The 72089-nt window shown below is 33.6% G+C and overlaps 4 protein-coding genes and 1 long non-coding RNA gene across 11 annotated transcripts; 1 reads left to right on the top strand and 4 right to left on the bottom strand.

Moving 5' to 3' along the window:
* Positions 1-14082: 14082 nt before the first annotated feature.
* Positions 14083-14947, top strand: LOC122008979 (probable calcium-binding protein CML18). The gene has a single exon (XM_042564924.1). It carries the CDS (start codon positions 14188-14190, stop codon positions 14737-14739), a length of 552 nt encoding a protein of 183 aa, XP_042420858.1. The 5' UTR covers positions 14083-14187; the 3' UTR covers positions 14740-14947.
* Positions 14948-15079: 132 nt separating this feature from the next.
* LOC122008978 lies at positions 15080-24099 on the bottom strand. Of its 3 annotated transcripts, none has more exons than XR_006119436.1 (3): positions 23099-24099; positions 22835-23010; positions 15080-15838 (listed from the first exon to the last, which is right to left on the bottom strand). XR_006119436.1 is itself a non-coding variant. In XM_042564923.1 (2 exons), exons 1-2 carry the CDS (start codon positions 23777-23779, stop codon positions 22948-22950), a joined length of 744 nt encoding a protein of 247 aa, XP_042420857.1. In that variant the 5' UTR covers positions 23780-24099; the 3' UTR covers positions 22566-22947. The 3 variants fall into 3 exon arrangements, 1 of the variants encoding a protein (XP_042420857.1); XR_006119435.1 differs by having other exon boundaries at positions 15080-15841; XM_042564923.1 differs by lacking the exon at positions 15080-15838 and having other exon boundaries at positions 22566-23010.
* Positions 24100-24375: 276 nt separating this feature from the next.
* Positions 24376-31216, bottom strand: LOC122008976 (monoacylglycerol lipase-like). The gene is made up of 7 exons (XM_042564922.1): positions 30368-31216; positions 29202-29240; positions 29011-29081; positions 25686-25750; positions 25509-25598; positions 25315-25407; positions 24376-25062 (listed from the first exon to the last, which is right to left on the bottom strand). The coding sequence occupies exons 1-7, from the start codon at positions 31165-31167 to the stop codon at positions 24649-24651; spliced, it is 1572 nt and encodes a 523-aa protein (XP_042420856.1). The 5' UTR covers positions 31168-31216; the 3' UTR covers positions 24376-24648.
* A 20724-nt stretch (positions 31217-51940) lies between these two features.
* LOC122008982 lies at positions 51941-53640 on the bottom strand. Its single transcript, XR_006119440.1, has 5 exons — positions 53494-53640; positions 52661-52731; positions 52450-52578; positions 52088-52381; positions 51941-52001 (listed from the first exon to the last, which is right to left on the bottom strand). It is a non-coding gene; the product is annotated as an uncharacterized LOC122008982 (long non-coding RNA).
* Positions 53641-55013: 1373 nt separating this feature from the next.
* Positions 55014-58927, bottom strand: LOC122008981. 5 transcript variants are annotated; one of them, XR_006119439.1, is made up of 5 exons: positions 58644-58927; positions 58327-58453; positions 55953-56007; positions 55590-55697; positions 55014-55480 (listed from the first exon to the last, which is right to left on the bottom strand). XR_006119439.1 is itself a non-coding variant. In XM_042564931.1 (4 exons), the coding sequence occupies exons 1-4, from the start codon at positions 58349-58351 to the stop codon at positions 55381-55383; spliced, it is 288 nt and encodes a 95-aa protein (XP_042420865.1). In that variant the 5' UTR covers positions 58352-58925; the 3' UTR covers positions 55014-55380. The 5 variants fall into 5 exon arrangements, 2 of the variants coding, with proteins under 2 accessions (XP_042420865.1, XP_042420864.1); XR_006119438.1 differs by having other exon boundaries at positions 55953-56011; XR_006119437.1 differs by having other exon boundaries at positions 55953-56011; positions 58327-58925.
* Positions 58928-72089: the final 13162 nt, after the last annotated feature.

Below are 72089 nucleotides of genomic sequence, written 5' to 3' on the forward strand. Positions count from 1 at the left end.
GGTGCCTTGTCCATGAGAGGTGAGAAACTGAGCTCTGGGAATCTGATTAGCATTGGAGCCGGCGGGGAATACACTAGGGGTCACATCCATGAGAAGTGAGGAGTTGCATCCTGGAGATTCGACCGGTGTTGGGGCCAACTGAGAATAGATTGGGAGCCTTACGCATGAGAAGTGAAACTAAGCTTTCGGAGTCTAACTGATATTAGAGCCGATTAGGAATAGACTGGGGGTTGTGCCCATAAGAAGTGAGGAGCTGCATCCTAGAGATTTGACCGACACTTGGACTGACCCGGAGTAGATTAAGAGTTGTGCCCATGAGAAGTGAGGGACTGAACCTTGAGGGTTCGACTAGCGCTCGGGTAGGCTGAGAGTAGACTAGGAGTCATGTCCATCAGAAGTGAGAAACTGAGACTTGAGGGTTTGACAAAAATATTAATAGAGATTAATATATCATTAATCAAATGGAAGATCAAGAGACAAAAATATTTTTGTATTCATTGGATGAATACAAAAGTCATTTGTAAAACTAACCTTTAGGTGAAGTAAACATTTTGGTAAAGTAACCCTTTTGTGAAGTCACCTTATATAGATGAAGTGACCTTTTGGGTGGTGTGTTATTCTTGGTTTTTGCTCTTCTTCCTTCTTCCACTTTTGGACGAAACTTCCACAAGAGGTTGCTAGCACAACTTTTGGTTGTTTCTTTCTCCATTTCGTGAGTTCGTGAGACGAACGGAGAACGTGTTCATATGGATACCGTAGGCCAACGGTCTCGGCTAAAGTTTTGTGGATAGCAGGGTCTCGGGCATGACAGCAACTCATACAATGAGTATGCAACTTCGGGGGCGCTACCTCCTTGACCCCGCCCGCTATTCGGCTAACGAGACCGCCGTAGCGTTGCGACTCATAAGTCTTTGTTTAAATCACAGTAGATTTTATGTCATAAAATATTATGAATGTTATGTGACATGGTGCATGGTTATGTCCTTAACCCCGATGTGATTGGACGTGTGTTGTAATTCATAATATGGTACACGTGTCGTGCCTCTCCCTTTTCTTTCTTGTTGTAAATTTAAACTACCCTTGAATGTAACTCGAAGTTTCTTTAGGTTTTGTAATGTACAAATTAGAGAAGAACAAGTCTACTGGACGACGATGAAAAGGGAGAAGGACAACAACACACGACGACCGAGGAAACACTTGGAGAAGATGCTCTGACCTAGGTTGACCTTATGATCTTCTCATTGGCTTGAGAGGATCATAGAAAATGGGGACATAACCATGCCACGTTTTATTTGATGTATATATGTGATGTATGCCATGATATGCTATGTGATTCTTGTGTAGTTTAATCATGATTAGGTCTCTTTTATATATGCCTACCAAAGTTTGGTATTCACTTCTAGGTCGATCAATTATAGTCAGGTTTTGCCAAAGCAAATTGACTCGATTTATCTTGTTAGAGTGCGACAAGATAATTGTGATATCCGACTATTAAACTTTGGATGTGACTTAACTAAGTTAAAAACTTTGGGTCAGTCGGGAGTAGACTGGGAGCCGTGTCTATGAGAAGTGAGGGACTATACCATGGGGGCCCAACCGGCGCTTGGTCCAGTCGGGAATACACTGAGAGTCGTACCAATGAGAAGTGAGGGACTGAGCCCTGTTCAGGGGACAGCGGCCCATTAGGACACATACTCTCCGATCTTAACGACCACCTCCTTTTAACTCTATGGCTTGAGCTCTTTTCTCTTCAAGGATTAGTTTCATATCATACAGATTGTCAGACCTAGCACTGATCGAACCTATGAGATTTAACTCCTCATTGCTTATCGGATCTTCAGCACCAGGGTCTACGGAATATAGCCGACCGCCCCTATGGTCGGTCGAATTTATGGGATTCATTTCCCCGTTCAAAGGTACATAGCACTTATTACACAAGGTCGATTGGATTTATATAGCCCAGTGCTATCATCTTATGTATGTATACTCAAGGTAAAAACAAAGCAATTCTCATTACAAACCTGATTGGTCATAGATCCAGTCAAACCTCTAGATCTCATCATTTCAGGGGCAAATCCCATAACATGGGGCTTATCGGCCCAAGGACCGATTGGATATCCCAGGACTTGGATCAACGCTCTTCAAAGACATGCTTCCTATTATACAGTTAGTCGACTAAAGTTCATCTAGGTTACCTCGGTTGCCTAAAGATCCGTCCAGGCTATATTCAGGGGATAATTTTATCAAAGAATCACAACTACCTGTCAGAGAATAACAGTTATTCATTAAAAAATATTTTGATACCTAATATATACATGCAATTAAACCTTCTTATGAGAGTAGTGGTATAACTTCTATCATTATTATGATGGTTTCACGAGATTGTTCATATATATGTAATAGAAAATTCCTTGGAGGGTGATTATACATATTTCAGATTGTACAACTTCTATTGCCTGACATCTTTTGACACTAAATATTTCATGTCACCTCATTATTGCAAAGGTTATAAGAGGTGATATAAAAGAGGGAGGTTCTTTCCGTTGTCGAGGTACATGCACACTCATATTTGGGACGCACACTAATATTCTTGGCCTCAGGTGAACTCAATTCCGGTTGGCTGAGATCGCCCAAGTGACAGAAGAAGGCGCCAGACCAATCAGCCAAAGCTGACTATTCCAGACACCCCAGATCACCAGGGTGCTCGAATGGGCGCCTCGACGCTACAGATTAACTTCTGGGTTCACATTAGTAATGGTCTGGGCGCTCGAAGCAGTCCAAGTGCCTGGAAATGGATAAAACTTTATCACTTGGTCGTTGCATATCTGTCGCATGGAGATATAGTTTTGCCATGCGAGGGGCGCTTGGAGAGGATCCGGGTGCTTGGATCGTGCCACATCAGCAAAGAGTCAGTTTTAACCAGTGGGTTATAAATAGAGCTCTGGTCTCCTCCATTTCGGACAACACACTCTGTATTCATTCTTATTTCAAATTTCTGTACTCTCAATGTTGTAAGAGGCTTCCCAGCCTTCATAAAAGAACTTTCTACTGAAGCTTTAACTGTCTTGGATTAGCAACCTTCCTGGTTACAAACTAAGTAAAACTCGGAGTTTTCTCTTACTTTTTATGTTATTATTGTTTATTAACTAATGTATGTTTATCTTTGCTAAACGAAAAATAAAAGAAAGTATAAATTCCATTGTAGGGTTATTACCCCCCCTCTAGCCGACCTCAAGGGAGCTACAGAAATAAGTCTTTTTTACTTGGTTCGAGCCTGTGACGACTCTTACTACAAGACCTGCGATCGTTGATCGCTTTCATGGGAAACTCCACTAACTGTTCAAATGATATTACAAATGAGTATACAAATTGTAAGTAATAAAATGTACTGACAATGAAAGAGTATAAGTGTAGGTTGCCAATGGCTTCAACAACATCGTAGAGTTGCAGCTTGCACTAGTATAGCAAAATAGTAGTAGAATTTCAGAAGGCAGTAATTGTTCTTGGTTCAGAGCTTGAGGGCTTCTTTTATAGTTTTTGTTTTGTCGACTGAAAAATTGTTTCGTTGATTGAACTATCAGTCGATTGAACCTTCTATCCATCGACGGTACCACAACTCCTTCCTTATTTGCTGAGATCTGATTCGTTCGATCCCGGAAATCTCATTGTTTCATCAATTGATCAACTTTGTTTTGTGAATTAAACAACTTTTTACTTTCTCTACTTTGATTCGAATCTCCATTAAATCTGAAAATAAATTGATCCGTCGACTGATCCCTTTAATCTATCGACGAAACTAAATATTTCCTTTTTCCTTCTGATCGAATCTCACTGTTCTGATCTTTCTTCGATCCGTCGACGAAATAACAAATTTTGCAAAGCAGTGTTAGACAATAGCACAATATTTTTTCTACGAAATAGAGTTATTAGAACAAATATTGTATGTAATATGAAGACAATAAGGATCGTCTTAATTTCAACTTAGAAACCTTCATTGGGTTCTTCAGTTTGATCAGTACTTAAGGTTTGTCTCAAATGGGACACGATCTCGCTTCACTACCTTCGTAGCTTACCTTAATTTACCTGCCAAATATCTGGTCCTGCTGATCTGTTTAGACTTTCTCTGCTTAGTGTCTGATTAGTTGATCTATTAAGACTTTTCCTGCAATACTAAATTAGCACAACAACAATAGTAGTAATGCAAAATAATGTTGTTAAAACTATACTTAGGTTTACCAAAATCTACTGGTCCGGTCGACGACACACATGCTTGGAGTTCACTTCTCCAAGGCTTCTTATTACCTAGGGTTATCTCCCCCTAGGATTTTCAATTGTTTGGCTTCACTCACCAAGACTTTCACCATCTAGCTTCACTTACTAGGGTCTAGTTTCACTCATTAGGACTTTTACCACTAGCTTCACTCAGCAAGGTCTACTTTCACTCACTAAGGCTTTTACTTGGAGTTCATGTTGGAAATGGGGATAGTGGGGAACGTGGCCCATGTTCCCCACTACACATAATGGAAAAGTCCATTATGCCCCTAGTTTATTTCCCTATATAAAGGGGGTCCGTCCAAGGCTCAGGGTGCGTGAAATTGGGCGTTGGAGACGAGAGTAAGAGGAGAACATTCAAGGCGGCGGGATTTGGTTTGTGGAATTGCGGAGGGCTTTCCGATCTTGTGATCGCTCTTCCGACAGTGAGTTTTCGCCACTGCCGACTGCGGATCTGCGGGAGATCGCTGTAAGTTTTTATCGCATTTAATTAATTCGTCTATCATGCATTTAGAACATATAATCTACATTGGTATCAGAGCGCGTAGTTATTTCTAAATGTTTAGAGACGAATTATAAAATCGTTGTTCGGATGTTTTCTCAATTTGTCATTTCCCGTCGCTGTTTTGCACGACTAATGTGTCGTAGCATACACGTTGTGCCAAATTTATAAAATCGAGACCGCTGGATTTGTCGGCGATGGCAGTCCATGGCCGTGGTTGGCGTCCTGGCTGGCCGGCTATGTGTTGGTGGCTAGGACAGGCAGAACCACTGTCGGCGATCTCGTCAAGTCTAAAGATGACTGATTTATGGTACCGGAAAGGACCGGCTGCCACCGGCAGAAGGCTGGCATGGCCGGCAACTGTGTTTGTCGCAGTTGCGGAGTGGGCAGCGTGATTGGAGAAGGCAGCGTGTGCGGCGTGCACAAGGTGCATGGCGTGAGGACGAGGGCAGTGGCGGAGAAATAGGCAGAAGAAGCGTTCGTGTGAGGAAATATTTTTTTTCAAAAATCAAATAAATAAAAAAAATACGGTTGCTGCATGTTTTTAAAGCTTCTGTGTAAAATAAAAAAAAATGTGTGCATCGTCGAAATAGGCTAATGCATGCCTACATGTCTACTGTAGCATTAAGTTAAATTTGATGCATGCATTTAATTTCGTACTGTTCAAGTTGAATGCAATGATTTTTAATTCACTTGAAAGCAATGAATTTTATTCATTTGAACTGGTTCAACTTTAAATGGGCTTGGTTGAAAGATAATTAGAATCAGACCCGAGGCAATTAGTTAGTTTAGTTGAATCAGTTTGGTCCATTTAGATCTGGTTCAGATTTAAATCATTAGTTGGTTTAATTGAACCAATTTGATCTAAATCCGAAATTAATTTGGGTTAATTAATTAGACTTGGACCAAATATGATCAAATGACCAGATTTGTTCTAATGGGTCAGATTTGATCAAAATAATTAGATTTGTTCTAATTGGTCGGACTTAAACCAATGGACATTGGTTTGATCAAGCGGATCTGAGTTTGATCAATAAGTCTGAAATTGGGAGAAATAGACTTAGAGAGAAAGTAACAGAACATAGGTACAAAAATCCCTGTCCAATTAGATTAGTTCTAATTAAGGACAATGGACTGAGCTTAGGATCTGGATCCCTAATCAACTGATCCAATGGGTTTGACCAATTAGATTAGTTCTAATTGTCGACTTGAACTCCTGAAAATCGAGAAGATTTGTTTTTCTTGATTTATTATGTTGGTACTATGCCTGTATAAATTGAAATAAGCCGGTTTTGTACTGGTTAGTCGGTTTTGTACTGACTTATTTATTTTCAATTTTTCAGATGGCACGATTTACGACAATATGAGCTTCGGGAGGAGAAATCAACTCAGGGAGGAGATTCAGGAGATAGAGTATAACTCTGCTTATGGAGTCGATGGACACATTGGACGGCTTGATGATCTGTTTTGGAAACTTGAGCGAGAAGAGTTTCCAGTCCTGGACAGTTATAGGATTTGGGCTTTGATGCAATCATTGCCAGAAAGTCCTAGGATGATAGCAGACTATATTTGGGGGCGTCATCAAGGACGCGTCACATATTCTGTATTATGTGAGGAGCTGCTTCATTATATGACTGAAGAGGATCCGGAAGAGTTCGAAGAGGACCCGGAAATGATCGAGGAGGAACCAGAAGAGGATCCAATAGTGGATCCAATAGAGAACCTTGAAGCTGTCTTGCCTGGGATTACCCCAAATGAGTCCAGGCTGAGAGGGATTATTTTGGCCACTGCACTAGTGTCTGTCCTAGTGGGAGTGGTAGTTGCCTATCTAGTTTATTAGAGTTCTGTTATTTTTATTGTCATTTTGTATGAACAATAGTTAGTCCATTTCATTCATGTCAGTTGGTTATATGTTAACAATTTGCAGCATAATTTTATATTAATGATATGTTCATTTATTTATGTTGTTTGCTTGACATGATGCATGATTAGTTCATGATGTATTAAATGATTAGTTCATTTAATTAAAAAAAACATGATATATTAAATGATTAGTTCATTTAATTAATGAATTCATGATATTATAAATGATTAGTTCATTTGTTGGGATGTATGTAATAGAATTGATTAATATTAATTTGATTGGTCATACGGATGATGAGTGAAAACATAGTTGTCACTTGATTTTGTAAACCAACTCAAAGTAATATTAAGTCAATCATAAATTGCATACATATGATATACACTGAATACTAAATAATGTGTTTATTTATGATAAATTATGGCAACCAAAAACATAATAGCTGAACTTAACAAAGGTGAAAAACTTAATGGGGATAACTATAAGATCTGACACCTCAGGATACAATATGTACTTGAGGAACAAGAAGTTCTAGAGGCTGTAAATCAGGTAATGGAAGAACTTGTAGATGGTCCCACTGCACAACACAGACGAGATCTTGATGCCTATAAAGCATGGAAGAAAAAGGACTCCACTACAAAGGCCATATTGATTAGTTCAATGGTAGACGACCTAGCTTTTGAGTATGAGTCATATCTTACGGCTCATGTAGTCTGGGTAGCCCTTAAAGAAAACTACAGTGGAGTAAGTCTAAGCAAGTTTTGACAGGTGACAATTAAATTTGACAGCTATAAAAAGCGTCCGAATATGCCAATGGTTCAACACCTAAGGGAGATGTCGAACATGATTCGGGAGCTTAAAAATGCTGGTCATGAGTTGACTGATGAACAACAAGTTCAAGCAGTTATTCGTTCACTTCCAGATTCTTGGGAGACCATGAAGCAGACCCTAACTCACAGTGAGAGTATCAAAACTTTCATTGACGTCTCACGCCATGTAGAATTTGAGGCGGAGTGAGTTGAAGCCGCAAGGATTTCTAGACAAGCCTTTATGCCTATAGGTTCTGCTGGATCATCTGGATCCAAGAAAAAGAAATGGTTCAAGAAAGGGAAGGGAAAGAAGCGGGAAGTTGCTGCTGTGGGACAGGGCCCAATCAAGAAGATAGTAAAGAAGACTAGAAAGAAACTTAAAAACAAGTTGACTTGTTTTAACTGTGGCAAGAAGGGTCACTTCGCTCGGGAGTGCACTGAGCCAAAAAAGGTAAATCCAAGTGTGTCTTCTTTTCAAGAGCATTTTGTTGCTAGTTCAGTGTTGTTAGCTGATTTTTATCCTTTGTGGATTATAGATTCAGGAGCAACCAACCATGTAGCTCGGGAACGAGTTACATTTGTTGAGTACCGTCGGGTACCAGCTGGCAACAAGTGGATCTATGTGGGAAATAATGCAAGAGTTGAAGTCAAAGGAGTCGGCACTTGCAAACTCAACCTACGTGGTGGTAGAGTTTTATTTCTACATGATGTCCTGTATGCTCCTGAAATTCGACGGAATCTTGTTTCCGTTACGTGTCTTCTTGATTTAGGGTATTGTATTAATTTTTACAGTCGGTCTGTTGAACTTAAGATTGACTCAGTGTCAATCGGATATGGTTTTTTAACAAATGGTTTTATGGTTCTTGATGTAGAACCAGATGTCAATTATGCTATTGATGGTTGTTTTTTCAAACATTGCTTTAACTAGTGATGCAGATATAACTGATGAAGTATGGCATGCTAGATTAGGACACATAGGACAAGAACGTATGAATCGATTAGCTAGAGAGGGTCTATTGGGCACTCGAGCTAAGATTCAATTGTCTATATGTGAGCATTGTCTTGCTAGAAAAGTAACTAGGAAACCATTTGGTAAGGCTATTAGATCTGAATCGACATTGCAGTTAATTCATTCGGACATTTGTGGTCCAATGAATGTGAAGGCTAGACATGGAGCTTCCTATTTCATTACATTTATTGATGATTTCTCTAGGTTCGGTCATGTGTATTTGATTTCTCACAAATCTGAAGCATTAGATTGCTTCATTCGTTATATGAACGAAGTTGAGAATCAAACAGAACGTAAAGTTAAGACTTTACGCACTGACCGTGGTGGGGAGTATTTGTCTGATATGTTCAAGACAATATGTAATGATAGAGGGATTATTAGACAGTTAACAATCCCTGAAACTCCACAGCAAAATGAGGTAGCTGAAAGAAGAAATAGGACTCTTCTTGAAATGGTTAGGTCTATGATGGCGCAAGCTAATTTGCCAATCTCCTATTGGGGAGATGCACTATTAACTGCAGCCTATATACTTAACAAAGTGCCTTCAAAGTCAGTTCCATCTACCCTATATGAACGTTGGACAGGCAGAAAACCAGATTTGAGTAATCTGAGACCTTGGGGGTCAACTGCTTATGTTCATGATAGTTCTCACAAGTATGGAAAACTAGGGCCTAGAGGTAAGAAATGTATCTTTATAAGATATCATGAGACCTCCAAAGGTTATGTTTTCATAGGTGAGCAACTAGATGGAACCATCTCCGAAATAGACTCGAGAGATGCGACTTTTCTCGAAACAGAGTTCCCAATCAGAGGTGATGTTGATAAAAATGTTCCTCTATTTGAGGAGGATGAGATATTATCAACAAGAGAGGTGTCAAAAGGGATACCTGAGTCTAGTCAACCGAGTGGGAGTGATATGCCGAGTCATGAGTTGACTTCTCAACAGCCCAACTTACGGAGAAGTGTTCGTAAGATCAAACCTAAGAAGAGGTTTGATATTGAGAATGAGGCATTGGTTACACTTCCAATTGACGACGACGAGCCTCAATCCATTGAGGAAGCATTGGGATGTAGAGTTAGAGAAAAATGGAAAGCTGCAATGGTTGAAGAGATGGAGTCCATGATTCAAAATCATGTTTGGGACTTAGTCGATCTTCCTCCGGGCCGAAGTGCTATTGGGAATAAATGGATTCTCAAAATAAAGAGGAAAGCAGATGGATCGATTAACAGATACAAAGCTCGTTTAGTTGCAAAAGGATATACCCAAATGGAGGGTATTGACTTTGAAGAGACATTTTCTCCCGTAGTGAAATTTGTATCAATAAGAGTTATTTTGGCCTTTGTGGCACATTATGACTTAGAATTACATCAAATGGATGTAAAAACCGCTTTCCTTAACGGTGATCTTGACGAAGAAATCTATATGGTTCAACCAGAAGGTTTCATTGCTGAAGGCCAAGAGCAAAAAGTATGTAGACTTAGAAAGTCTATATATGAGCTAAAGCAAGCGTCAAGATAATGGAACATAAGATTTAATGAAGTCGTTTTATCTTATGGTTTTGAAATGATCAATGAGGATCATTGTGTTTTCCTGAAACAGGAAAAAGGAAAGTATGTCATTTTATCATTATATGTTGATGATATGCTGATAGCTGGAAATGACATAGGATATGTGAATGAAGTCAAGAAGTGGCTGTCATCACAATTTGATACAACAGATATGGGAGAAGCTGAATACATCTTAGGGGTGAAGATCATAAGAGATCGTCCTAAAAGACTTTTGGGGCTGTCACAAGAGTCTTATATAAATAAGATGTTACATCATTTCAGCATGTCTAATTGCAACATAGAACATACACCTATTGTGAAAGGTACTGTGTTGAGCAAGAGTATGTGTCCTAAAACTCCAGAGGAAATAGCTGAGATGAATAAAAAACCATATGCCAGTGCTATTGGTAGTTTGATGTACACTATGTTGTGTACACGTCCCGATATCAGCTATGTTGTGGGCTTGGTCAGTCGCTTCCAGTTAAACCCAGGACCGAGACACTGGAAGGCAGTAAAAAGGATATTCAGATATCTGAAGGCGACAACAAATTATTGTCTCTGTTTTCAAGGATCAGATATGAGTCTGAAAGGTTATTCAGATGCAGATTGGGCTGGAGACCTGGATGATAGAAAATCCACATCAGGCTATGCATTCTTGCTGAATGGTGGCGCCATCTCCTGGAATAGCAAGAAACAAGCTTTTGTAGCTTTGTCGACTATGGAAGCTGAATATGTGGCATGTTCAGCAGCTGTGCAAGAAGCAGTCTGGTTGAGAAGGTTTCTGAAGCATCTGAAAATTGCTAAGGATAGTGGGAGTCCAGTAACTGTCTACTGTGACAGTCAAGCTGCAATAGCTTTTTCCAAGGATCCCAAATATCATAGCAAAGACAAGCATATAAAAATTAAATATAATTTTGTAAGGGATATTGTGGCTAAAAGAAAAGTCATTCTTGAGTATGTCCCTACACGTGCTATGCTTGCAGATCCTTTTACTAAGCCAATGACTAAAGAGTCATTTAAAGAACATGTAAAGTCTTTGGGACTTCGTAGAATGTAACAATATTGAAATAACAATCAGACTTTGTGTTATGATTGTGTCATTTGCCATAATTTATTCAGTGTATATGTTGTATTTGTTACATTCATGTAAGATCTCGGTGAGCATGTTGGCAGGTGGAGATTGGTCCACTCACATGGACAATCATCTCTGTTTGTTAAGTACAAATAGGGGTAAGACCGTTACTTATGAAACAGCTTACGTAGCTGAAATTATGAAATTAGAGACAGATTCATAAGTTGAGGTCGCCTTGATAATTGTGTCAAGATGAGATCATTTATGTGTAAATAATGATCGAAGTAAATGAACCCACCATTTACTAAACCTGTTGAAAGCCAGATTAGAATTCATATGTTGAATTCAGGATTAGACGTTAGGTATGTCTAGATCGAAATCTGTACGATGTTAAATTTGAAGACAACATGCACTCTTTTTAGTAAAGAGAATAACATCGTAGCATGTGATTCATACCACATGTGCTATTGCGACAATAAAGGTAGTAGGAGAATGAATCCCTGTTTCTCTACTATGTGAGACCTTTGAGATTATATGTTAATCTCAATTTTTGCCTTAGTTACTTGAAGTTTTAATCAGTGTCTGCTACTTTAGCGTGTATCCTATGGCTATGGATGATTCGGTCTATGGAGCATAACTAGGAAAACGACTGATTAAAATGAATTGATTCTAGCTAAAAAGGAAGATTAAATATATTTACATCTTTTGTTGTTATTCACTGGTCGACCCATTTCTGTTATGTACGGAAATGATTGTGAATATTGGATATGGAACATGCTCATGACATAATGGTCATTATAAGGGATTAGAGATGTTCATATCGATGTAAACGAAAATTATTTAATCTGGGTAAATAGCAAGACATGGATATCTTCAAGATAATGGCTGTGTGTCACTTGAAGATTGGATGGATTCTGGATAAAGGCTATGTGCCACCAGGAAAGTGGCTAAGTGTCATAAAGAGTGTGTCTCTAATTTATTTGAGTAGCTAAGTAAAGTGTAACAACTTTATTAGCATTGATTGCTCAAAGAGCGGCTAAGTCAAGGTGTAACAATCTTCTTAGCAACTATCGCTCAGTGTGCTTGCTGTCGCACGAACCATTTTCTCTAAGTATGGATTGGATGTTCTCATATGGTCTATGTGACCAAACTCTCTAATAGTCTATGTGACTTATTAAGTCTTTGTGACTTACCTGAATGAGCTAGTCTTAGTGACTTACCTTGGACGAGTGGGAGATGTTGGAAATGGGGATAGTGGGGAACGTGGCCCATGTTCCCCACTACACATAATGGAAAAGTCCATTATGCCCCTAGTTTATTTCCCTATATAAAGGGGGTCCGTCCAAGGCTCAGGGTGCGTGAAATTGGGCGTTGGAGACGAGAGTAAGAGGAGAACATTCAAGGCGGCGGGATTTGGTTTGTGGAATTGCGGAGGGCTTTCCGATCTTGTGATCGCTCTTCCGACAGTGAGTTTTCGCCACTGCCGACTGCGGATCTGCGGGAGATCGCTGTAAGTTTTTATCGCATTTAATTAATTCGTCTATCATGCATTTAGAACATATAATCTACAGTTCATTCCTCCACGACCTAGGTTTACCTCCCCCCATGATTTTCCTCTTGTCAAGCATCAAGTCATCTTGAGCTGCTTGGACTTGATAGTCACTTGGTAGACTACTCATCCCTTGCTAATCATCTGGTCAACTTTGGCCTGACTAGACTTCTCACTTAACTAGGTCAACCGTGATTAAATTTCATTAAACATATTTATTGAATATTAAAACCCTAGAGGTTGATTGTACTAACACTTGAAACATGTCCCCTAAAAGCATCCGCCTTCTAATTATTGTCGATGATTGGGTTACCACTAATAGTAACAAAAGATCTCGTTAAGATCACGTCTTCAACTTTTTTCCAGGTTGGTCGTTTTCTCCTACCCTCAACGACTAAATCTGCCTTTTCCAAATTTACAAGGTCAATTGGGGATTCACTTTCGTATAGTGAGTCTTCTGAACATAAATCAGAGGTGCTAGTTCTTTTCCCAACGAAGATGTAGAGGGCATACCAGTTTCTTGTGGATTGGAAAATCCAGAAAAAGAAGATGGCATGAAATATGAATTTCTCATATTTTGTCAACATTCAGATGTAGGTGTTTGATATGGAGCTCATGGTGCGTTATTTGGATGATTCAAATAATTTTTAAAATCTTAGAAATTTTGACTATATCATGGAATAAATGGACAATTTGAAAATTGAGATAGAAATTAAGTGATAAAAGTAAATTGAGAATATTGATAATTTAATAGAATTTATGAATTTTGAGAAAAAAAATATTTTCTTTCGGTACGTTTTGAGAATTCATAAAATTTCTAAAAAAAATCCTCTTTTTTAATCCATTTTTAATAAAAAATAACAATATAAAAATAAAAATTAAAAATAAATTTGAGATGAATAAGGATAGTAGTGAATGGATTCTAGGAGTGATTTATGAGGTAGAATAATGTATTTAAATGAATAAAATAATTTATAGAAATAGATGAATATTTACAGAAGAATTTTTGAAAATTTATTTAAATCATCGTGTTAGAAATTTCTCATTTTAATTTTTTTTCTTATAAAATCGGCTCATTAATTACGTTCAATTCTTTGAATGTTGGTTTATGTACCTCTGTTATAACATCCAATAAATCTCACTTGGATCATATTATATCTAAAAAAATTCAAATTACTTTCATCTGTGCTTTTTTAATTATCTCAGTAGTCTATGAAATTTTTTTTTATGGAATCAAATTAATCGGATCATTGGATATTTGAATTATAAAAAAAATAAAATACTAAAACATACATACATGTGTTTGGCACGTGGCAGCATTAAATACATTTTGCTAAAAAAAAAAACTCTTTTATGATATTTCTCCATCGAAATCGCGACAGATTCTGGCAAAAAAAAAAAAAAAAAAAGTCATCTTCCATATTTAACTCAGTTTACAGCAGCTTTAGGCTTTCACTACCGCAATCAATGCGGCGGCGAACAACTCTTCTATAGATCAGAATTTGTGGCGACCAGGCAAAGAGGGCTTTCTGCTGCTCAAGCGCCTCGTTGCTCTTGCTTCCCTCATGGAGAAACCCCAGCTGTCGCCGTCGTCGTCTCCATCGCCCTCCCGCTCGCCGTCCGTCGGCTTGCGCCGGATGGACGAGCTGGAGAAGGTCTTCGCCCGCTTCGACGCCGACGGTGACGGCCGGATCTCCGCCTCGGAGCTCGCCGCCGTCCTTCGCGCCCTCGGCTCCGATCCCTCCCCCGAGGAGATCCGTAGCATGATTGCTGAGATGGACGCGGACCGTGATGGGTTCGTCGATTTCCAGGAGTTCGCTGCCTTCCACCTCGACGTCTCCCGCGGCTCCGCGGAGGCGGAACTCAGGGACGCCTTCCGGATGTACGATCTCGACAATGACGGGCGTATCTCTGTGGAGGAACTCCACCGCGTCTTGAGGAGCCTGGGAGAGAAGTGCTCAGTGGCGGACTGCACGCGGATGATCCGATCCGTCGACTCGGACGGCGACGGAAGCGTCAACTTCGAGGAGTTTAGAAAGATGATGGGCGGCGGCGGTCGCTGCGATGGAGAGGGAAAGCCCACTCGAGCACAAGGCGATGGGTTGACCAAAGATTAGGTAACAGATCTCCGATAACATTGCTATAACTTCTATGCGAGAACTAAGCTTCTTTTATTGCTGTTTCAGAAACATGACTAATTGCGCTAATCCATTTGAAATTTTTAAGGTTTCCTCCGTGAATGTTAGATATTGTTCTCTATCTGAACCTGAACTTCAAGTGTTTGTTAGATTGTTTGACAATGGATTCCCTTCAGTTTCCTTTTCACCTCTGAAAATGTGTTTGTTAAAATTCTAGTTTCCTGTGATCATTCCTTCGTGGAAGCCGATCTGAAGATGTTATTCAGTTTTCCCTTTTTTCCTTGTATCGAAACATAAATATGTTATATGACATTGAAATTGTAGCTTTAGTTAGACAACGAGGTATATATTGAAATCCCAAAACCCTGATCGTGTGAAATTGGGAATGTAGATTGATAGAAATGATCAAAAGGGAATATATTTAATCCATAGTTCATCAAAAAATCTACTACTCCCAGACTGCATCATTGAAAAACTAATACACTTATCTCCTTTTATTCTATCTTTCTTGGAGTTCCCTCTCATGACTGTTTGTGCTAGACGGAGTATATGAAGAAGAACTCCTATAGAAGCCTCTCAAATATTCACAAATGGTTATCCAGGAGCTTCTCAATCTCAACTGATGCAAGTTCCAGCTACCATCTGCTCAACACTGCTTCATGGTCCTTATCACTCATGAAATACGCATAAATTTATTAGCGAACAATCAGCCACCAAATTAAAGTTAGAAAAGGATACTAATCCTAATTTTTAGCGATGATCACCAGTTGAGAACTACTCTGAGTGATTAGGCTTTTCTTAGGGGTCCACCTACTAATCGATTTCCTCCCCAACCACAATTCGATGCGACTAGATTTTTTTTTTTATCATATTGGGCCCCATCCACCATGAATATAGAATTCACAATGCATTGACTATTAAGTGAAATTGAAAGGGACTTGACATGATTCCAACCATGAACCAGAGTACTGAATAAAGGATTACCTATTTAAGCCCACGAGGGTTGAATGCGATTTCACACGTGAAATGATATGACTGGTGGTGGGCGGTGGGGTTCGTGCTGGTGGTGGTGGTGCTGCTGCTGCATGAAATAAGAAATTAGAAGGAATTGATTTAACCATAGGAAAAGAAAAGGAACTGATCTAACAGAAAATAACAAATTGAATCTAATTATTAATCAACAAAAAATGTAACCAAATATAATTAGTTTGTAAGCAGCTCTATAAAAAAGAGGGAAACCACCTAGATTGTATCATCGGATTAATAAAGTTTTCTCCTTTAGTTCTCTCTTAGTGTTTCCTTTCTTTTGTCATTGCTTCCCACTGTTTGTTGTTAATTCCCACCTTTGTTGTTTTTTGATTGCCTTCTCTTTGCTACTGAAAATGCCTACTGCCAAATGTCGACTTCCCTTGCCTATCTCTCCCATGTCGGCCCTCGAGGTGAAATTGAACGCACCTGCACCCCTCTGATCCAAACTGAATAGCCTGTGGAATCAATCCTATGCACACACCCATAACTAACATAGATCAACTAGACTAAGGGTCTGTTTGTTTGGAAGAATAAGGTGTATGATGGATATATGGGTTGACCACTGAACCCATATCAGCCATTCGGTTGTTTGATTGGAACTTGGAAGGATGAACTGATGAGAAATGATAAGTGGAAGGTAAAATATTCCAATTTATCCTTGTTTTTGGTTCATCCAGATCTGGTGAAGGAAGGATGGATGCTCTTAATTTTATTACTTCCCTTTTATCCCTCATATAATTTCTGCATCCTATATAAAACCTTTCTCCCAGCCTCCTGGCCTGACTGACATAGCAGAGACTCATATTGATCAATGCTCCAGTCTCCTAACCTCTCACTGTAGTATTGATTAGTTAGACTTTATTCTACCTTGTTTACTGCATCATTATTTTTTAAAATTTATAATCTTTTAGGTGAATTAACTTTCAAATTATTTTCAAGACTGAGGAAGCATGATATATGATAAGGGATAATCAAATTATTAGATTGTGGTATAAGCATGCCATAGTACATGGACACATCATTGATCTAAATCAATGAGCACAAAACAAATGCTCGATAGGAATTGTCAAATAGACTAATTAGTAGACCGGAAGATTGCCATGGTCTTTTTTAAATGAGTTTAATTTTTGCTTATCTTTGTTCATTATTGAGAAGCTACCAACCTCATCTTTATACAATCTGGAGTATAACTTATGCACGCCAACCTTTAGAATCTTCGTCCCTACTAAGATTCAAACATTAATCCTCTGATTTATTTTCTTAAGTACTTTACCACTACACCACACTTATAAGAGCCTCATCTGATTCTTGTTAAGCGTCACTATTAGATAATTGTTCCTTTTCTTTTACGAGTCAATAGAGGCTATAAATTCTCACTTTCATGAAGTTCTAAAGGCTATTACTATTATGCATTGTTAGCTTTTTAAAACAGTCTGCTGAGGCAAAAGTGCCACCAGAGATTCACACTATTAGCAGGTTCTAATTATGGTTTTAAGGTAAATTATTTTTTCATAGTGAGACATTATATGTATTTATATCTAGATGCCTAGTAATTTTTTTAAAAAATTAAATAAGTTGTAGAGTTAGGGGACCAAATAAGGTTAACCAAGCTTTAGAGGGACGAATGCTCGGCCCAACATTCTTGGAACATGCTAGTTTGATTTGAGCTTGACATACATTCTTGTAGGTAGGGAAACAACCTTATATTTTAGTATATGCAAGAATCCCTAGGAAGAGGAGATAAATTGGTAATGTTTAATGTAATTTTTCAAGATCTAAATTTCAAAACATTTGAATTGTTTTGTCAATGTTCTTATGTCTTCCCTTATATATTTCCTTCAGCACTAGCAAGTCTTTTTCTAGGTGGAGGCATCTCTAAGTATGACATACAGAATGACTTCCTATGTAGTACTTTGTTGATCAGTGTACTTGACAAACCAAACATGGAGCACCTTGTGGTAGTTTATGTTCTCGTTCACCTAGAATTGACTCTTCTTAACTTTGGCCACTTAAGCCCCAATGTTTCGATCTCGGAATTCTCCTATAAGTACTTTCTTTGGATTCTCTCCGACAATCATTGTAGCTATCTTTCATAGCGCATGGACTTTCATGTTTTTTGGACCTCATGATTTACTTTTTGCTGGAATGTTGGATAGGTTCTTCCAAAGCTTGGACCTTTTCCAAGTAGACAACTATTGTGTCCTCCTTAGTATCAAATTCTCTAGCACTTGATTCACCATCGATTATGAGTCTCTGAAGACTAGAATTATCTTACACTTTCTCACTGCTAAGGATACCCTCTTAGATCTAAGTTTAGGATTCATCCTCTTTCTTAGTAACTTCCAAATGAAATCTTAGAGTTTAGCATCCCCCATCTTCGTCGTCAAAGAATTGTCCATATACATAACCCAAGTCTGTCATTACTTGAACTCCTTCAAGGGCTTAGTCATTTTAGCACTGAAATAAGCTAGTATCTGCCACTTGGTGGTAGGCTTTCTTTGGAACAGCAGATTGAACTCACTTAGCTCAATGGCCAAGCATATCTGCCCTGCAACTGGGCAAGCATTTGTCCTTTAGTGGTAGACTTAGCTCAATGCCCAACACATCCTCTTTTTTTTTTTTTTGCCACATCATGTTTAAGTAATATATGCTGAAGGGAAAAGCTTGAGAGTACTTTGGGTGCACCACTCTGAAAATATCCTCTAAGCTTCAAAGGATGCCACATCGACCAATTTTCTTAGGATACTTGGTGACATCCATTTGTCTTTTTTCATAGAGATTGATAGGGCACATATTGTGCCCAGCAAGTGATTGATAAAAGGTGTGTATAGGTATGTTTTCTCAAAGGATGCCACAAAGTCTTCCTTTGTGAAGGTAGGAAATACAAGTGCGTCTCGAACCATATCAAAGGCTGGAAGAGACGCTTTTCTATGTCACGTATCCAAAGTACCTAATTCTAACCATGTGGGGAGGGAAGCGAAGTCCCTAGGCTAAGACATTGAAGAGTTGACATTTTTTTGTAATATATGACCATAGAAGTCTTCATCAGAGTGGGGCCCTAAGAACCCATAGCTTTGTTCAATAGTGTATTTGTTGACACCTATTTGATGTGCTAATTTTCTTCTATGCAAATATGAACTTGTCGAGGTTCTTCGTCAATGGCTTTTGAAAGAAGAATTGGGCACCCCCATTCCAAAGTGATCGAGTCAGGAGTCAAAGATGGTTGGACTCCTCAAGATTCTGAGCACCAATTCTCCTACCTCTACTACTCGAGGTTCTAAAGAGTTCTAATTGGCTTTAAACCCCATCATGTAGATTGTACCCATTGACTTCTTAGAGTGCCAAAAGGGTCAAAGTTCTTTGTCTTGGAGTTAGTCTTCAGGCCCGTGCCAAAAGGTTCAAAGAAGGATGCCTCTCGTCCCAAAGATGTGGAATTTGCCAAGTTGTGTCACTTCTACTCCAATTCTATTTTTTCTTTGTGTTTTACGAAAGTACTACATTCTAGTACCCTTGTCAAAGCACTAAGGTCTCAACGGAGTATAAAAGGCAATGAGATTAAGAACTCAAAGTTATATCAAAAATACCTCCTCATTTTCAAAATATTTTTGTATTTTTCATGTGTATTTTTGCACCTACATTCTCAACATTGTTAGGCTAATTAGTTTGGAAAGGTACCATTGTATTTTCCAATTTTATTTGTTTGATTGCATGTATATGCACATATTTTTCTAAGTCAATATAATGACATGTGCTATTTTCTTTTTAAAAATAGTTTTAACTTTAACTAGTACTATAGTTTTAATATGGAGTTATAATTTTTGTACTGTTAAAACTTTTTGATGAATTCCAAATAATTATTTTTAAAATTATCAAATTTAAATAAAATGTAGAATTTTCAATATTGTTTTGATAGATAAATTTTCAAAAATGAAATAAGATTCATAATTAATAAGTGAATTTACTAAATATCTTTACATCATAGTATCAAGAAATCCAAATCTACTTTGTTCATAGTAAGAATTCCAAATTTAGAATGTAAAATAAATTTAAATTGAATTTTATAATTCTTTTATGCTCGATAGTGCTTTATGAATTAATTCAAGAATTCTATCAATAAATATTATTTGTCCTCGAACACAACTATTAGAATACTTCGAAGATGAGGGGGATGAATAGCTTCTCACATTTCATCGATGATAATATTATTGTGGATAAAACTCAACACAAAAGTTCCCCAATACTAACAAAAGGATTTATTTGGTATTCATCTCAAGAAGAGGTGATTAATTCAAGGATCCGATCCTCACTCACACATCCACTAAGAATACACTTATTCTTGAAAACACTTTAGAGGTGGAAAAACCTCATACAAAACTCTCAATATAACAAGAGAAAGAAAGAGACAAATACAAAGAAAATTTTATAAGATTTATACAAATGAAACCCTAACTACCTTGTTCTTCTTATTTGGAAATATCTTTTGATCTTGAAAGTGTAACAACACTTATCTCTAAGAAGCTTTAAGAACTGACGAGCTCAGTGAAGAAAGTGGAGAAAAAAACCTGTGAGCAATCTTTCGGAACAGTACACGAGAAATCCTTTTATCGGGCACACAACAGCTAGTTTTCCAATTGTAATCGATTACTCCAATCGATTTGTGCATGCTTGATCGACTAGCCTAATTGACTAGGCATGCTTTTGTTCACGCGAGAACAACTCATAAGTAATTAAGCTTCCCTGCTTAATCACTTACCAAACTCTATGTGCATTCGCGAAATCTAGGCTTAATCGATTGGCATAATTGATTAAGCATTCGTAATTGATTGACCTAATCGATAAGTCGATTACCAAGTCCTAACTTCCAAATCTAAGTCTAGGGATCCTTTACCCAATATCCGATGATCGGTTGGGACTTCTCATTGCCTAGCATCCGGTCAACGTTGATCTACTTAAACTTCCAATCACCAAGTGTCTAGTTAACCTTTACCCGCCTAGATTTCCACTGCGTGGCTTCACTCTTTAGGACTTCCTCATTGCCTAGTTTCACTCACTAATGCTTTTCACTTGGCTTCACTCATCAGGATTTTCCTTCTTTTTAACTTTACTCACTAGAGTTTTCCACACCAAGTGTCCGGTCAATACTGACCCACCTGGATTTTCTTCTTCTAACAACCTTCCCATTGGACTTGCCCTTGCCTAACTTCAGTGAGGATTTTCCAATCAAGTGTCCAGTCAACCTTGACCTACTTGACTCTTCTTCTCATCAAACTGGTCAATTCTAGACCATTGGAGAATTGCACCAACAATCTTTCCAATCGAATAATTACAACTACAATCTACATATATTGTCAAACATCAAAACTCAAACTTAGTCAAATTGGCCAACTTTGACATACGAAAATTCCACCAACAATTACTATATAACACCCTATATAATCTAAATTGTATACATATTTATAAATTATTTAAATTCAATTAAAAGCAAATTTCATTTTTTTTAAATATTTATTTCCCATTAAGTCGAATAATTCACCTAATTAAAACAATGGAAGTCATATTAAATTTACACTTTAAATTATTAATACTATTAAATTATTTTCCTGTCATAACATACTCTATTCTATTCTTTAAAAAAATAATATGGAATTGTAAATCCTATAATAACTATTAATGTGTTAGAGTAATTTAGGTGCTAGTGTTGAACATTACCTTAATCATGTTGTAGTTAGTATATCGATACTCCTCCTAATTGGAGCATATTATACTTCTAATTAACCAGATAGAAGATCCCATCCCAAGCTAGTACGATTAGCGCTCTCAAAGCCAACTTGTAATTGGCTGGGCCCATCATCTTGTCGAACTTAACATTCCCAATTCAATCAAGATGAATTATAGGTCATCCCAGTCCGTCAAAATTCTAAAAAGAATATCAAAAAGATTAAATTTTTTAATATTTGAGTTGCAAATTAGATGGATGAATTTGTTATTTTAATTTTAATTATTTTTTTTAAAAAAATCTTATCCCATTAACCAACCCGAGCCCATCAGCACACTTAGATTTGTTTTTAAATGGATTGGTGAAATTTTAATTCAATATACTTAAATTATTTAACAAGATAAGTTAATCCAACCTGTCCAACCGAAATTAAGTTGTTGACTGTCATTTCATATTATATTGTAACATGTCCAATCGTATATTCTTTTCTTTTAAAAAATTTGAATAATGTAATTCTTAAACTATAAATTTAAATATTTTATTCATTATTATTTTCAAATATATTTATTTGCAAATCAATGTGGTTGGACTCAAGTTCACGCTCCGGCATGGGCTTAGCAGGAGAATGCTTTGCTCAAGTTCAGCACGTGCTTGGCCTGGTACAAATCCAGCCATCTCGGGCGGGCCATCGCATGCTCCGGCCGACAAGAGAAGTCAAGCCCGACCCGATAAGAGCTGAGCTGTGTTAGCCCGATTGAATAAAAATGTGAACCATGTGACAGGCTGTGGTCAATGGGACCACGATTTCCCTCGGATATCGAGTGTCGGATTGGCTGTAAACGTCTCCCCTGTCTCAATCGACTAGCAAGAAGCAATGCAATTCCACCACCACCGCCGAGAAATACTAATCTAGAACTTGGCAACAACTTCAAAAAACATTTTTTACCATTGCAAATTTGAGTTGATGATTATTATTAAATCATAATTTTTTTCTAAAAAAAATAATAATAATACAAAAAACAAAACAAAGATAGAACCCTAAATTCTGGAGTAGTAAATGTAGGCAAAAAAATTTGAACACCAACTTATCGAAGGCGAAGATTCAACAGGACTAATGAACACAAGACAAATTCATCTGCCCAATCCAAACAATGCGAAGAAATAATGCTTGCAGGCAATTTACAGTATTATGGCAGATCAAATTCGGTGGAATCTCCGAAAGAAAAAGGAAAAGGATTACGAATTATGAAAATCTAGCTTCTTTGGATATTTCGATTCAATTATAACAAGGCAACAGCAGCAGTAGAGGAGTCGATAAAGATGGCTTACTTGCTGGTTGTGCTGTTGGCGGACACTGTTGAATGTTGAAGCGGTGGGTGGAGAAGATGAGAGTCAATGGCGACGGAGGAGAAGGTATGCCGCCGGTGACCGTGCAAGCGCTTCTATTCGGGAACCTTGTAGGAGTCGACCGTGACCTCCGAAAGCCATGAACCAGGAAACAACATCTGGATTAATACCACGATCATTTTTTAACTATCAATGGCGATTATTTTGGAGGAAAAAAAATTTGATGCAAACGAGGCACGGACTCACATCGAGTTGCTTCTGGATGAGACGGGGCCGCTTTCGAGGCCGGCGGCGTGCCCTGTGACCGGTGACGGCGTAGATGTCCTCGTCGATCTCCTCCCTGGAAAGAGTAACGGAGAAATTAGGGCGTTCGCTCCGCTCCATTATTTCTGACGTCAGCAGCCGCCCCGATCTTTTCTCGCCTGCGACGGGCGGCGACGCACTCTCTTGCCGCTCGAACGCCGCCTGAACCCTAGCCCCCCTTCGCCTCGTCCGCAGTTTCCACGGCCATGCCGCGGCGGATGACGACGGCTCCGTTTCGGGATCTTCCGCCGGCACGGTTTCCCTGACGTGGTCATCGCCTTTGGAAGGCGGCGGCAGCGGCGCTCGATGAACTATCAGATTGATTCGATCCGCCGCCTCCCGGAGGTGAGCCAAGAGTTTCTCCCTCACTTCCTCCACCACACTTCTGTCGCTGCTTCCTGCCTCCAGATCACGCGACGATCGTCGTCCGCCCGCGCCATCGACGCCGCCGGCGGCTCCCTCGCCCACGCTCACGCAGCGTAGCACTCGCTTGTTCCCCCACGTCTTCGTGATCGGGAGCGAGAAGTTGCGGAACGTATTGCCCTGCGCCGCCTGCCCAAGAGGCTCCGGCAGAAGCGCCGGCTCTGCAGCCCGAGGCCGGCGTTCCGTCTCAGCGGAAAACATCGGTCGGCAGCTTTCAACAGCGGACGGTGACCCGATCCGACTCTGGAGCTCGACGAGGCAAAATAGCTCAAATAATAGTCCAGCGCGAGTGGGGGAACCTCCGGTAGGTGGAAGAGGACAGGTGACGATTCCCTCTCGCTATCCTCAATTTTTGAAAGGGCAGCGTGGTCCACGTCCCGCATCACGTGAGCGTTCGCCGGGAATTGGAAGGAGTGCGGGCGAAGGGAAGGCTCACGTGCGAAGCACGCTCCAAGACTCCATCAAATTTGGTTCACTGGGCTCAGTGGGGCCGATTAATGTCGTGTGGTTTAATTTGATTTGATGGTTAAAGATTCTACATCTGCATTTGGTAAAGTGTTGTAGCATTTACTGCAATATACATTTAATCCTCAAGTTCGCTAGAATTTACATCCCATTCAGGGATGACAACTACTAAAAAATATAATAGGAATGGTGTATATATACAATAGAAAAAAAATCTAAAAAAATATTAGTAAATAAAATCAAATTATTATAGAATTATTAGGAAGATGAAATGGTTAGAGAATAGGTAGTGAAGGCACGGATTAATAATTACGAGCAATAAAACAAATATAAATATCATAACTTAATGCTGACATTAAATATTAATTAACTATAAAGTCCATATCAATAAAAATAAAACACTTGAAGTAACATAATACAAGTTATTTATGATTTGCTGAAAAAAAAATCAAATAACTTTCAAAAGGAATAGCTCGTTGAACTACTCTAAGGTAACCGCAAGTCAATGCGGTGTTGGAAGTAAAATGTGGACTATTAGCATTTGAAGCGTAGAAAAGGAGGGCAATATTGCTTCCTTAGGATTAAGCCAGTAGTTATAGGATCATTCAGTCTTCTGTGTTAATTCTCAAGCTCAACCAGTCAATAATATCTTGAATAACGTCATCTCTTTCGGGTTCAAAAAGAAGATCATGTGATAAGTCCTTGTATATTTTGAGTGTTTTATCGGAGGACGACGCTTCTTCGTAGAGCCTTTCTGTGGCTTCTGGGATGGTTAGAGTATCTGCTGATCCAATAAGGGCCAGGAAGGGCACTGAAACTCTCCGCAGGTTCTTATACAAGAATGACGATATCCTCAATATCTCGTAACCCGTTCTGACTCTGATAGGCCCAGTAAAGACAAGTGGATCGGTGTATTTGTCCCTTAAAGACACAGGATCACGCGAGACGGGTGAGTCACTCTTGTATGCTGCTCTGAATTGGTATTCAGGAAGTAAGAGGGATAAAATTGGTGCAATAACCTGATAACAAAAATATGTAGTCACAAATCAACTAGGTAAGTTGATAGGTATTCATTTTGATCCATACATAACTGTACTACTATTTTTAAGTACAATAGCTATCTTATCAACACGTAATAATCTCATAAAATCTCAGTTGTCCGGTGAACAATTTTGAGAAGCAAGATAACTTCTAGGTGTGGAGGATATTGGGCATTTAGCAACTTTGTTAACTTCACTCTACACAACTGTCAAGAGAGAAACAATACTTACTGGGATCAGTGGATGAGATGGTCGAACATGAATAGCCGGAGATGTTAATATGAGACCTTGTATAAGAACCTTTATCTTCGGGTCCAATGAAGCCTTGAATGTTTCAAGCACATGCAAAGTTTGCAGGATAAAATTGGTTTGAATCTGATGTGAAAGGATGGATGGTGTCTTTTTACAATGAAATATCAATGTACCTTGAGAGCTATGGCTGCACCCGTGGAATGACCGAAGACAAAGCATGGAAGTCCCTGATTCTGGCTAATTACCTTCTCCAGAAAAATTTTCTGTATAAGAACCATCATCAACTATATTAAAACAGGGTATAACAGTTAGAATATGTTCAAATGGCATGGTAAATTAAGCAAACATACTAGATCATCAACGGCGTGATCAAGGGAATGGACATACCCATGCAAACCATCACTTCCACCATGACCTGAAAACAGAAAAGCTTTGACTTGTAAGAGAGGATTTTGGAACGAGTATGCTAATGTTTCCAAAAAGGTTAATCACCATGTTCACATCTCCTTTCCTTTATCGACTTCCATTTCACTTTTTCCCATTTTTCCTCCCACTTCAACTATGGCTAGTTTTCATTATTAACTACTTGAAATGAGCCTTAAATGTTCACTTTGTAATAATTGCAACTTGCTTTTGGTTGGAAGGTGGAAACCTATCACTTTCCAATTTATCAAAGTATAAACTAAGATAAAAAAAATGTGAAGAGAAGAGAGTACAAAGTTTAACTTTTAATAACTGTCTTAAAAATGTCTCTTGATAAAAACTAAGTTCTAAAATTAATGCTGGTGGGAAACCCTGTGCTCAGGAGTTTGAAAGCAAGTCGACACCTGGAAAGGGAAAGATGACCCTGAACAGGGGAAGACTCATATAGACTAAAAGCTGAAACGTGCTCAGGAATGTTCAACCTTGTTTCACGACCTTGACATGCAGAGTATTTAAGAAGGTTCTCTGTTTGACTTTTTACAATAGCATTTGTTTTGATTTTTTTTTTTTTTTGTTTCTTTCTCTCGATATAGTTTTGCTAATGTTTGAAAAGTTGAAACATAGTTTTGAAATTGCCACATTTACGTATTAACATTACTGGTCTAGTGACACTTTTTTGATATCTGGATAGTTCAACCAAACTGTGGCATTCAATCCAATGAATCAGGGTGGAAGTGGATCTGATATACATGGGCTGAACAATATTCATTCAATCCGATGAACTGGGATAGAAGAGAACCTGATATACATCAGCCAAACCCCATGGCATTCAGTTCAACAAACCAAGATGGAGGTGGACCTGATACACATCAATCGAACTGCATGGCATTCAATCCAACAGACCAAGATGGAAGTGAACCTGATACACATCAACCAAAGTTCAAAAGATGCACCTACTTGAATATGCTTAAGCCCTCAAATTGTATAAAGCTGAAGACCAAAAAGACGCCTAACTGAATAGATATAAACCCCCATACTGTGTGAAGGCAAAATTCAAAGAGACAAAAAGTTAATAGGCTTACCCTTCAGCTATGTGAAGCCAAAGTCCAAAGTGACACCTAACTGAATGGCATAAGCCCTCAAGCTGTGTGAAGCCGAAGTCCAAAGAAACACCCAACTAAATAGGCATAAGCCCTAAGACTATGTGAAACTGAAGTCCAAAAGGTGTCTAACTGAAGAGGCAAAACTCCTTGGTTTGTGTAAAGCCACAGTTATGAAGATGCCCTTAAGTGAATAAGATAGACTTTCAATTGTGAAACAGAAGTCCAAAGAGATGCCTAAGTGAATATGCAGAAGCCCTCAAATTTTATAATCCCTAATTGCATTAACCACATACTAGGTGAAAATGAATGTCTAATTGAAACGCAAACTAGTCTATGGGAGAATCCAAAAGAATCAAAGAGCTGCATTTTGGGGTTCACACAAATGGTAGCAACAAAGAACTAATTGTTCACAAAAAAGGATTGCTACAACCATCAAAACAAAAGACAAGTTTGAAAAAAGAGAGCTTAACTAGGGGACTTTTCCCCTTCTTAGCTTGAGAGACTAGAAACCTAGCTTTGGCTTTTCCTATAATTATCTTGGTTGTCAATGAAGTATATTGATGTGTCTTGTGCAGGCTAGTCCTCCAAAGTCGTTTTGTACACTATGGGCAGGGAGGTCTCTAAGATGGGATGAATTTTTATAGCCCAATGTTAGCCACTGAGGTACTTTGAGTCGGAAGGAGTCACGGGCTAACTTAGAGTAATCTCCGTGAAGTTACCACGAATGCCCTTCTTTTGAGCCCTGGCTCACTTTATTTCAATGATTCCATCTTGACCTTAAAATGTTTGTCCATGACATGCTTCTTTCTTTTCTTCAAGGCAATTTTGAATCTTCATTTTCTTCTACTGACTCTTAGTTTCTTTCAAATCCCCCATCACTCATACCCATAACTTGGATGGCTTAGCTTTTTATCTACTCCATATTTGCGCCATCATCATCTTCATCTGGGATTCATTCTCTCCTAAGGTTCCTTATTAATTACAATTGAATTTCCAATACCTCAATCATTTCTACCCTTAATCAAACAACTCCTTCATATGCTAAGGAGACACTGAGGATTATCTTCTTCTCACCTTTTCCATTCAGATAATATCTTCTTGGTGTTCTCTAGAAAATCCAAAATTGGTCTCTTGTCTTCCCTTCCCAACTCCATGCTTGGTTCTTTTCCATAGGCAATGCCAAGGCTACTATGATGATTTTATTATAGATAATAAAACTCTTCTAATTATATTGATTTAGCTCATACTTTATTTCAAATTGTAGCGATATGCGTTCAAGAACATAAAATTCAGTCAAGATTGATTGGAGCTAATTGAATGCATTTGAGTTGAACACAGTTCAACTTGAAATGGTTTCAGCTTGAAGTGGTTCGAGATTTGGTTGAGTTCACCAAAGTTGAGAGGCAACTCAACCTAGATGAAGGAATTGATTTGAAGGACTCTAGTTCCCCTGAGCTAAATGCAATTTGATCACTTGAATGGAGATGATTAATGTAGGGTTGGATGACCTAAGGTGGAGCACTTGATCTAGCTTGGTGTGAAATGAGAATAAGAGGCAAGTAAGGCTTCTCTCTTGTACCTTCCTCCTTGCTAGGAGTTGCCAAAGTGATCAACGTTTGGAAAATCTATGGAAACCTTAGAGTAGGTTATGTAGAGGCTTTGAAAAAGATGTCCTTACAATAATATGACAACTCTCCTTTCATAGGCCTTTGGAGGTTAGCACCCTCCAATGTCTTTTTTTCATGTCTCATGACTCTCATCTCTTGGTTGGCTCTGCACAGCTACCATGAAGACCTATCTGACACTCACATTAAAACTATCTAAATCTTACATGTAAGGACCATACAACATTGTTTAGATTTCTAGAATGTTCCACCCATATTAATCATCATTTCTAAATCTTCTAGTGCTTGACTTCTCATGTGCCATGTATAATTGTAGCCAAATTTGTAATTTATCCATGACAACCAACAGCTATGTATTTTTCATCTCCGCATAATCAAAGTATCTTATTCTTGAGAATAGTAATTAGCTTAGTGTTGTAAATAGATCTAATTAGCTTAACCAGTCTAAAAATAAATTCATATGTGCAGCAATTTATAAAGTTAGTAACCGATACATTATAATTGGTTGTTTGTTTAAAACTCACCAATCCAATCCACACCATAAACTTTGAATGCACTGTCATTTAGACGCTTTGCGAAATGGTTATATCTTCCACTGCCAAAATAAATATAACAAACTCTATTTGAGAAAAACAGAAACCATAGGCATGGTATCTCTAGTTGCAACATAAAATAAGTTTTTTTTAAAAAAAAAGAGGAGCTTTTACTTGCATACCTATGCTCATTCAAACCATGTAAAATAACAACTAGCCCCCTGCAAACAATAGGAGCTGTATTAATTAGAGATAAAAGAATAATTCATGAAAGAGAGCAAGCATATTCCAAGTACCATAGACGAGATATGATGTGACAATAATCAATAGTGCTACTCATGATAAATCTGAACGAGTGGAAAAGAGCTACAAATTTTGATTATTGGCAATCAAGATACTAAGATTTACAAATTAATATAAAACCTTTATAAAATAAGGTTGAATGAACACAGCGACACTACTAGAGGTTAATGGCAAGAACACAAATGTTCATCAGCACACAAAGAAGATTACAAGTAGCATCACAAACAAACACATCTCTATAGACTTTTCTAGTCCTTGCTCCCGTTCTCAATTAGCTTCTCAAGCAACCACATTTTTCGACAACAAATCCCCTTCAATTAGCACCAGCAAATACTAATACTCAGGCTGACTACCCCTTTTTCTTTAAAACTATGCTATTCTTTGAACCTAGTCGATCATGGCTTCAGCTTCATTACGAACGACCAATTTGGCCACTCAATCAACTGCCTCTTTGGACATACAAATGTATTCCCTTGCTATGATCTACTTTGCATCATTTCCCTAAAAATCGTAGGTAAACATAATTTTTATACCCTCAACATCACACATGACTTCTAAGGTTAAACAATGAATTAATTCTTAAGAGCGACACCATTATTCATCTACCAACCAAATTGAAAAGAAGCATAAGTTCACAAGCATCTTCCAAATATTTTACATATTGTCCCTAGAGTTAACAAATACCGCAGGCTTCTCAATTAGTTTTTTCAACCTCACAATTTCTTCCTTTGGCTATATAAAGTTTACTATCAACTCAAAATGTACGAAAATTTTTCATTAAATTAGTGGGTGAATTCCAGTGAAAAAAGACAACATCTATGACATACATATCTCCCTCTCTGCCATTAACAAAGGAAGATCAAACTTTGAGCAGACAGTTAAGGAAGATGCTTGTCTTCTCAGACATAAAAACTGCAGGCACTGTAATTAAATAGAGTAGAATAATATTTTCAGGTTGAAAACAATTGAAACAACAAACCTGAAGATGAATTAGCTACTAACATAGTTTAATTTTTCTCAACGAGAAATATAAAAAGCCTTTTACCGGGATTGAGGGAAGAGAGGCGTCCAACATTGTGTGAACAACTCATCCCCTCTTGCTGTCTGAATCACCGCAAACTCCCTCACGCTACTCGCCATCTCAACCTCTGCGGCCGCCTCCTCTGCCATCTTGATAGCTAGGGCCTTCCTCGCTGTCACCATCTCCAAGTCCTTTTTCCTTGGTTGCACAATCACTTCCTCTGCCTTCGCCTGAACCGCGCCTTGCAGTCCTTTGAGGAGCATCACGGTGCCTCGTACCGCGACCAGGGTTACGACTACTAAGAAGCGACATCCCGCACCAAGCAGGAGAAACGTTCGAGTCAGCGCCGTGCTTTTCTTCCCGGAGAGATCAATCCCCGAGGGCTCCCTCCTCCGCTCCCCATCTGCCGGAACGTGCTCCGTCAGGCGGAAGGGGAGAAGAAAAAGAAGACGAAACGCGTCGAGGATCAGGAGACCACCCTTGAACGCGAAGAACGTGAGAAGGGCGGCGAGGCCGCCTCCCGCACCCCGCGTCGGCGCCAGCGAAAGCGAGGGCACCGCGAATCGCTCCTTCGCCGGCATCGAGGGCCTCTCATCCTCGTCCTCCGCCCGGGATCCGTCTTTCCGAGCTCCGACGCGAGCTATTTCCACCGATTCAGAGTGAGAAAAAGATCGCGATCTTCCTCGGACAGATCTTCGCTTCTGCGTTCCAAACGAGATCGCATTGTTGCGGTGATTAATCGACAACCTTCCGCTCGAATGGGATCGGGAGCGCACTTGAGAGGGAGAGATGGTTGGGTTTGTTGAGAGTTTATATTTCAGCATTTTGATGGATGGAAAGTTGTGGTAGAGGACGAGGATGAAGGCTAGTCATTCTTCCTTTGATTAGGCCCATCATTAATTCTAGGCCAGCGACCACACCAAAGAAATGCGAAACGGACGTACAAATGAGCCACGTGTCAAATCAGTTTTTATAAAATGTGCACACCTAATTATTGTTTTTATAAAAACTCTTACTATAAAAAAAATTAAAATAGAACCTATTGAAATATCCTTATTTAATTATATAAAAAAAACTCTCCACGGTCTTAATTAAAATTATTCAAATTTTCTCAAAATTATTTTAATTTGATAAAAATCACTTTAAAATTATTGTGATAGCTATTATATTATAATAATTTAAAAATGATGTAGATAAAATTAAAATGATTTAAAGTAAAATTGTAAATAATATTTTAATATAAAAGTGTACCCTATATAATAATTTGAATAAAGTAAATAAAAAATTAAGTTGATCTACTATAATATGTTATAGTAATTACAATCTAATTACTAAAGGGTATTAAATTGAGAGTTTTTAGATAAAAAAAAAAATATGTCAGACTAAATTTTATTCTTTGAGTCCTTTTAAATTGCCCACGTGATACTTAATTACATCCCCTTCTAATCAATCCTGAATCCCCTTCTAATCAATCCTGAAAGTGAGCAAATTGAGTATTGAGAAATCTCTTTGCATAAATTTTTGAGTTTTTTTTAAACTCATATGTCTAGGGTTATAAAAGAACTGAGCCGAACTGAACCGAGCTAAGTTAAAGCTGAACTGAATTAAGTTGAGCCGAGTTAAGTTGAGTTTTAGGATATTCAAGCTTATTTAATAAGGTAATCGAATCAAGATGAGTCGAGATTAAAATGAACCGAGCCTTTGAAATGATTGTTCAATCTTGAGCTTGTTTAAAACTTGACCTGAGCTTGGTTCATTTAAATATTTTCGAGCTCTCAATTCAAGTTCGTTTGGTTATTTAAACTTTTACTTGTTTGATTGATTATTAAGTTTGATAATTCAAACTTATTTATTTTATTTTAATTATTTATCATATTGATAAGAATTTTATTAATGAACATAATTTGTGAATATTGTTTACGAATATTATTCATGAACATTAACGAACTGAACACATATATGTTCAAACTTTTTTTTTAATTTAACGAACTGTTCAAGTTTATTTATTTAATTAATATTATGTATATTAAACGAGTAAAAATAAACTCTTATCAAATTGAACACCAACTTTATTCATGAACATTTAATTCATTTACTACTCTACAGGTGTCCAAGTATTTCAACCCTTCATTTAATTTAAAGGTGATGGTTTCAATCCTACAAAAATTTCTCAGTAGCCATCAGTAAATTCAAGAAGCAAATCACAGGGATTTAAGCATCACATGCATTTATTTTCATTGCGTAAAAATCGAACTTAAAAAAACTCATCCTTGTATTTATCATTGTACCAAATATATGAAAGCCAGGGGATAACGTAATCCAATAGTCAATTTCTACGTATAAATTAATTATGCAAATTAGAGTCTAATGTGAGCAATAAGACACGAAATCGATTAAAATAAAAAAGATTAAATAAATAAAAAGAATTTGAACTATTTTTCATATGCAAATATCAATCTATCAATACAAATTATACAACTATGTTTCAATATATATATTTTTGGAAGAATAAAACTTTATAGCTATAGGGAGCATTACAAAGTTACAAAAGTTTTCGATGACAATTAAGATGCATTTGATTTGGATCATAGTTTATAATTCTGTTTTATTTAGATAATAAATAATTTTTAAATAATTAATTATGTCTGTCACATCAATGCAAATGCCAGTAAAAGGAGTAATGTTATCGAAACGATTCCCAGATTAATAATTTTTTTTTAAAAATTATCCTCGCACTCGTTATACATGCGGAGGCTACATCTAGGACAAGTAAGGAGCAAAGGTGGTTGTCTAGGTCAAGGAAGGGGACATGGGGCTTCCCAACCTCTTGTGATCGTCGATGAGATCGGCAAGTGACAAAAGACAAAAAAAAAATGAATACAAATTACATAGATTTACGTCCATCAATTCCTAAATTCAATTTCAAAATCTCATGTAACAATCAACATGTCATTTATCAACTCAGTTAACTCATGGGATCCTTAATGGAATTGCTAAGTTGTAACGGATGAGAGAGAAGATCGGGATTTGGGACTGTAGAGGTGAATTTGAATTTACTATATTATCCTTGCTAGATACTTTTCAGCTAAAAAAAATTGATATTCAATAAAAAAAATAAATTAAATTAAATTATTAATAATATTATTCATATTAATAATAATAATGATAATAATTAGTTGATAATATATATAATAAATATAAATAATTTATAATTTTTAAAAATAAAAATAAATTTTTATATATTTTAATAAAATAATATAATTAGGATTTGAGAAATCCTATGTAAATTATCAAATTAAATTAGGAGTTTATCGAGTGAATTAACTAAAATTTATATTTAAAAATTAAAGTTCAATTATCATTGCACTTTGCGGCTTTGCCGGTTGTCGCCCCTACGCTCTCACAATTGTCGGTCGCGCTTCCAAAACAAATCAAACTAAGAAACCCAGCGCATGGAACCAAAAAAACAAATCAAACACGGTTAGATAATTGAATTCAGAATACAAATTGCCTCCCCTTTATTCGATGAGGCTGCAACAATTGAATTCAGAATACAAATTGTCTCACAATAACAGAATCTGGGATTAAAAAGTAAGTGAAGCGAAGAAGAGAGGAGCCACTAAATCCACATGAATATCGTAAAGAATTAACAAACGTGAAATTTTAACAGAGAGGAAGAAGAAGAAGAAGATGGGAACAGTCGGCAATTCTGAAGTCTTTTGACATGGAGATTGATGGGGAGCAGCAGTGTCGTAGAAGAAGATGAGGCAGAGGAGCGACATGCCCTGCGAACATGAGCAGGAAAGGAGGCAATTACCCCAGCTCGTAGATCCGCCCCGGACTGCCGGGTGCCTCGCCTCCCTTCTGCACTTCCATCCACTGCTCGATCTGCCGTGTGTATCCGGAGCGCCACAGCTTGGCCAAGCGTCGTAGTTATGCTCGAACTACTTGTGACGATCCAGTAAACCTAGGTTAAAGATTTCTAGCTGGAAGCATTCGTTTATGAACAAAGCAATTGGGGGAAAACAAAATCCCTTTCGGGATCACCAAACAGGAAGGCAAAAACTACATCCCGTAGCCTAAAGTTATGAGAAAGTTACAGAGATGTTCTTTATTTATCAAAATAAAATAAGCACACAAAATTTTAAAACTATCAAAAAGAGTACTAAAAATAGTATCATTCTCTGCATACCTCTCTCATCAACTGTCTAAATCCCCTCCCTTTGAACGCCGTTTTCCAATACATTCGAGCCACATTTGTTTAGTTTTAAATATAAAATTAATAAAATAGTTTAGATGCATACAAGATTCATTCCCCTCTTTCTTAACTCGTGGAAATCCATGGTAATCATCCCCCACCCAAACCTTGTCTTTGTGTGTTCCGACTTCCAGGGGTTCTAACAAAATCCACACAATGTATCCCTCTAAGGCGACGTCAAGGCTTTCCGACGAAATCCACACATCTAAGGTGACAAACGTTAAGGGTCTCCAATGAAATCCACGCATAGGTTTATCCATTCAAGTGTTTAGGGTTTTGTTCGCCTAATACTCTCCTTTCAGAATGAAGCAAGAAGAGGCGACAACAGAGGTAAATATCATGAACTTGTTAAACCCATAGAATATATTTAGAAACCATAGGATATATCTAGAAAGCGCCTGATATGGGATCATCACGTTGAGTCTGTTATGGGATAATATCATGGTCAACGATGGGCCTGACATTTTACCATATCAGTCCCACATTGGGTCTGACATTTTACCATATCAGTCCTACGTTGGGTCTGATATTATTCCATATTAGTCCCTCTAGAACGATGTGAAGTTCGATTTGAAAAACATTCCACCTATTTTAATTTTATTGTTAATAAATTAAATTTGTAAAAATTGTAGGTTGAGTTGATTTTGGTCGGAAACTATATTGGAACAGTATGTTAGATTACTTTAACAGTTTTTTTCGACCATCCACAATCAAAGGAATGCATCATGGAGTTGCTATTTTACATTATCGACATATAGTGATGATCAAATAATCTTCCTTTTGTGTTTTCTTAGACATACAAGAAATCCATCATATTTGTAGTATACCAGTCAATATATTTAAAAATTAAGATTTAACATCTCAAACCTTTAGATTCTCAGGCACAACTTCCAGATTTTAATTTTAAGCACCAAATAGATTTAGAAATATAATGTCATTGTTTTACATTTTTGTATGCAAAAAAATATCTTACAATATAACTATTAATTTACGATTTTCAGGTGTACATGTTGCATTTAAACAAAGAGATGTATCTTTATTGCTTGGTATTGCAGACCAAGGTACTTCGGTTCCTTTGAATTCAAATCAAGCATCGGGTGACCTCTTTGTTGCTCACTTCTCGAATAACAAACCCATAACCAGATCAAGAATTGAGGAGTTGATGAATTTTATTCCAATAGCATTGAAGCACATGCTGATGTTTTATTATTTTGTAAATTTTATATTTTGTTTATATTTGTTTTGTCTTATTTTCTTTTAGTACGTATAAACTTCTTTTCGGTCTTATAGATATAATAGATGATTTTGAGAATTTTGGTAGATTCAACTGGATTGAAGTCATCCATCAATTTATGGCTCCACAATTAGCTATGATTAGGGATTTATTTTCATCAACTCAGATATATGACCCCAAGACCACCACACTCCCTTACCTAAAGCCTAAAGGGATTTACTGGTCTTTTGCCTGTGAGTATAATATTTATGTTAAATTTGATAATATTTTGTGGACATTTATGATTATGTAACACTTATTATGATGAATCAGACATGGTTTTTGAAGTATGTTTCAATCCAAAAATTATATAATATTAAATAAACACGAATAAACAAGTAGAGGAATATTGCTTCACATATTAGTAAGGTGAGGACGTTGTTAGACCGACTATCACCTAAAGAGGTAAGTATTGAAGACTTAACTTTTCTTTTTTAATAGAATTAATAAACTGTTACCGTTCAAATTTATTTTATTTTGCAATAGTTTGTCATGAAAGTTGTGCGGCTCGTTTAATTACAAACAAACCATCCACCGACAATGTGCTCGCTTATTTTAACAAAGTTCTAAATCTCTATACATTGCATAACATAACGGTTAGTTCATTAAATTATTTAAGATATTACAATAAGTGTTATTTTAATTTTTAAAATTTGATATTTTTTAAAACCAAATGAAATTTCTGATTCAAATATTAATGAGCATAGTTTGAATAATATTATAGAACTTAATTTTAGAGGAACTCCTAAATTGATTTGCATCTGATTTGCATTTGAAAGAGATACGAATTTATTTCCGTTTTAAATTTAAATTTAATTATGCCAAATTTTCAGTGTACCAAAAATTCGGTATACTAAATTTTCGATATACAAAAGATTTAGTATACCGAATTTTTGGTATATACAATATATAGTATAGAATTATTTTTCGATCTTTTCGGTATACCATCCCTACTCACGTAGTGTTTCAAGTGAAGAGCAAATATTTCTAAACCTTTTAAATTAATACCAATACTAGTTAACATCAGTTCCATACCTTTAATTTGCTGGTTATCAACACATGTTCTTTTATCAGTTCCATACCTTTAATTTGCTAGTGATCAACACATGTTCTTTTATTTAAGAACCTTTACATCTTGAGTCACGACATTGAGAAGACAAGAGTGAATTGATAAGAATAAGGAGACGCTATGGTACACAATTACTTTTTTATTTTGATTTTCTTTGTCACTGCTCTAATGATTCATTAAAAGAAAACTCTTGCCCACTACTAACATCGTATAATTTTTATATATTTGCTTTGCAGTAGCCGCCGACATCATGTGGAAAATCTAGTATACTAAATTTTTGATATACTAAAAATTCATTTTAGTTCGGTATATAATATAGGATTTTTTTTTGATATTTTTAATATATCATCCCTACTTATATAGTGTTTCAAGTGAAAAGCAGGTATTTTTATATTTTTTTTTAATTGTTGTCAACACCCATTAACACCGGTTCCAAATCTTTAATTAACTAATGGTCATCACATGTTCTTTTATTTAAGAACCGAAGGAGAAAAGAAACGCCGCACCATTACTTTCTTGTTTTGATTTTTATTTTCACTGCTATAATGACTCATTGGGAAAGTGCCTACGTCATCACTATCATAATAGTATGATTTTTATATGTTACCTTTGTAGTTGTCGCCGGTAGTGTTGAAGTAAATCCAATGTTGCTCCAAGACTATTTGTTTTAATTAATTAATTTTCTTAATAGTAAGTTTTTAAGATTTGATTTGAGATGATATTTTAATATTTTAATATATTATTTATAAAAACAAGCAGGACTAATTCACAATAAGTAAGTAATGTTAATATTTTTTCATTATATTATTATTATTATTATATAAAATAAAAAAATTCGACAGACGGCCTTTGGTCGATATACAAGATGATAAGGTGATCATGATGAAACAAATTAAAAGAAGAACTGAAAAGAGAACTAACAAAATTGGAGACTTATTGGCCATCGTTTATATGCGAGGACACTTATAACTAGACAAATTTTGGAAGCATGAGGTATTTATTTTTATTAAAAAGCTTATTTTATCAAATAATTTCTTTATATATTTCTTATTAATTCTGTTTTAATTTTTACATGGCCTATATTTCGTCTATTATTTATTTAGTTGGGTAATTAATCTTTTCTTTTTTAATAGAATTATTAAAATGTTATAGTTATTTTTTTTATTTTGCAATAATTCGTCATGAAAGTTATGCGGCTCGTTTAATTACAAACAAACCATCCACCGACAATGTGCTCGCTTATTTTAACAAAGTTCTAAATCTCTATACATTGCACAACATAACTGTTAGTTCATTAAATTATTTAAGATATTACAATAAATATTATTTTAATTTTTAAAATTTGAAATTTTTTTTAATGCAAATGAAATGTCTGATTCAAATATTAATGGGCATAGTTTGAATAATATTATAGAACTTAATTTTAGAGGAACTCCTAAATTGATTTGCATCTGATTTGCATTGACAAAGGTCAGAAATTTGAAAGAGATACGAATTTATTTCCGTTTTAAATTTAAATTTAATTATGCCAAATTTTCAGTGTACCAAAAATTCGGTATACTAAATTTTCGATATACAAAAAATTTAGTATACCGAATTTTTGGTATATACAATATATAGTATAGAATTATTTTTCGATCTTTTCGGTATACCATCCCTACTCACGTAGTGTTTCAAGTGAAGAGCAAATATTTCTAAACCTTTTAAATTAATACCAATACTAGTTAACATCAGTTCCATACCTTTAATTTGCTAGTGATCAACACATGTTCTTTTATCAGTTCCATACCTTTAATTTGCTAGTGATCAACACATGTTCTTTTATTTAAGAACCTTTACATCTTGAGTCACGACATTGAGAAGACAAGAGTGAATTGATAAGAAGAAGGAGACGCTATGGTACACAATTACTTTTTTATTTTGATTTTCTTTGTCACTGCTCTAATGATTCATTAAAAGAAAACTCTTGCCCCACTACTAACATCGTATAATTTTTATATATTTGATTTGCAGTAGCCGCCGACATCATGTGGAAAATTTAGTATACTAAATTTTTGATATACTAAAAATTCATTTTAGTTTGGTATATAATATAGGATTTTTTTTTGTTGATATTTTTAATATATCATCCCTACTTATATAGTGTTTCAAGTGAAAAGCAGGTATTTTTATAATTTTTAATTGTTGTCAACACCCATTAACACCGGTTCCAAATCTTTAATTAACTAATGGTCATCAATACAGTGTTGAAGTAAATCCAATGTTGCTCCAAGACTATTTGTTTTAATTAATTAATTTTCTTAATAGTAAGTTTTTAAGATTTGATTTGAGATGATATTTTAATATTTTAATATATTATTTATAAAAACAAGCAGGACTAATTCACAATAAGTAAGTAATGTTAATATTTTTTCATTATATTATTATTATTATTATATAAAATAAAAAAATTCTACAGACGGCCTTTGGTCGATATACAAGATGATAAGGTGATCATGATGAAACAAATTAAAAGAAGAACTGAAAAGAGGACTAACAAAATTGGAGACTTATTAGCCATCGTTTATATGCGAGGACACTTATAACTAGACAAATTTTGGAAGCATGAGGTATTTATTTTTATTAAAAAGCTTATTTTATCAAATAATTTCTTTATATATTTCTTATTAATTCTGTTTTAATTTTTACATGGCCTATATTTCGTCTATTATTTATTTAGTTGGGTAATTAACCTTTTCTTTTTTAATAGAATTATTAAAATGTTATAGTTATTTTTTTTATTTTGCAATAATTCGTCATGAAAGTTGTGCAGCTCGTTTAATTACAAACAAACCATCCACCGACAATGTGCTCGCTTATTTTAACAAAGTTCTAAATCTCTATACATTGCAAAACATAACTGTTAGTTCATTAAATTATTTAAGATATTACAATAAATATTATTTTAATTTTTAAAATTTGAAAATTTTTTAAAGCAAATGAAATGTCTGATTCAAATATTAATGAGCATAGTTTGAATAATATTATAGAACTAAATTTTAGATGAACTCCTAAATTGATTTGCATCTGATTTGCATTGATAAAGGTCAGAAATTTGAAAGAGATACGAATTTATTTCCGTCTTAAATTTAAAGTATGAAATTTAATTATGCTAAATTTTCAGTGTACCAAAAATTCGATATACTAAATTTTTGATGTACAAAAAATTTAGTATACCGAATTTTTGGTATATATACAATATATAGTATAGAATTATTTTTCGATCTTTTCGGTATAGTGTTTCAAGTGAAAAACAAGTATTTCTATACCTTTTTAATTATTACCAATACTAGTTAACATTAATTCCAAAGTTTTAATTAGTCATCACATGTTCTTTTATTTAAGAACCTTTACATCTGAGTCATGACATTAAGAAGACAAGAGTGAATTGATAAGGAAAAGGAGATGCTATGGTGCACAATTACTTTTTTATTTTGATTTTCTTTGTCACTGCTCTAATGATTCATTAAAGTAAAACGCCTGCCCACTACTACCATGGTATAATTTTTATATATTTGCTTTGCAGTAGCCGCCGACAGCATGTGGAAAATTTAGTATACTAAATTTTTGATATAGTGAAAATTCATTTTAGTTCGGTATATAATATACGATTTTTTTTTTGATATTTTTAGTATACAATCCCTACTCATATAGTGTTTCGAGTGAAAAGCAGGTATTTTTATATATTTTTTAATTGTTGTCAACACCCGTTAACACCGGCTCCAAATCTTTAATTAACTAATGGTCATCACATGTTCTTTTGTTTAAGAACTGAAGGAGAAAAGAGACGCCGCACCATTACTTTCTTGTTTTGATTTTTATTTTCACCGTTATAATGATTCATTAGGAAAGTGCCTACGTCATCACTATCATAATAGTATGATTTTTATATGTTACTGACAGTGTTGAAGTTAATCCAATGTTAACTTTTTGTTTTAATTAATTAATTTTCTTAATAGTAAGTTTTTAAGATTTGATTTGAGATGATATTTTAAGATTTGATTTGAGATGATATTTTAATATTTTAATATATTATTTATAAAAATAATCAGGACTAATTCACAATATTATTGTAAGGTTCATTATATTATTATTATTATATAAAATAAAAATTTTTATAGACGGCATATGGTACATGTACAAGGTGATAAGATGATCATGATGAAACAAACTAAAAGAAGAACTGAAAAGAGTACTGATAGAATTAGAGATTTATTGGCCATCGTTTATATGCAAGGATAGTTATAACGTAGACAAATTTTGGAAGCATGAGGTATTTATTTTTATTAAAAAACTAATTTTATCAAATAATTTCTTTACATATTTCTTATTAATTCTGTTTTTATTTTTGCATGGCTTATATTTCGTCTATTAATTTATTTAGTTGGGTAATTAACCTTTTCTTTTTTAATAGAATTAATAAAATATTACAGTTCAAATTTTTATTATTTGTGAGGCTTCTTTAATTACAAACAAACCATCCAGCAATATGCTCACTTATTTTAATAAAGTTCTAAATCTTTATAGATTGCACAACATAACTGTTCATTCATAAAATTATTTAAGATATTACAATAAGTATTATTTTAATTTTTAAAATTTGATATTTTTTTAAACCAAATGAAATTTCTGATTCAAATATTAATGAGCATAGTTTAAATAATATTATAGATCTTAATTTTAGAGGAACTCCTAAATTGATTTGCATCTTATTTACATTCATAAAGGTCAGAAATTTGAAAGAGATACGAATTTATTTCCGTCTTAAATTTAAAGTATGAAATTTAATTATGCCAAATTTTTAGTGTACCAAAAATTCGGTATACTAAATTTTTGAAATATAAAAAATTTAGTATACCGAATTTTTGGTATATACAATATATAATATAGAATTATTTTTTGATCTTTTCGGTATACCATCCCTACTCACGTAGTGTTTAAGTGAAGAGCAAATATTTCTATACCTTTTTAATTATTACCAATACTAATTAACATCAGTTCCATACCTTTAATTTGCTAGTGATCAACATATGTTCTTTTATCTAAGAGCCTTTACATCTTGAGTCATGACATTGAGAAGACAAGAGTGAATTGATAAGGAGAAGGACGCTATGGTACACAATTACTTTTTTATTTTGATTTTCTTTTTCACTGCTCTAATGATTCATTAAAAGAAAACGCATACCCCACTACTACGTACCATCGTATAATTTTTATATATTTGTTTTGTAGTAGCCGCCGACAACATGTGGAAAATTTAGTATACTAAATTTTTGATACACTAAAAATTCATTTTAGTTCGGTATATAATATTGGATTTTTTTTTGATATTTTTAATATACCATCCTTACTCATATAGTGTTTTGAGTGAAAAGCAAGTATTTTTATATATTTATTAATTGTTGTCAACACCCCTTAATACCGGTTCCATATCTTTAATTAACTAATGGTTATCACATGTTCTTTTATTTAAGAACCAAAGGAGAAAAGAGATGCCGCACCATTACTTTCTTGTTTTGATTTTTATTTTCACCGCTATTATAATGATTCATTGGGAAAGTGCCTACGTCATCACTCTAATAATAGTATGATTTTTATATGTTACCTGCAGTTGTCGCCGGCAGCGTTGAAATAAATCCAATGTTGCTCCAAGACTATTTGTTTTAATTAATTTTCTTAATAGTAAGTTTTTAAGATTTGATTTGAGATGATATTTTAATATTTTAATATATTATTTATAAAAACAAGCAGGAGTAATTCACAATAAATAAGTAACGTTAATAATTTTTCATTATATTATTATTATTATTATTATTATTATATAAAATAAAAAAATTCTACAGACAACCTATGGTCGATGTACAAAATGATAAGGTGATCATGATGAAACAAATTAAAAGAAGAACTGAAAAGAGGACTGACAAAATTGGAGACTTATTGGCCATCATTTAAATGCGAGGACACTTATAACTAGACAAATTTTGAAAGCATGAGGTATTTATTTTTATTAAAAAACTAATTTTATCAAATAATTTCTTTATATATTTCTTATTAATTCTGTTTTAATTTTTGCCTGACCTATATTTCGTCTATTGATTTATTTAGTTGGGTAATTAACCTTTTCATTTTTAATAGAATTAATAAAATGTTACGGTTCAATTTTTTTATTTTGTAATAATTCGTCATGAAAGTTGTGCGGCTCGTTTAATTACAAACAAACCATCCACCGACAATGTGCTCGCTTATTTTAAAAAAGTTCTAAATCTCTATACCTTGCACAACATAACGGTTAGTTCATTAAATTATTTAAGATATTACAATAAGTATTATTTTAATTTTTAAAATTTGATATTTTTTTAAACCAAATGAAATTTTTTGATTCAAATATTAATGAGCACAATTTGAATAATATTATAGAACTAAATTTTAGAGGAACTCCTAAATTGACTTGCATCTGATTTGCATTGACAAAGGTTAGAAATTTGAAAGAGATACGAATTTATTTCCATCTTAAATTTAAAGTATGAAATTTAATTATGCCAAATTTTCAGTGTACTAAAAATTCGATATACTGAATTTTTGATGTGCAAAAAATTTAGTATACCGAATTTTTGGTATATACAATATATAGTATAGAATTATTTTTCGATCTTTTCGGTATACCATCTCTACTCACATAGTGTTTCAAGTGAAAAGTAAGTATTTCTATAACTTTTTAATTATTACCAATACTAGTTAACTTCAATTCCAAAGCTTTAATTAACTAGTGGTTATCACATGTTCTTTTATTTAAGAACCTTTACATCTTGAGTCACGATATTGAGATGACAAGAGTGAATTGATAAGGAAAAAGAGACGTTTTGGTGCACAATTACTTTTTTATTTTGATTTTCTTTGTCACTGTTCTAATAATTCATTAAAGGAAAACGCCTGCCTCACTACTACTATCATATAATTTTTATATATTTGCTTTGCAGTAGCCGCCGACAGCATGTGAAAAATTTAGTATACTAAATTTTTGATATACTAAAAATTCATTTTAGTTCGATATATAATATAGGATTTTTTTTGATATTGTTAGTATATCATCCCTACTCATATAGTGTTTCGAGTGAAAAGCAGGTATTTTTATATTTTTTTAAATTGTTGTCAACACCCGTTAACACCGGTTCCAAATCTTTAATTAACTAATGGTCATCACATGTTTTTTTATTTAAGAACTGAAGGAGAAAAGAGACGCCGCATCATTAATAGTAAGTTTTTAAGATTTGATTTGAGATGACATTTTAATATTTTAATATATTATTTATAAAAATAATCAGGACTAATTCACAATAAGTAAGTAACGTTAATAATTTTTCATTATATTATTATTATTATTATTATTATTATTATTCTATAAAATAAAAAAAATTCTACAGACGGCCTATGGTCGATGTACAAGATGATAAGATGATCACGATGAAACAAACTAAAAGAAGAACTGAAAAGAGTACTGATAGAATTAGAGATTTATTGGTTATCATTTATATGCAAGGACACTTATAACATGGACAAATTTTGGAAGCAATATTTATTTTTATTAAAAAACTAATTTTATCAAATAATTTCTTTATATATTTCTTATTAATTCTGTTTAAATATTTGCATGACTTATATTTCGTCTATTGATTTATTTAGTTGGGTAATTAACCTTTTCTTTTTTAATAGAATTAATAAAATGTTACGGTTCAAATTTTTATTATTTTGCAATAGTTCGTCATGAAAGTTGTGCGGCTTATTTAATTACAAACAAACCATCCACTGACAATGTGTTCACTTATTTTAACAAAGTTCTAAATCTATACCTTGCATAATATAACGGTTAGTTCATTAAATTATTTAAGATATTACAATAAGTATTATTTTAATTTTTAAAATTTGATATTTTTTTAAACCAAATGAAATTTCTGATTCAAATTTTAATAAGCATAGTTTGAATAATATTATAGAACTTAATTTTAGAGGAACTCCTAAATTGATTTGCATCTGATTTGAATGGACAAAGATCAGAAATTTGAAAGAGATATGAATTTATTTCCGTCTTAAATTTAAAATATGAAATTTAATTATGTCAAATTTTCAGTGTACCAAAAATTCGGTAAACTAAATTTTCGATATACAAAAAATTTAGTATACCGAAATTTTGGTATATACAATATATAGTATAGAATTATTTTTCGATCTTTTCGGTATACCATCCCTACTCACGTAGTGTTTAAGTGAAGAGCAAATATTTCAGTGGGTTTTGGTCAAAACCTACTGATGGACAGAGCTCCGATTGCATCCATTTCAGTTCCTATGGATTTCTGATGTTGCAAGGAGTTCAAATATGGTGTCCATTATTTTATTTCAACTTTTCATAGATGCTAATATATAAAATCAAATAATCGACAAAAAAGCCCACGTTGGGTCTGATATGGACTCATATCAGGCCCAACGTGGGCCTGATATGAAATCATATCAGGTCTAACTTGAACCTGATATGAAATCACATCAGGCCTGATATGATACAAAATCATTTTAATTCCTATAGATTTATTGCTGTGATCTTGGCATGGTCTAATTACCCCTCACACACCTGGTGAGCTAACATCAGGTTGCAGAGTCCACTCAATAGCTTTCCTCTCATGTTGAACTATGAAATTATAAGTTGTCCTCAATCCCATGTTAACTACCTTGTTTGTTCAGTTTGTTTGCTAGAATTGTACTTTTTTTTAGCTTGGGAGGTGGGACTATTCAAGTTCATAATATTCAGGTGCTAGGTGGCTGCTGATACATCCTCTTTCTTGTTGCCTTTTCTTTTTTCCCTCATTGAGCATATTTTTTGAGTTCCTATGAAATTAATGAATTGATTGTGATAATTACTTGTTATGGGTCACTGTTCTTTCATTGTGTGATGACTCTATTGTATTCTGCTTATGCTAAAACAAATCTGTCAACATGTCCGTGTCACCCAATCCTCTCATTCTCATTATAAAACTCAAGTCTTAAGGTACATGTTGTGGTTGTCATACATCATTTTTTGTATATGACTGTAGGATCTACTTCTTGTAAGATATCTTGAATGAAAACTTAAATTTGAATACCATTGTCTACTGAACCAAAGCAGCACTTGAATCCAAAAACAATTAAATAGATTGTTTGGGGTTAATAGGTTTGAGTACTTGAAACTGAATAGAACAGCTGTATGAATGAAATGAGAGAGAAGGTTACTATTATGAAGATGAAAAGGGGCAAATGTCAACTGTCGGCTAAAAATGTTTGTTTTAAGTATTTTTTAAAATTCATATCCAATGATTAAAGAAACCATTAGGTTATGCATACAGATCCATGCCAAATGATATGAAGTTCATGAAGACCATAATGCTGGGTCTTGTCATTTTAGATAGTGAAATCTCAGTTCAGGTGCATTTGGCTGAGTAGAACACAGATCATTGTAGAAGAAGTTGCTTTCTCGAGAAGTTTGATTTCTACATCAAGCAGAGAGCTTGATGCTCAATATATGATGTAAAATGATTTTTGTTCATTAATATTCTCTTTAAATCATTTAGTTAGATTATCATCTATGCATTTTGATTTATCTTAATTATTTTCTTGGTAAGCTATCTTGTCTGGTTATAAAAGCTGCATTTTGTATATGACACTTATGACAAAAACATCTTTGATTAATCTTGTTATGATATTTCTGATTTATGAAAGCTTAATTACCAGTCTAGATAATGTGTTCCACCGAGACATTTAATTTGGCATGAATATAGGTTTCTCAAAAGTCTATGTGGTTAAACTTACAAATACTCTATGAGAAGATTATGATGCACAATTATATTAAACTCAACAGAAGCTTGGTAATGACAAATTTAGGTTTATGCTAATGAATAAAGGAACCCTTCAGTGTGCTCGATTGACATGATCAGTACCATTTTATGAGTCTAGTACCTGTATGATATTTCTGTCTGTATGATAAAAGTCTCATCACCATGCATATTGCATTAAATGCTTTTCTTATTTGCCCGACATTTCTAGGCCTTGGTTTATGATTTCATATCAGGCCTACGTTGGGCCTGATATCTATTAATATATATTTATATCTATTAATAGTCAAAATAAATAATGGACACCATATTTGAACTCCTTGCAATATCAGAAATTCATAGGAACTGAAATGAGTGCAATCGGAGCTCTCTAGGTCCATCGTGGGTTTTGACCGAAACCCACTGATGGACCTAGGGAGCTCCAATTGTACCCATTTCAGTTCCTATGGATTTCTGATGTTGCAAGGAGTTCAAATATGGTATCCATTATTTATTTCAGTTTTTCATAGATGTTAATATATAAAATCAAAGCATCGGTAAAAAAAAGACATGTTGGGCCTGATATGGACTCATATCAGGCCCAACATGGGCTTGATATTATTAAATATCAGGCCCACATTGGGCCTGATATGATTCCATATCAGGCACAACGTGAGCGTTTTTGACGATTCTTTCATTTTGCATGTTAACATCTATCAAAAGCCAAAATCAATAATGGACACCATATTTGAACTCCTTGCAATTTCAGAAATCCATAGAAACCGAAATAGGTGCAATCGGACCTAGAGAACTCCGATTACATTCATTTTAGTTTCAATGGATTTCTAAAATTGCAAGTAGCTCAAATATGCTATTCATTGTTTATTTTTGTTTCTTCAAATGTATTAAAATGTTATTCAAAAATTGACTAATGTTATTCATTTTTTTTAAAAAAAAAAGAGAAGAGAGAGAAACATAATGGAGAAAAGAAAAATGGTATAAAAAGTTAAATTGTCAGAAGGGTAAAATAGGAAGTGTACTTAAAAAGGTGCGTTCTTTGGTAAATATCAAAGTAGGGTACGCCGTTTGGTAAAATTCAGATCTCTACATGCGCCCTTTAGTAAATTGTCGTTTTTAATTTTGATTTTCTTTGTCACTGATCTAATGATTCATTAAAGGAAAACGCCTGCCCCACTACTACCATCGTATAATTTTTATATATTTGCTTTGCAGTAGCCGTCGACAGCATGTGGAAAATTTAGTATACTAAATTTTTGATATACTAAAAATTCATTTTAGTTCGGTATATAATATAGGATTTTTTTTTTTTGATATTTTTAGTATATCATCCCTACTCATATAGTGTTTCGAGTGCAAAGTAGATATTTTTATATTTTTTTTAATTGTTGTCAACACACGTTAACACAGGTTCAAAATCTTTAATTAACTAATAGTCATCACATGTTCTTTTAATTAAGAACCGAAGGAGAAAAGAGACGTCGCACCATTACTTTCTTGTTTTGATTTTTATTTTCACCGCTATAATGATTCATTGGGAAAGTGCCTATGTCATCACTATCATAATAGTATGATTTTTATATGTTACCGACAGCGTTGAAGTAAATCCAATGTTGATTTTTTGTTTTAATTAATTAATTTCTTAATAGTAAGTTTTTAAGGTTGTTGAAGTAAATCCAATGTTGATTTTTTGTTTTAATTAATTTTTCTTAATAGTAAGTTTTTAAGATTTGATTTGAGATGATATTTTAATATTTTAATATATTATTTATAAAAATAATCAGGACTAATTCACAATAAGTAAGTAAACGTTAATAATTTTTCATTATATTATTATTATTATATAAAATAAAAAAATTCAACAGACGGCCTATGGTCGATGTACAAGGTGATAGAATTGAAAGAGCACTGATAGAATTGGAGATTTATTGGCCATCGTTTATATGCAAGGACACTTATAACGTAGGCAAATTTTGGAAACATGAGGTATTTATTTTTATTAAAAAACTAATTTTATCAAATAATTTCTTTATATATTTCTTATTAATTCTGTTTTAATTTTTTGCATGGCTTATATTTCGTCTATTGATTTATTTAGTTGGGTAATTAACCTTTTCTATTTTTATAGAATTAATAAAATGTTACGGTTCAAATTTTTATTATTTTGTAATAGTTCGTCATGCAAGTTGTGCGGCACGTTTAATTACAAACAAACCATCCACCGACAATGTGCTAGCTTATTTTAACAAAATTCTAAATCTCTATACATTGCACAACATAACGGTTAGTTCATTAAATTATTTAAGATATTACAATAAGTATTATTTTAATTTTTAAAATTTGATATTTTTTTAAAGCAAATGAAATTTCTGAATTCTGATTCAAATATTAATGAGCATAGTTTGAATAATATTATATCTTTATAAAACTATTTATATTGACAAAGGTTAGAAATTTGAAAAAGATCGAATTTGTTTTCATCTTAAATTTAATGTATGAAATTTAATTATACCAAATTTTTAGTGTATCAAAAATTCGGTATACTAAATTTTCGATATACAAAAATATTAGTATACCGAATTTTTGGTATATACGATATATAATATAGAATTAATTTTCGATCTTTTCGGTATACCATCCCTACTCACGTAGTGTTTCAAGCGAAGAGCAAGTATTTCTATACCTTTTTAATTATTATCAACACTAATTAACATCAGTTTCAAACCTTTAATTAGCTAGTGGTCATCACATGTTCTTTTATCTAAGAACCTTTACATCTTGAGTCATGACTCTGAGAAGAGAAGAGTGAATTGATAAGGAGAAGGGAGACACCATGGTACACAATTACTTTTTTGTTTTGATTTTCTTTGTTTCTATTCTAATGATTCATTAAAGGAAAACGCTTGTCGCACTACTGCCATCGTATAATTTTTATATATTTGTTTTGTAGTAGCCGCCGACAGCATGTGGAAAATTTAGTATACTAAATTTTTGATATACTAAAAATTCATTTTAGTTTGATATATAATATAGGACTTTTTTTATATTTTTAATATACCATCCCTACTCATATAGTGTTTCGAGTGAAAAGCAAGTATTTTTATATATTTTTTTTAATTGTTGTCAACACTCGTTAACACCGGTTCCAAATCTTTAATTAACTAATGGTCATCACATGTTCTTTTATTTAAGAACTGAAGGAGAAAAGAGACGCCGCACCATTACTTTCTTGTTTTGATTTTTATTTTCACCGCTATAATGATTCATTGGGGAAGTGTCTACGTCATCACTATCATAATAGTATGATTTTTATATGTTAACTTTGCAGTTGTCGCCGGCAGTGTTGAAGTAAATCCAATGTTGCTCCAAGACTATTTGTTTTAATTAATTAATTTTCTTAATAGTAAGTTTTTATGATTTGATTTGAGATGATATTTTAATATTTTAATATATTCACTACAAAAAATACTATTATTACCGGCTGAATATTCCGTCGGTATATGGCATTACCGACGGAATACCGACGGAATTCATGATATCAGAAGTATTTTGGTCAGCATTCACTTTACCGACGGAAACGTATTTCCGTCGGTAAGTACCGATGGAATATATAATTCCGTCGGTATATTACCGGCTGCATTTTTTACCCGTCGGAAAAAAATCAAACGGCGGTAAACGGAGATTCCCAACGGAACCCCTGATTCCGTCGGGAATTACCGACGGAACCCCTGATTTCGTCAGTCCTCACCGACGGAATCACTATTCCTCTGGTAATTCCCGACGGAATCAGTGATTCCGTCGGGACTTACCGACGGATTGAGTGATTCCGTCGGCGATATTTCATAAAAAGTCACTGTACTTTCGATATTTTACCGACGGAAACTATAATTCCGTCGGTAAAAAACTGAAAAAAATTTGAAATCCAGCTCCTGTTTTGCTCGTTTCCCATATACAATTTTAATACAAATACAAACCATCACAAGCGATGACATCACAAACACAATCCACACAATATTTTAACAACATACAACAACAAGATCATAATATAAATCAATACACAATCTCCAAAATACAACATACAACAAATATATAAACATAACTGAATGACAAATAGAAAATCTCCAAAATATAATAAAATCTGAGTATCAAGTTCTCACAATCATAAGTATCTAAAAGTATATAAGTGAACGACAAATACAAAATATCCAAAATACATACCATGATACATCACTTATACATATATCCGAAAATAATCCTGTAAAAGTCAAATACAATAGATTATGATTAGAATAAATCAATGCAAATATAATATAACTCAAACATTGTTATATATAACTAATTTTACTTGTAAAAAAAATACCTGGATTATATTTTGGATAACCAATAATAGTGGTGATGGTGAATGTATCAGTATGAACTCCTGAAAAATGTAAAATACTTTAAGATAAGCATCTAATAATATCCCAATACAATAAATATATTTGACTTAATGAATTTCTAAAAAATTCTAAAAAAATTAAGTTATAGTTAAACATACCTCAAAAAAATCTAATCATCAACGGGGTCTGGGTCTGATGGGTATGGGGTCTCCTCTGACTGGGGCTACTGTGATGGGTCATATCGTGCAATGATTGCATGCATCTGGGCCAATGCCTGTTCTTGTGCAGCCCACTTCTTCTCCCACTTCTGATCCATGGTAGTCATCTGAGTTTTCAAGTCTTGGTTTTCGTTTCTTAATGACTCCACCTCAGAAGAAGAAGAGGAACTCGCACGACCCCTAGGAGTCCTCAAGTGATCAAATACCATCTTGGCCTGGGAACCAAGGTCGTAGAGGGAGGAGTTCTTTGTCCTTCCACCCACAACATCATAATAAATTTCATTTATTTCCTGGGTGGATAGATCCTGTGACTCCCCTCCCTCTACTGGTGGCTGAGATGCCTGAGCAACCCTGCTTGTCATTTCCTCCTGTGTAGAAAAAATATACAATTTATGTATTATACACAATTATTAAAGCTAATTAATCATTATTAAAGATTAAATATAAATTGCAAGTTAATAATTCAACCCCCAATGTTCTTTGATCGATCATCAACATATGTGTCATCCTTTCTCTGATGAGTCTTGAGAAAGATCTCCAAGCAAGTGGATTGTCTTTCTAAAAAACGCTCCTGCATGCACAAATAAGTTTGGCTAAAATTATACAAGTTCATTAATAAATAAAAATTTAATTTATATAACTTTAAATTAAAATCACCAGATCCATAGCGTGCTCAACAATAGATCGAGACCCTAATGTATGCCAAGCAGATCCGGTACTCGGGCCACCTGACTCTGTATTCCTATTCGCTCGAGCTTTTAGAGCCTTTGTCTGCCATCTTTCTGCAGACCAAGTGGCCGCCCATGCACTCCAAATCTCGTCGGATACATAAGCAGGCCGTGTACCATCCTTTCTCACATAGTATAATAGGTCTTTGTACAACTTGGCACAATAAATATTCCAAGTTTTTGCAAATTCTACCTCGTGCCCCTCCTCCCATGTATATTTTTTCTGCAATTTAAAAATAAAATTTTAGTATATTAAAGGATAAATATAATGTACATATTCAATTTACTTACCACAAATTCTTGATAATAGAAATCCTTAGTTGCAGCATCTACATGTCTCCATGTAGTCCCAGATATGCAGACTCTTTCCTTAAATTTTTGCGTGATATATGTGGATACTCGATAGCCGTCGGGAGTAAACTTACATATAAGCAATATTAAGACATAAGATATATGTTATAAATAAAGAACTTGAATTACTAATAATAAAAAAAATACTTACGACTCTCCAACAACCCTAAGGACGGTGGATTCACGGAGTGGTGCTGGAAGATCTGCCATGATACCTTATATCTACAAAAACATATTACAGCACATCATAATAAGTCTTTAATAACATGATAAATAAGCAACAAAACATGATTAAAGCATAACTTACTAGATGAATAATAATGCTAAAATTTAATCAATGCTAGACTCTGGAAGCATTTCTACTCATCATTAACAGTTTGTAAGTCATCGTCGCTAGACTCTATTCGTTCAACAAAATCCTCACTGCTGGATTTCTCTCCATCATCTATCTCCTTGTCAGTGGCATTACCATCTACAAGTAATTGTGATGTAGATTGGAGTTGTGAATCAACCGAATGTCTCTCTACTTCATCATTTTGAAATGCATCATGGTTTTGAGCAGTAATAGTGTTCGACATTTCTATGGCAGAACGAGACTTCAATCGACAAACAGACAACTATTCACTAGCTCTTCTTCTCTTCGTAGGATATTCAAGATAAACAACCTGACCCGCTTGTATTGTAAAAATGAAAGGTTCAAACTTATTGAACCTTCTATTTGTATTAACCTCTACTAAATTATAATTTGGATGTATTCTGGTGCTTGTTCTTGGGGTTGGATCATACCATGAACATTTGAACAACACACACCTTTTTATCGGTAATGCAGGATACTCAACCTCTATAATTTCCTAAGTCTACCATAGTAATCAAACTCAGTGTTATTGGTGTCGATAGATCCTTTAACGCAGACACCAGAATTAAAAGTTAATCTCTGCGAATCTCGTTGTCTCACATGGAATTTGAGACCATTAATATAGTAACCTGAATAAACCATTATTTGACGTAGGGGTCCAGATGCAAGATTCAATATTCTATCATCTTGTACATTAGATATTCTTCGGTCTTTCACCTATCAAAATAGTAATAAGAAAAATTAGGACCGAATTTATTTTAATAAAGAATTATGAAAATTTCTCTAACTCACATATATTTGAAACCATAATGCAAATTCGGTCTCTAATTTTTCAGCAACCTCACTTGCAGTCATTGATGAATTTTGAAGATGTAATTGTTGCTCATACAAGCTTTGAAAGAAGGTAATTAAAAGAAAATTAGGATATCAAGCAATTAACTACAACGAAATAAAAGCTTGATTAGAGAAGTTAACTTACTTTATGTAGGGTTTGACCTCATCACAGTTTAATAGTATGTATGTTTTTGCAGCATGGTATTCTTGTTGAGTTAACCATCTAGAAACAGATGCACCCATTAGTTTACTTGAAAATTTGAAAATAGAAAGCATCGATGGATCTATATTCTGAGTATCATCGGAATTTCTAGGACATTTGCGGTGTCTGGTTTTAACATTATCAGCAAAATAATAAGAGCAGAAAGAAGATGCTTCCTCCACCAGATAAGCATTACATATTGACCCTTCAACTCTTGCTTTATTACGAACATTATTTTTTAATTTTCTCAAAAACCTTTCAAATGGGTTCATCCATCTGTACTGCACATGACCAGCTATTCGTGCCTCATATGATAAATATACCGGTAGATGTTCCATTGAATCAAAAAAACTTGGTGGAAATATACGCTCCAACTTACAAAATATTAGAGGAATGTCAGTCTCTAGCTGAATCATATCAACCGTCATAATACACCTCGTTGTCAAATCTCTGAAAAAAAACACTACAAAAAAACAGGGCTTCAGTGACGAAAAATTCTATCTTTGAAAGTCATTTTTCTGTCTCTAAAGAATGTTTGAGACGGAATATTCCGTTTCAAATTTCCGTTAGTGAAAGCCCCGTAGCTAAATTTAAGACAGATATATTCTGTCTCTAATTTCAAAAACATATTAAAAAACTGTTTATGAATCTGTTTTTATTTGACCAAATGAAATTAATTAAAAATATAAATTTTGTTTCTAATTTTATTTTAAAATCCGTCATTAGTCTGTCTCTAATTACATAACAAATATAATCTTAATCTGTTTATAAATTCATTTATAATTCTGTTTATAAATTCGTATATAAGTTCTGTCTCAAATTTTGTTTTAAATCCCCAATTAATCTGTCTCAAATAACATATCAAAAATAATTTTAATCTGTTTATAAATTCATTTATTATTTTATTTATAAATCCGAATATAATCATTTTAAAATTTATTACTAAATTTATATTATATTATATTTTTTATATTTTTCATCTACATAATACTTTTAACAATAACACATTTCAAACAAATTAAAAATATTTAAAACAATTAATTTTAATGCAAAATATCTTACAATTAATATTGAAATAAATAAATATTTACACCACCTAAATACATTTAACTATTAATCAAAGATAAAGTAATTTAATCTTTATTTCACTTATCACAACACTCACGAGAACCAGATCCTCTTAGATATAAATGATTTGTATATCCCACCTCTTGAATCATTTTACGGATCATCTCCTTTAGATTTTCTTCTTTTTGCGTACCTTCCTGGATACATTGTTCTTCCATCTGTCTATTTTCTTTGATAATAAGTTCCAATTTATTTTTACTTTCTGTAATTTCTTCCTCCATCCTCTTGTTAGTAGCATGCATGTCTTCAATTTCTTGAAATAATTTCTTGTTCTTCTCATGGGAGCACATTTCATTGGAATTTCCATTGTATGATCTTCTAAAGTGTTGATTGCATCCAAATCCGTACACTCTCACGTTGCATGGGTTGCCCACCACATCACACTATGACTTGAGATTGAATGAAGACTGAGTAGACTGATTATCAACATTTTGTCTCTCTTTATATTGCTCCTGTCCATATTGCAATAGTTTATATTAATTTAACAAATATAAAAACAAACAAGTAAGAATCAATATAAGATAATAAAAAATTAATGAATAATTAATTATGTTGACTTACACTAAATCGAGCTGATTTGTTATCCACAAACTCTCCAATACCTTGCTTTCTTTTATGTATTCGTTCAAAAACCTCAAATTCATCCATATCTCGTCCCAAATCTTTTTTCTATAATTATACATAATATATGTCAATATAAAATACAACAAATGAGATACACTGAATTTATATCTAAATGTCAAATATTTAATAAATTTATCAGATGTTTAAATTATTGGAATAATGTGGTATTTGGTCTATCTGCAAACTAGAGCTGGTCTTTAGAATATTAACATAAATTTAGGGTATATACCCACAAATCCAATTAATGGAAACATGAGGATGAAACAATAGAAAGAAGTGCATTTAGGGAGGACATCTTACCTCAAAAGGAACAACTCCTTCAGTGCTTCAAAGCCAGTAAATGCATAGCATTTCCCTACCTTGGATGTCACCATAGCAAGAAATTTTTTAGTTATTTCAGTACCAAAAGTACATAAGGGTAAGACTGTTGAATGGTATTAGGCATAGACAATTGGTATATAATGCATCAAATCACATGCTTCAACAGTAAGATAGCAAATTAGTCATTTAGTGGATCCAAGAGTTGCAAACTGAAAAACAGTTAGAACTAGTACAAAGATTTTTACCAAATCATCTAATAGAAATTTTGCAGAAAATGCCAACTATCATGGTTGTTATATTTCAATCTTAACCTTAGGATATAATATTAATAGCAAAATAGATACCTCAATAATACTAATAATATTGAAAATAGTACCAATATTTTCACCAAATCATCTGGTTCAACATTTTGCAGCAATCAACGATATTGGTTGTTATGAATTATGATTGCAATTTCTACCTAAGAATATGCTAGTATTACTAACAATCACAATATATACCTTAATAATAATAATAATAATAATAATAATAATAATAATAATAAATTCATTACCCTATAAATGGTTTTAATTGTCAATCGGTATCAGACTGCGCAAAACATATCATTCCAATTGCCAATCAAAGACATAGGTAAGCATTATTATGCCACAGGACACAGTTTTGATAGGATTGATTGAGGCAAAGCTTGCCTTAGCTAATGACATTAAGAACTAGCTGAAGTAAGATATTTTTCAAGTAACTCATCCTTTGATTTTGTGAAGTAACTCATCCTTTGATTTTGTGTGTCAATCATGTGGAGGAGATAAAATTATATAGAGTGAGAAGGGGAAAAGGTGAACTATCAGCAACCGCAAAAAGGAATGACATAGAGACAAAGAATCTAGAATGAATATTGTGAATCCAAGTCCAACTGTGATTTAAGACATAATTTTGGGCAGGTGATCAAATTAATTTGAATACCAAATGTGCTCATCAGACTTGAGTTCTACTTGGAGCCATGTTGTTTCATGTTGACAGAGAGATGAGAGGGAGGATAGATGAGTCCAATAAGCAGAAGACAACCAAGAAGTTGAGCACTCTATCACTAGCTAGCTTCCTCCTACAACTACTAGCAACTTGAGATGTTGCTTCGTGTTCCTCGTCAAATTTAGTCCCTTATCTAGTTGTTTTTCGTCTATGTGATTCCTCTTATGTTTAATCAATCTACCAAGTCTAGATCAGAGGTCCATGAATGATTATATCGTACGTTGCTTTCTAGAATTGCACTGAATCAATTATATAATATTTTAATAGATGGTAGATAAATTTATAAGGTATTGATAGAATTATATATCTAATTAATTTATTAAATAATCCAATCAATTATAATTTAATCAATCAAGGTCATTGATTTACTCAAGAACAAACAAAATCATCATCGCATCCATATCAACACGGCATAATGCAATACCAAAATTATATCATTCTAGATAGAGACTCAAACTCTGGCATGGCTCATGATATAACTCCTTGGTTGCTAGTAAACTATGTTTCCTTTTTTCATTGGAAATTTTTGTTGTGTATTATTCATGCACTTGAATCTAAACAGGGTAAACTTAGATCTAAATCCTTTCATTACAATTTTATATAATTTCATACATTAAACAATTTTTTTGTCTTTCAGTTCTCATATCAAATTGTAACTTTATCAATTCTATCATTCTTTTCCAATAAGGGTGATACATAAATTTTTGCCAGACTCATATTGATACCAGTACCAACCTAATGAACTATGCTTCTTGTGCCTTTCCTAGTAAACTACATTTCCTTTTTTTGTTGTCATGTTTGTTATGAATATGCACAAAGTGCAGACTTCTATCGTTTTGCATACATCTAGTGCTTATATAGTCTCTTTAAATTCATCTATATATATTTATCGTTCCCAAAAAAAACAAATAGCTGATGAATCATACACCAATGAGAAAAATCAAATTCCTGCACTCTTCATTTTCAACTACTAATCCAAGGTATACTTGAAGGATTCCCAGGCCTAGAAAACAATTTAAAGAAAGTTAACCACTTAGAAGCTTGCTTGTGGTGATAATAAATCAACTATAGTAAGAGATTTCTTGGCTACAGGTGACTATGAGTGTTGGTTAAGCTCATGACGTTCAGTTGTCAAGTAAATGATTAGCATGAACATAATGTACATCTTAATACTTGTAAAAAAATAAGATAGTAAATAATGTTACGAAAGTTAAACTAGACCATACACATCATTCAAATGTCCATAAACTAAAGTACGATCTTTTAAATAATGGATTTAACTTTGAACAGTGTGTTAATGTGACGAAAGGAAAGCAGAATAACTCACACAAAAGGGAATCGAGTGCCCTCATATTTGCGATGGGGTTATCCTCGACCAAGCAAGTGAAAGCTGAGACTTTATCTGCTGGCGTCCCTGACCTTGTTGTCACTTCCAGCAGCCAAGATGACCAAGGCTACAACCAATGTGGTGGTTACGACAATGGCTAGGCACAACCACCTCGCAATTAGGTCGCGCGAGCGATTGGCGTCCCGTGTGACAACCACCGCACGATTAGGTCATGACCTCGATCGCGTGAGTAGGACGCAACTAGTGCTGCACGTTCTAGGACGGAGAAGAAGGATGGAGAAGAAAATTAGGATTACCTGAACTTGAGCTTGTTCGGTGGATCGTGGAAAGAACTCCGGAGAAGAAGATCACGAGCGCCTTAAGCCGGAGCGTTGCGTGCCTTAGAGTCGTGCGGGATTTGGGACCAGAGAAGAAGATTGCTTACCCCTTAAGTCAGAGTCATGCCTGCCTTAGAGCCGTGCCTGATTTGGGACCGGAGAAGAAGATCGCGTGCAGCCGGAGAAGAAAATCGTGCAGCCGGAGAAGAAAATCGCCGCGCTTGCAGGCTTGCAACCGTGCGAGATTTGGGGAAGAAAAAACGTAAACTTTTATATTAGAATAGGGTTTGGGTTTTTATTAATTAAAATAAAATATATTTATAATTACTTAATAGTTTTTTTCTTAAATTATATAAATTATAAACTGATTTTTTTCTGTTTAAAATATTTTAAAACAGATTTATAAACCAATAGGATTTGATATCAAATTTCATTACTAATCCGTATTTATTTTTGTTTATAAAAATTAATTTATAAATTTTGTTTCTAATTTATTTTAAATTCTGTTTTAAAAATATTTTTCTATATTATTTTTTTTTAAAGTAGAACGGATTAATAATTCCGTAGCTAATCCGTTTATAATTTACTAAAATTTAAAACAGATTTTATTTTCGTTTTAAAAATTTGTTTATGAAGTCATGTTCTCTTGTAGTGAAAGACTCAACTCTGTAAGTGCTTGCCAAACATTATTGGAAAGTAAATCATGAAAAGCTATTGGAATAAGTCTTTGCATGAACACAGGACAGTCATGACTCTTTATTCCAAACATCTTTAATTTGTTCATGTCAACAAATCGAGCCATATTCGAAGCATATCCATCTGGAAATTTGATTTCTTTTAACCAACTACATAAAGCTTGTTTACTATCTTTGTCCAATGTATAACAAGCTTTTGGAAACTTATTGATTGTTTCATTCTGATGCAACTCTGGTGTGTTGACTAGTTCTTTTAATTCTTCACGTGATTTTGCAGTGTCCTTAGTTCTTCCAGGTACATTCATCACATTGTTGAAGATATTATCAAAGAAAATTTTCTTAACATGCATCACATCTATATTGTGTCGAATGAGTAGATACTTCCAATAAAGCAACTCCCAGAATATGCTCCTTTTCTTCCAACCACACTTGCATATCCTCACAAGATACTTATTTATCTCATCAGAATTAGGTTGAGATACTGGGAGGATTCTATAACTATCTATTTGTTCAATGATTTCTTCACCTGAAGCATGGACTGCTAGGGGAGGTTTTCTGACAACAACATTCTTTAGAAAATTTTTCTTATTTCGCCTAAAAGGGTGATCCAATGGTAGAAATTTATGATGATTATCAAACCAAGATACCTTCCCACTGCAAGGCAATGAAAATGCATCGGACTCTGTCATGCAATGTGGGCATGTTAATTTACCAGCCGTGCTCCATCCCGACAACATTGAGTATGCTGGAAAATCACTGATCGTCTATAATAAGGTCGCATGCAATGTAAAATTAGTTTTACTTGCAATATCATAAGTAACCGACCCTACATTCCATAATTCATTAAGCTCGGCAATTAGAGGTTGCAAGAAAATATCTATCTTATCTTTTGGATTGGCTGGACCAGGAATAAGCATGGTAAGGAACATACATTCATCTTTCATGCACATCCATGGTGGTAAATTGTATGGTGTTAATATAACTGGCCAAGATGAATATTGTTGTCCCGACTGACCAAATGGTTGAAATCCATATGCAGAAAGTCCCAATCTCACATTTCGTGGTTCCATTGCAAAGGAGGGAAACATAGTATCAAGATGTTTCCGTGTAGAAGAATCACAAGGATGACACATTATACCTCCTTCGTGCTCATGCTCATGCTCATGATGCCACAACATGTGGTTAGCTGTAGCTGCAGATGCATACAAGCGTTGAAGTCTAGTAGTTAACGGAAAATAATACATCACTTTCCAAGCAATATTTTTCCTCTTCTTCCCTGTTATGTGATTACGATGCTTAAAACGAAGGTGAGTACAGATTTTACATTAATTCAAATCACTGTCTTCATTCCAAAATATCATGCAGTTGTTTATACAACAATCAATCTTCTCTACAGGCAAACCTAAACCTCTGATCAATTTCTTTGTTTCATAGAAGCTATCAGTCATTATGTTATCAGTAGAGAGCAACTCTGACATCAATTCACAAATGTCATCGTAACATCTTTCTGAGAAATGATGTTCTGCTTTCATATTCAATAATCTTGCTGTAGCTGATAGTTGTGAATGACCAGAAGGAATGCCTTCCCACACTTCTCTTTCACTAGCCTTTAACATTTCATATAGTTGTTGATATTCAGGGGTTGGTATTTCATCTATATTCGAATAATTAGCTGCATTCATCGCATCTTGAACCATTGATTGCATTAAAATATCAATATTATTTGATGCTTCAGGAGCTGTAACAGTAGTCCCAGAATGTGAACCGCCAGATGACCCAATTGGTTCATATAAATAAGGATCTCCGTGACAATACCAATTGTAGTAATTTGGCACAAAATCATTTCTACATATGTGCATTTTTACAGTATCCTCATCACGAAATGCTCTATTTTAACATTTTTTATGATTGCACGGACACCGTAACTCAGCATCATTCATACATTCTGGATGACTATTAGCAAAAATCACAAACTGTTCAACTTCAGCAATAAAATCATCTATGATAAAACCATTGTCTAATCAATTGTACATCCAAGCTTTGTTCATATACATTGTTATAACCTAAAGAGAATATAAATTGAAACATTATTAAACTTGTTGTATCACTTGAAATAAGTTTAAATAAAGAATTATGTGCACAATTTCATCTCACGATCATCATATCATATTACAGAAAATCACCTCTACACTAGAGCAAATAAATGAAACTATTATAAACATGTTGTTCCTTATAGCATCATCAAATGAAATAATCATACATATATGAGAAGTATCGATCAAACACCTGTTGACCACTACATTCTATGCAAGTACAATAGCGAAATGGATCAAAATATGTCATGGCACTTAAATTTTCTAGGGTTTTGATTGTGCTCAGCTACGAACAGTAGCAAAGCACAGCAGACCAGGAACCCCCGAGCAGGCCGGCGGCCCCGAGCAGGCCGGCGGCCCCGAGCAGGCCGGCGGCCCCGAGCAGGCCGGCGGCCCCGAGCACGCCGGCGGCCCCGAGCAGGCCGGTGACCGCGAGCAGGCCGCCGGCCACAAGCACCTTGCCGGCCGCGAGCAGTCCGCCGGCAGCGATCCGTGAGCAGGGCGCGGCTGCCGGCCGTATGAAAACCAAAACGAGAGAGGAGAAGAGCAAGAGCATACCTGAGAGATCGCAGGAACGGGTTGAACGGGACGAGAGGGCACCGAGATTGCTAGAGAGAGCCGTCGGAAAATCGCCGGGAGAATCTCCGCCGCTGGAAAATCGGAGGAAAGAGAGGATCGTGCGAAGAGGAAAGCGGCCATTCTGTGCCCTAAATCGTGAGTTACCGATGGAAATAGTGTTCCATCGGTAATTACCGATGGAACACTATTTCCGTCGGCAATTACCGACAGAACACTATTTTCGTCGGGAATTACCGACGGAATTGTTAATTCCGTCGGTGATTACGGCTAGTTATCGGGTAAGATTTAGCGAATTTAAAAGAGAACGGGCGAAACCCCACCGACGGAAACATACATCTGTCGGTAAATACCGACGGAATTGGATTTCCGTCGGAATTATAAAACCCTAAACCCGGTAATTACCGACTGAATATCATTCCGTCGGTAGTGTTTATGCCCCGCACCCGTTAGATGTACCTATTTACCGATAGAATATTAATTCCGTCGGAAATAAACAAAACCCTAACGATAAGTCCCGACGGAATTATTATTCCGTCGGTTCGTACCGACGGAATTAGTCATTCCGTCGGTAATTACCGACTGACTTAAATCCCGTCGGGACTTACCGACAGAGGTATATTCAGTTGGTATACGCCGACAGAGTTGAGATTCCGTCGGTACTCCCGTCGTTAAACACAGGCATTTTTGTAGTAATTATTTATAAAAACAATCAGGACTAATTCACAATAAGTAAGTAAACGTTTATAATTTTTCATTATATTATTATTATATAAAATAAAAAAATTCTACAGACGGCCTATGATCGATGTATAAGATGATAAGGTGATCATGATGAAACAAACTAAAAGAAGAACTGAAAAGAGCACTGATAGAATTGGAGATTTATTGGTTATCGTTTATATGCAAGGACACTTATAACATAGACAAATTTTGGAAGCACGAGGTATTTTTTTTATTAAAAAACTAATTTTATCAAATAATTTCTTTATATATTTCTTATTAATTCTGTTTTAATTTTTGCATGACTTATATTTCGTCTATTGATTTATTTAATTGGGTAATTAACCTTTTCTTTTTTAATAGAATTAATAAAATGTTATGGTTCAAATTTTTATTATTTTGCAATAGTTCGTCATGAAAGTTGTGCGACTTCTTTAATTACAAACAAACCATCCACTGACAATGTGTTCACTTATTTTAACAAAGTTCTAAATCTCTATACCTTGCACAACATAATGGTTAGTTTTAAACCAAATGAAATTATTTAAGATATTACAATAAGTATTATTTTAATTTTTAAAATTTGATATTTTTTTAAACCAAATGAAATTTCTGATTCAAATAAATATTAATGAGCATAGTTTGAATAATATTATAGAACTTAATTTTAGAGGAACTCCTAAATTGATTTGCATCTGATTTGCATTGACAAAGATCAGAAATTTGAAAGAGATACGAATTTATTTCCGTCTTAAATTTAAAGTATGAAATTTAATTATGCCAAATTTTCAGTGTACCAAAAATTCGGTATACTAAGTTTTCCATATACAAAAAATTTAGCATACCGAAATTTTGGTATATACAATATATAGTATAGAATTATTTTTCTTTTAGAGTAACTCTTAAATTGATTTGCATCTAATTTGTATTGACAAAGGTCAGAAATTTGAAAGAGATACGAATTTATTTCCGTCTTAAATTTAAAGTATGAAATTTAATTATGCCAAATTTTCAGTGTACTAAAAATTCGATATACTAAATTTTCGATATACGAAAAATTTAGTATACCAAATTTTTGGTATATACAATATATAGTATAGAATTATTTTTCGGTCTTTTCGGTATACCATCTCTACTCACGTAGTGTTTCAAGTAAAAAGCAAGTTTTCTGTACCTTTTTAATTATTACCAATAATACTAGTTAACAACAGCTCCAAAGCTTTAATTAGCTAGTGGTCATCACATGTTCTTTTATTTAAGAAACTTTACATCTTGAGTCACGACATTGAGAAGACAAAAGTGAATTGATAAGGAAAAGGAGACGCTATGGTGCACAATTACTTTTTTATTTTGATTTTCTTTTTCACTGCTCTAATGATTCATTAAAGGAAAACGCCTGCCCCACTACTACCATCGTATAATTTTTATATATTGGCTTTGCAGTAGCCGCCGACAGCATGTGGAAAATTTAGTATACTAAATTTTTGATATACTGAAAATTCATTTTAGTGCGGTATATAATATAGGATTTTTTTTTTTTGATAATTTTAGTATACCATCCCTACTCATATTGTGTTTCGAGTGAAAAGTAGGTATTTTTATATTTTTTTTAATTGTTGTCAACACCCGTTAACACATGTTCAAAATATTTAATTAACTAATAGTCATCACATGTTCTTTTATTTAAGAACTAAAGGAGAAAAGAGACACCACACCATTACTTTCTTGTTTTGATTTTTATTTTCACCGCTATAATGATTCATTGGGAAAGTGTCTATGTCATCACTATCATAATAGTATGATTTTTATATGTTACCTTTGCAGTTGTCGCCGCCGGTTGAAGTAAATCCAATGTTGCTCCAAGACTATTTGTTTTAATTAATTAATTGTCTTAATAGTAAGTTTTTAAGATTTGATTTAAGATGATATTTTAATATTTTAATATATTATTTATAAAAACAAGCTAATTCACAATAAGTAAGTCAACGTTAATAATTTTTCATTATATTATTATTATTATTATTATTATTATATAAAATAAAAAAAAATCTATAGACACCCTATGGTCAATGTACAAGATGATAAGGTGATCATGATGAAACAAATTAAAAGATGAACTGAAAAGAGGACTGATAAAATTGGAGAGTTATTAGCCATCGTTTATATGCGAGGACACTTATAACGTAGACAAATTTTGGAAGCATGAGGTATTTATTTTTATTAAAAAACTAATTTTATCAAATAATTTCTTTATATGTTTCTTATTAATTATGTTTTAATTTTTGCATCGCCTATATTTCGTCTATTGATTTATTTAGTTGAGTAATTAACCTTTTCATTTTTAATAGAATTAATAAAATGTTAGGGTTCAAATTTTTTTTTATTTTGCAATAATTCATCATGAAAGTTGTGCGACTCGTTTAATTACAAACAAAGCATCCACCGACAATGTGCTCACTTATTTTAACAAAGTTCTAAATCTCTATACATTGCACAACATAATGGTTAGTTCATTAAATTATTTAAGATATTACAATAAGTATTATTTTAATTTTTAAAATTTGATATTTTTTTAAAGTAAATGAAATGTCTGATTCAAATATTAATGAGCATAGTTTGAATAATATTATATCTGTTATAGAACTATTTATTTTGACAAAGGTCAGAATTTTGAAAGAGATACGAATTTGTTTTCGTCTTAAATTTAATGTATGAAATTTAATTATACCAAATTTTCAGTGTACCAAAAATTCGGTATACCGAATTTTTGGTATATACAATATATAGTATAGAATTATTTTTCGATCTTTTCGGTATACATCCCTACTCACGTAGTGTTTCAAGCGAAGAGCAAGTATTTCTAAACCTTTTTAATTATTATCAACACCAGGGGCGTAGCTAGGATTTTGAAATAGGGGGGGCTTGAAAATTAAATCTTAAACTAGAAGTCACTATATCATTTTCAACATAATATAAAAATTTAAGTGCAAAACATACATTTCTCCATAAAATTATCAAATCTAGATAAATGTTTGCCAAAAGTTCAAGCGTCAATAATAATATAAAATGCATAAACAAAAAAGTACAATTTTTACCAAAAGAGATGTAACTTCAATAAAATACTATTTTAGTTGCAACCTTCTATTTTTCAAGAGATCAAACCTATCAATTATATACTCTATATCAATGTCACGAGCTATCTCTTTCTCAATATACAAGATCATTGCATTGTTCAAATATTCTTGCTCCATTTTGTTGCGAAGTGGTGTTTTGAGAAGTTTCATCCCTGAAAAAGCTCGTTCTGTTGTAGCCGTTGAAACCGGAAGAGTTAAGACCAGACGAATCAACTTATCAATAACGAAATAAATCCTTGACTTCTTTGTTTCAACCAACAGTCGACATAATTTAGGAAGAGAATCGACATCTTTAAACCTCGGGTCCTCAAATACATCGAGCTTGTAATGATCCAATTGAGTCTTCAAATGTTTCATGTCATCTTTGGAAAAATCACTTGGATAAAATTTCTCAATTAAGGAATAAATTGCACTTTCAGAGAATGATTTGAAACCATCACTTGGATTCAAGGCTTCACATAGAGTAAGAAGCTCTATTGATTCCTCAGTAAATCTTTTATTCAACTCCATCAACTGTTTGTCAATAACAACATTAAATACATGAAAATGATAGAATTCCTCCACTGTAAACTGATTTTTCTGCTGACAAGAACGCTTAGTACCTTCAATATAACGATCAGTCAAATTAAGCACTATAATATCCTGAGTATCACAAAAATTATTCACACTCCATAGAAAATCATCCCATTCATCATCTCGCATTTTCTAGAAAAGCAATTTTGTAGTAGCGACTAAACTCATTGCATTCAAAATGTCTTGATTTTTTCGTTGCAATGCTTGACACAACATATCAGATGTTTCTAAAAGTCTATGCATCAACAATAACATAAACACAAAATCAAATGTCATCATCACTTTAAGCAAACCTTTAGCCTCCGCACGAATACCAAAGGTCAACTTCCCTCCTATGAGATCTTCTAGAAGTGTACAAATTGAACCAAATAATTCAATAACTCGAATAATAGAAGTGTAATGTGAACTCCAACGAGTAGATGCGGGTCGTTGCAAAGTACTAGCTATTCAGCGTATCGCCTTTGCAGATCCTCTTGCTATTCGGCAGGAGCAAGCGCTGTTGCAGAGGCAAAGTTCGGTGATGAAGGAGGAGGAGGAGGAGGAGGAGGGAGGGAGGGAGGAGGAAAATAAGAAGAAAATTAGTGAACGGTTGAATTTTTTTTACCTCTTTGGCTCTTTCTGCTCTTCTCGGCTTCTCGCTTTTTGTCGTCCTTTTTTTTTCGTTCTCTTGATTTGCTTTGGGAGAAAAGAATGACAATAGGGTTTTAGTAGTGCCGATTTATTTTCAGAGAAGGGAATTGTAATATACTAATATATATACCTATATTATATATAATAATATAAAGCAACCTATGGGTCTTGGCTGGGCTTGAGCTCAACACTAATTAACATCAGTTTCAAACCTTTAATTAGCTAGTGGTCATCACATGTTCTTTTATCTATGAACCTTTACATCTTGAGTCATGACCTTGAGAAGAGAAGAGTGAATTGATAAGTAGAAGGGAGACACCATGGTGCACATTTATTTTTTTGTTTTGATTTTCTTTGTTACTGTTCTAATGATTCATTAAAGGAAAACGCTTGCCGCACTACTACCATAGTATAATTTTTATATATTTGCTTTGTAGTAGCCGCCGATTCATATGTAAATAAATCTAAATGTTGTCCAAGACTACTTGTTTCGAGTAATTAATTTTCTTAATAGTAAGTTTTTAAGATTTGATTTAAGATTATATTTTAATGTTTTAATATATACTAAGTAAACTTTAATAATTTTTCATTATATTATTATTATATTAAAAGGTGGAGGAGGATAAGTGTTTAAATAGTTCTGGTATGATTTGAATTTTTTTTTAATTATTTGAAATGAAATGAAATTAATTTTTATTTTTTAAAATTAATCAGGTAAAACCCAATTGACAGAATTGGAAAGTTGGATATGTGAGGACACTTGTTACGTAGAAAAGTTTTGGAAGCGTATTTATTTTTATTAAAAATAATTTTTTATTTATTTCTTACTAAATTCTGTTTTAATTTTTGTTAATTAACCTTTTATTTTTTAATAGAATTAATAAAAATATCACAGTTAAAATTTTCATTAATTAGAATTTTAATTATTTTGCAATAGTTTGTATGGAAGTTGTGTTTTCATTACAAACAAACCATCCATCAAGAGTGTGCTAGTTTATTTTAACAAATTTCTAAATCTCTATACATCGCACAACATAACAGTTAGTTTATTAAATTATTTAAGATATTACAACAACTATTATTTTTTTTTTTAATTTTGATTGTTTTTTTTACAGTAAAGCAAATTAAGTTCAAATAATAATATTATATCTGTATAGTTGAACTTAATTTTGGAGAACTCCTAAACTTTCTAGTTCATTCGGGATCGTGCTTCCGACATCAAGTAGAGTGCAACATCGTCTCAGCAAATCACTGTGAGTTATTTACAATTTCATTTCCTATTTATTTCATGCTATTAGAGGTAAGGTGTAAGAAAAAAAAGAAGAAATTTTGATTTCTTTATACAATAAGTTTTTTTTTAAATTTTTATATATAAAGGATGATGATCCAATGAAATTAAAAATTACTATAAACATATTTTTTTATTAAAAGAGAAATGGAAAAACTGGAAAATTTTTATCCAAAATGATAGTTTCGGACTTTACTTGCTTTTTCATGTCGTGCTCAGGGTGAAAAAATATTAAAATTTTGGTACATTGTTCATGATGTTCTAAAATATATTGAAAAATACCGATTTTAATGGTATAATAAAAAATTTTGATAACGATATCGGTACGACATTTATATTAAATTTTTCGGTATATCATACCGATACCAACTTTTTACACTAATTGGTATGAAATTTAACTATACTAAATTTTTAATATATTGAAAATTCAATATATTAATCGAAAATTCAATATACTAAATTTTTGATATACTGAAAATTCATTTTAATTTGGTCTATGATATAGGAATTTTTTTTGATATTTTTAGTATACCATCTCTACTTATATAGTGTTTCGAGTGAAAAACAGATATTTCTATATTTTTTTTAATTATTGTCAACACCCGTTAACACCAGTTCCAAATCTTTAATTAACTAATCATCACATGTTCTTTTATTTAACAACCTTTATTGAGAAGGAGAAGTGAGACGCGGCATTATTACTTTCTTATTTTGATTTTTATTTTCACCATTATAATGATTCATTCAATTTAAGGGAAAGCACCTACCTCATGACTATCATAGTATGATTTTTAATAAATTTTCTTAATAGTAAGTTTTTAAGATTATTTGTGATGATATTTTAATATTTTAATATATTATTTATAAAAACAAGCAGGACTATTTCACAATAAGTAAGTAAACTTTAATAAATTTTTCATTATATTATTATTATTATTATATAAAATAAAAAAATTCTATAGACTGCCTATGGTGGATAAGGTGATCAGGTTCATCATGATAAAACAAATTAAAAAAATACTGAAAGGAGGACTGACAGAATTGGAGATTTATTGCCATCGTTTATATGCGAGGGCACTTATAACGTAGACAAATTTTGGAAGCATGTGATATTTATTTTTATTAAAAAATTAATTTTATCAAATAATTCCTTTATTTATTTCTTGTTAATTCTGTTTTAATTTTTGCATGGCCTATATTTCGTCTATTGATTTATTTAGTTGGGGTAATTAACCTTTTCTTTTTTAATAGAATTAATAAAATGTTATGGTTCAAATTTTTATTATTTTGCATTAGTTTGTAATGGAAGTTGTGCGGCTCATTTAATTACAAACAAACCATCCACCGCCAATATGTTCACTTATTTTAACAAAGTTTTAAATCTCTATAGATTGCACAACATAACAGTTAATCATTAAATTATTTAAGATATTACAATAAGTATTATTTTAATTTTTAAAATTTGATATTTTTTTAAAGCAAATGAAATTTCTGATTCAAATATTAATGAGCATAGTTTGAATAATATTATATAATTTTAGAGGAACTCCCAAAGTGATTTGCATGGACATAGGTCAGAAATTTGAAAGAGATACGAATTTGTTTTCGTCTTAAATTTAATGTTTGAAATTTAATTATACCAAATTTTCAGTATACCAAAAATTCGGTATACTAAATTTTCGATATACAAAACAAGTTAGTATACCAAATTTTTGGTATATACAATAAATAGTATAGAATTTATTTTCGATCTTTTCGGTATACCATCCCTACTCACGTAGTGTTTCAAGCGAAGAGCAAATCTTTCTATACCTTTTTAATTATTACCAACACTAGTTAACATCAGTTCCAAACCTTTAATTAGCTAGTGGTTATCACATGTTGTTTTATTTAAGAACCTTTACATCTTGAGTCACGACATTGAGAAGAGAAGAGTGAATTATACACTGAGAAGAGAAGAGTGAATTATTGATAAGGAAAAGAGAGACGCCATGGTGACAGTTACTTTCTTGTTTTGATTTTCTTTGTCATTGTTCTAATGATTTATTAAAGGAATCATTGTTCTAATGATTTACTTTCTTTTCTTGTTTTGATTTTCTTTGTCATTGTATAATTTTTATATATTTGTTTTGTAGTAGTCGCTGATAGCATGTGGAAATAAACCTAAATGTTGCTCTAAGACTACTTGTTTCAAGTAATTAATTTTCTTAATAGTAAGTTTTTAAGATTTGATTTAAGATGATATTTTAATGTTTTAATATATTATTTATAGAAACAAGTCACTAAGTAAACTTCAATAAATTTTCATTATATTATTATTATATTAAAAGGTGGAGGAGTATAAGTGTTTAACATAATTCTGGTATGATTTGAATTTTTTTTAATTATTTGAAATGAAATTAAATTAATTTTTATTTTTTAAAAATTAATCAGGTAAAACCCAATTGACGAAAGTTATTGGATATGTGAGGACAATTGTTACATAGAAAAGTTTTGGAAGCTAAGTATTTATTTTTATTAAAAAATTATTTTTATCAAATAATTTTTTATTTATTTCTTACTAAATTATGTTTTAATTTTTGCAAGGCCTATTGATTTATTTAGTTGGGTAATTACCTTTTATTTTTTAATAGAATTAATAAAAATGTCACAGTTCAAATTTTCATTAATTAAAATTTTAATTATTTTGGAATAATTTGTCATGGAAGTTGTGCTTTCATACAAATAAATCATTACATCACAGAACATGTTTATTAAATTATTTTGGAATAATTCTTACAGTGCTTTCATTACAAATAAATCATCTATCAAGAGTGTGCTAGCCAGGGCCGGCTCAAGGCATAGGCCATTAAGGCCTATGCCTAGGGCCCCAATATTACTGGGGCCCATTGATTGAATAATTAAGTAGATATTAAAAAAATTAAATTGGATCATTAATATTAATTAATGATAACATACACATTAATAAATATCATGCTAATTCATTAATTGCACCTTATCAATTAATTTATTAATCCTATTTATACCTTACACGTATCCTTATTTTTTCATCATTACAATTAGCTAAGATTTTATTTTATTTTATTTAATCTTATTTCCTCATAATTGTACTTGCCAAGATTTTATTATATTTAATTATATATTTTATAAAACTAATAAACTCTTTCCTACTCAATATCTCTAAAAAATACTAATTATTCTCTCACCAGTGCTTCGTGCCTATTTCTTTTTTGATCATTAATTTTGTATGTTTATGCTCTCGTCGGTATCTTTTTTTTTTTTTTCTCATTAGTAATTCTGTAAGTTTATGCTCTCTCGTCGGTGATACTCTGAGAGAATGCTTAATATTTCTTTCTCAATCTTTCTTTTTCTTCCTCGATAATAACATGAATCAGAAATTTTTTTTATCCCGACAACGTAAAATAAAATGCTTCATCAGAAAAAAAATTCAAAATTAAAATGAATAAAATTTTATTTACATTCAACAATGTTTCAAAAAATTAAATAATTTAACAATGTTAAAAAAATTATCTAAATATTAACGAGAAAACTAAATTTTATATAAAAATAATATTTTATTTTTTAAAAAATAAATCAAATTTTTTTTTAAATCGGTCATTCTTAATCCCAAATTAAAATGAAATAAACTTGAGAAAAAAATTTAAAAATATATTAAAGGGCTTTATTATTATTATTATTATTATTATTATTGC

This window comes from Zingiber officinale, chromosome 8A, assembly GCF_018446385.1.
Source record: "Zingiber officinale cultivar Zhangliang chromosome 8A, Zo_v1.1, whole genome shotgun sequence".
NCBI classification, from domain to species: Eukaryota; Viridiplantae; Streptophyta; class Magnoliopsida; order Zingiberales; family Zingiberaceae; genus Zingiber; species Zingiber officinale.

Excerpts from the sequence above, each read along its gene's own strand:
- LOC122008976 (XM_042564922.1), bottom strand. The coding sequence starts at position 31,167 with ATGCTGAAATATAAACTCTCAACAAACCCAACCATCTCTCCCTCTCAA. Across the intron at positions 29,082-29,201 it reads CATGGTTTGAATGAGCATAG|TGGAAGATATAACCATTTCG; the intron begins GTATGCAAGTAA and ends TTATTTTGGCAG. Across the intron at positions 25,408-25,508 it reads GTGCAGCCATAGCTCTCAAG|GCTTCATTGGACCCGAAGAT; the intron begins GTACATTGATAT and ends GAAACATTCAAG.
- LOC122008979 (XM_042564924.1), top strand. The coding sequence starts at position 14,188 with ATGGAGAAACCCCAGCTGTCGCCGTCGTCGTCTCCATCGCCCTCCCGC.
- LOC122008978 (XM_042564923.1), bottom strand. The coding sequence starts at position 23,779 with ATGTTTTCCGCTGAGACGGAACGCCGGCCTCGGGCTGCAGAGCCGGCG. Across the intron at positions 23,011-23,098 it reads TCATCCAGAAGCAACTCGAT|ATGTTGTTTCCTGGTTCATG; the intron begins GTGAGTCCGTGC and ends GTATTAATCCAG.
- LOC122008981 (XM_042564930.1), bottom strand. The coding sequence starts at position 58,351 with ATGAGGGCACTCGATTCCCTTTTGT. Across the intron at positions 56,029-58,326 it reads GGCACTCGATTCCCTTTTGT|CTATGGTGACATCCAAGGTA; the intron begins GTGAGTTATTCT and ends AAAAATTTCTTG. Across the intron at positions 55,698-55,952 it reads AAGGAGTTGTTCCTTTTGAG|AAAAAAGATTTGGGACGAGA; the intron begins GTAAGATGTCCT and ends GTATAATTATAG.